Source organism: Borostomias antarcticus (genome assembly GCF_949987555.1).
Source record: "Borostomias antarcticus genome assembly, contig: scaffold_44, whole genome shotgun sequence".
NCBI classification, from domain to species: domain Eukaryota; kingdom Metazoa; phylum Chordata; class Actinopteri; order Stomiiformes; family Stomiidae; genus Borostomias; species Borostomias antarcticus.
This window is the reverse complement of record NW_028176821.1, coordinates 1-72,089: the sequence shown is the minus strand read 5'-3', so window position 1 is coordinate 72,089 and position 72,089 is coordinate 1. Positions and strand designations below refer to the sequence as shown.

Here is a 72,089-nt window from a genome sequence, read left to right as displayed (position 1 = left end):
TGGTGGTTCAGTGTGGAAAGGAACAGTTGGGTCAGACTTAGGGTCAGCTTATGCTGCTCACACACCTCAGGTTAGACTGAGTTTAGCAGAAATTGTAGGGCTCAGCACAAATCATCCACACCCGAAGCGCAGTAGTGAAGAGACATTAAAGGCTGGGGATACAGAGACCTGGATCCTGCGCTCTACAGTCACCCGGTGAGTCCTGCAGTCACACCCCACTACGCGGGCAAGGCCTGTCCGCTACATTTGGCGTCACGAACAGGATCAATTCCTGCACAGAAACCCTGTGAGTGTATTGCGCACAGAGAAAGTATTCAACATGGAGCAGCTACAAGCGCAGTTCGACGCCCTAAAAAGTAAGCTCACGGAACAGGAGGCTCGTATGGAAGAGCAGTCTGCATTCTTTGAGCAGGCACGGAGTGATCAGAGAGACACTCTTGCTCTGGCAAGGGGGGTCCTGGAGCAAGCCGCTGGTGCAAGGAGTGCACCCACGCTGTATGTACAGCGAGACCAGAAATACCCTGATTTTAGTGGGGGTCAAGAAAGAGGGGAACTGTGTGTCGAAGACTGGGTTGCCTCCATGAAGTCAGGTTTCAGAGTAGGCCGCGTGCCGGAGGAAGACCAGGTTGAACTTCTGAAGGAGCATCTAAAGGGGGAAGCGAGACTGACAGTGAGATTTGTCCTGGAGGGACATGCTGCAGATACACAGGCGGTCTTTAAGGTCCTGGAGGAGACTTATGGAGACAAGGCTCCGATCGGCACACGTCTCAAGGAATTCTACGAGCGTCATCAAGCCTCCGGGGAGAAAACCAGAGTGTTCGCCTATGATCTACAGGAGAAGCTCCGCCGCCTAAAGCAACGTGATCCTGACCGCGTCCCCAATGCAGATTCTTTACTGAAAGAGCAGTTTGTACTGGGATTGAGGGATGACTCTCTGCGCCGCGAGATGAAGCGGCGGGCGAAGGCTGAGCCAGGGCTGATGTTCATCCAGCTAATGCAGGCAGCGATCGACTGGTCGGAGGAGAAGGAATCCTCTCCCACCGCTGCTTCCAGGGGCCCTGGCCGTGGGGCTGTTCATGCTGCGGCTGCAGAAGACATGACCCCCGCGTCGGCCATACAAGCACTTCAAGAATCAGTGAGGCAGTTAGCAGCTCGACAAGAGGAGCTGTTCCAGGCATTACAGAGGACTGAACGTCGCGACAGCCCCAGCAGTGGTCAGCGCAGGCCGCCGCGACGAGACGACAGAGGGCAATTGATCTGCTACTCCTGCCAACAGCCCGGTCACATCAGCCGTAACTGTCCCAGTGTGAAGGACAAGCCACGTCAAACCAATACGATCAGGTCTGATGCTCAGGAACTGGAGCTGCTTGAGACAGATGTGCAGGCCAGCGTTAGGACCGCTGCTGTAGAGCGGGTCACGTCTACATTGTCCGTGTTGGATGAGTTTGGTCGGGAGTCAGGTGGCACCTTTGGCAGCTGTTTCACACTGGATGTTTTAATCGATGGGGTGAGCACATGTTGTTTGGTGGATACCGGTTCTGAGGTGACAACCATGTCTGAAGCCCACTTCCGGAAACAATATGAGGGAACGGAGCTATCCTCAGCGAGATGGGTTAAACTTACAGCCGCGAATGGGCTGAGTATCCCAGTTGTTGGGTGCCTCTATGCAGATGTGGAGTGTCTAGGGATGAAACTGCCAGGAAAATGTGTGTTTGTCTTGAAGGACAGCAACGGTGGCAGCGAAGAGAAGAGTACGGTGCCCGGGATCCTGGGGATGAATGTACTTGGTAACCTCCACAGTCTATTCTCTGGCTTCGACGGCATGCAGAAGATGGGCCAGTACAAACCGGCCGCCGCGACACAGAAGATTCGCCGCATTTTTGCTGAGATCGGCAGAGAAGAGCAGTACGGTGGTCCCACTGGCAAGATCGGCTATATCAAAGTAGCAGGGCGACGTCCAGTAGTCATTCCTCCACATAGTGAAGTGGTCATTGAAGGGCGCTGCAGGGTGCCCCCACGGGCAAGCAGCCAGGTCCTGGTCGAGGCGACACCGACTTCCAACCTGCCCTGTGGCCTGCTAGTCGCCAACGTCCTGACACACTCCACCAACGGGAAGGTGCCAGTCAGGCTGCTAAACTCAAGTGGAGTGCCCGTCACACTGCGCCCCAGGGCGAGGCTGGGTGAAATGAGTAAGCCGAGTAAAGTACTACTAAAAGAGATGGTGGCGTTTGAAGAAGCCACTGGTGAGCTGCGAGTCAGGATGCTGGAACGGGGGAAGGAGCCTGTGTCAAAGCTCATGGGACCGTTATCTATCCCGGTTCAGGCAAACCTCCAAGACCTCGATGCAGTGCAAGTGGGGCAGCTAAACAGACTTCTAGAAAAGCACCATGCTGTGTTCTCACAGGACGACAGTGATTTTGGGTACACCACCACAGTCACCCACCGTATCCCCACTGACAACACAAAACCCATCAAGCAAAGACATCGGCGGGTGCCCCCTCATGTGTTTCAAGAGTTTAAGCAGCATGTCCAGGATCTGGTCACGCAGGGGGTACTTAGAGAGAGCTGCAGCCCCTGGGCATCACCGGCTGTGATTGTGATCAAAAAGGATGGGTCAGTGCGTTTCTGCTGTGACTACCGCAGACTGAACAGCGTAACGCACCGTGATGCATACCCTCTCCCAAGAGTGGAAGAGTCTCTGGATGCTCTGGGCCAGGCCAAGCTTTTCTCATCTCTGGACTTGACCGCAGGATACTTCCAGGTGGCCGTGGAGAAGCAAGACCAGGAGAAGACTGCCGTCACAACACCGTTCGGACTATACGAGTGGGCCCGCATGCCCTTCGGGTTGTGCTATGCCCCCACAACGTTTCAGCGACTAATGGAGGTAGTGCTGGGGGACCTTGCATTTGACGTATTGCTGGTGTACCTAGATGACATTCTAGTCTTCTCTAGCAACTTCGACAGCCACTGTGAGAGGCTGGACATGGTGCTCACGCGCCTGGGGGAACATGGCCTAAAACTCAAGCCCCGGAAATGCTTCCTTTTCAAGACAGAGGTTAAGTTTCTCGGGCACATCGTGTCGGCCGCTGGAGTACAGGTGGATGTGGAGAAGGTGAAGGCGCTGGAGGACTGGCCTGTGCCCCGCACCGTGAAGGAGGTCAGACAGGTGGTGGGCTTCATGTCCTACTACCGGCGCTTCGTACCGCACTTTGCTCAATTGGCTTGCCCACTGCACGCCTTGATGGGAAAAGCTAAGAGGAAAGGGGCCACTGGGTCCCAGCCCATGCCGTTTGTGTGGAGTGAGGACTGCCATGCTGCATTCAACCAGTTAAGGAAGTGTCTGATGTCTCCGCCTGTGCTAGCGTACCCTGACTTCCGACGCCCCTTTGTCATGACAACAGATGCAAGCAACCTTGGACTAGGAGCAGTGCTGAGTCAACAGCAAGATGGGGTGGAGCGTGTGGTAGCCTTCGCCAGCAGGGGTTTGCGTGGGTCCGAACGTAATGACAAGAACTACAGTGCGTTCAAGCTTGAACTCCTGGCCCTTAAGTGGGCAGTTACTGAAAAGTTCAGAGACCTCTTGCTCTACTCAAAGTTCACTGTCATCACTGATCACAACCCCCTGCGCTATTTGGAAACTGCTAACCTTGGAGCGGTGGAACAGAGATGGGTTGCACAGCTTGCGGAGTATAACTTTGAGGTCCACTACAAACCTGGAAGGCTGAACCAGAATGCTGACGTGTTGTCACGCATCCCAGTGGGGCAGGAGCCGGAGACAGAGGATGTTGAGAAGGACTTCCTAGTAATAAAAGAGGATGAGGTCCGTGCCAGTCTCTGGCCCGCGCAGATGGTTGAGGAGGATAAGGGGCCTATCGTCACTGCAACGCAGGCCACTGTGCGAGGTAACCTCTGCGGCCATAGCTGGGATGAGTTTCAGCAACTCCAAATCAAGGACACTGACGTGGGCCCCGATATTAGAAGCGGTGAGACGGGGTACTATGTTGCAGCTCCGAGAAATGAGTTTGCTCCAGCGGAGGCTGTATGGGCAATGGAGACGGCTGCAGTTGCAGAAGGGTGTCCTGTTCCGGTACCTGCGTGACCCCCGTGATGGTGAAGAAGTGCGACAGTTGGTTGTACCAGCAGCGCTACAGCGGTATATCTATGAAACCCAACACGACCACAGTGGTCACTTCAGTGAAAGGAGTACCTTACAGCTGCTGCGCCGTGGTTACTACTGGCCAAGGATGTCAAAAGATGTGAAGAGCTGGACACAACAGTGTAAAAGGTGCGCTCTGGCCAGGGATGTGTTCCCTAAAACACAGGCTCTGATGACGTGCACTAATGTCACTGCACCGCTCGAGGTCCTCGCAATGGATTTCACCGTGTTGGAGCCATCAACAGGAGGCTATGAAAACGTGCTGGTACTGACTGACATGTTTACACGGTTTACGGTGGCAGTACCGACCAAAGACCAGACTGCGCGGACCACTGCGGCAGCTCTAATCAAACACTGGTTTGTATGTTATGGTTGCCCCGCAAGGCTTCACGCAGACCAAGGTCGAAACTTTGAATCCAGCGTGATTAAGGAGCTGTGCAAGATGTATGGAATCTCCAAGAGTCGCACCTCGCCTTATCATCCCCAAGGCAATGCACAATGCGAGAGGTTCAACCGTACCATGCATGAGATGTTGCGTGCCCTACCTGCAGAAAAGAAGAAGAACTGGAAGGAACACCTGCCAGAGCTTGTCATGGCATACAACTGCCATGTGCACTCCTCCACAGGGTATGCCCCCTTCTACCTCCTCTTCGGAAGGGACGGAAGGATGCCTAGAGATGTGCTGAGTGGCAGGGACTTGGAGGGCGGCGACGCTGAAAACTTAGATGACTGGGTGAAGGGACATCACGAGCGGCTGAGGGTCGCTGCTGAAATGGCGAAGGCTGCAGCACAGGATGCGTCACGTCGGCGCAAGAGGCTGTATGACCGGAAGTCCCGGGGGGCGCTCATCAGGCCAGGAGATCGGGTGTTGTTGCGGAATCACCGTCCCAGAGGTCGCAACAAGATTCAGGACAAATGGGAATCTACACCTTACCTGGTTGTCTCCCAAAACCATGCCGACATGCCCGTATTCACTGTGCAACCCGAAGCTGGTGGTCCCACGAGGGTGGTGCATCGAGATCAAATGAAGCCCTGCACCTTTCTCAGTCCAGGTCGCAGGGGTGGTACTCGTACTGCCCATGAAGTCCAAAGTCGCTCAGATCTGGATGACATAGTTTATGTCCCTATCACACACTCACCACATGATCGCACTGATATAGAGGTGGTGCCTGACCTTGGCACAGATGGGGGTCACGGCCAGCAGGATAGATGTAAGGTAGCGAGCGATGGGGAGTCTGCAACAGGGGTACAGTCAGGGGATGCTGACGAGTCGGACACAGGGAGTGAGGGGTCAGAGAGGCCAGTTAGGCCAGCACGCAGTACAAGGGGCCAGCTTCCGTATAGGTTTCATAATGACTATGTCTTGTGAGGGCAAAAGGGTATGTTATGCAAGCGTGAATGCCCATAGGTCTTAACTGGTTGTAGGGTACAATAAAATATGTGGGGCATGAAAAGTTCCTTGTTTCAGGTGATATGTAAAGGTTTGCACGAGGATATTGCAAACTTTAGAAAGGGGGAATGTAGAGATGTGGTTTATATGAATATACTTAGTGTTATGTGTTTTTCCTGTTGTTGATTGGACATGTGTTTTTATGTGCTCCGCCCACGTTAACATGAGTGACAGTCAGCCAACCAGTGAAGTGACTGCCAGAGAAACGCCTGTGTACGTGCAGGAGAGAGAAAAGATATAAGAAAGCGAGAGGACAACGGTGGTGTGGCGGGAAGAGAAAATGATGCTGGTCGTTCAGGACGGACTGCGACTGACGACGTTTCCGTGGATCTTGACAAAAAGATCTGCGAGTAGTGGACAGTGAATGAATAAAAGTGCTAAGTTAGGCTCCAGTGGCCTTCGAGAAGAGGACGTTTAAAACCGAGACCGTCGATGTGTAAAGTGAATTAGCTAGCGTGCGCACAGCACTAGGTTAGCCAGTTGCAGTGTTGTGAGCTAGCTTTTTGTGTTGTGACTAGTTTGCGTCGTGTCGGCACACTTTCTGGAGAGGGACGTCCTCAAGGATCCCTGCTACAGCTCTGCATCCCCTCACTACGGCTTGGCTCCGGCTGGGCAACCCCCGGATCAACATCGCAACCTGTCTTCTGGGACGCAGGTGAATTCTGTCCGTTAGCCCACTAGTGGGCACTTCTCCTCTGACTAGCCAGGCAGTGCACATTCTAGACGGAGACCGTTCTTGTGAACGCGGGACCATTCAGCAACGTTCGCATTGGAACTCAACTGTTCGGATCGTTTAGAATTCCAGTGACTTTTTCTGTATGCGTTTGTGTGCATCGCGGGACCATTCAGCAACGTTCGCATTGGAACTGAACTGTTCGGATTGTTTAGAGTTCCAGTGACTTTTTCTGTATGCGTGTGTGTGCATCGCGGGACTATTCAGCCGTGTTCGTACGGAAAGTGTGGGTTATTACTGAATTTCACTGAAGTGCTGTGTGTATGGGTATCTCTCTCATTGACTGTTGATGTCATTTTGAGTTCATGTCAGTGTTCTTTTGTATGGACCGGTCCTGATAGGGTTAAGAGGGTCATTTTCATAAACTTTAACATTAGTATTTTTTTGGTATTCTTGGTATTCTAATAAATAGTATTAATTTTATTACAAGCCAGTAGCGGGGGAATTCTTTCTTTCTTTTTTATATGAGAGTGGCCATTAGAGGCCCGGGTCACTAAGTAATTGGTCTATAAGGCTCACTGGGTGTGGGGGTGTACTCTTATTATAGCCTGGTGGTTCAGTGTGGAAAGGAACAGTTGGGTCAGACTTAGGGTCAGCTTATGCTGCTCACACACCTCAGGTTAGACTGAGTTTAGCAGAAATTGTAGGGCTCAGCACAAATCATCCACACCCGAAGCGCAGTAGTGAAGAGACATTAAAGGCTGGGGATACAGAGACCTGGATCCTGCGCTCTCCAGTCACCCGGTGAGTCCTGCAGTCACACCCCACTACGCGGGCAAGGCCTGTCCGCTACAGCTGCAATGCGTGTGTCTGAGACTTGGCAGCCCCGGGTTTCACTGATCTAGCGGTCAGTAAATTCGACCAAATTTCAAGAGGTGGACATCACTGGATTCATCTCGGTATACAGATAATTCAAGAGCAATTGACTCATGTTTACGAAGCACACCAACATAGTGCTCTGATCAGCTGCACTCTCCAGTGAAGTTCTCAAAACGCGACAGATGCCCGGATCCGTAGCCTAGATCTCATTGTATTACAGTAATTTAGCAGACGCGTTTATCCAAAGCAACTAACAATAATTGCATTTAACGTAGGAAAAGCCAATGTAGGCTACTAGCCTACTAGGCTACTTGCCGGAACTCACAAGTGCATCTCCTTTCTAAAACAAGTGACTAAGAGCATAATCTAGTGCTGAAGGCAAAGTGCAAGAATAGAAATCTAAAATACAATAGAGGGATCGTTGTAGTTCTCTCTGTAAAATAACTACAACGTAGACCTAAATTAAAGAAATAAAAAGTACCTTTGAGAAACCGCACATTATTGCGGCGGAATTTGATATTGTTAGTAGCCAAGTTTATGGCTTTGTCAATCCATTGATATCGATTTATAATTATTTCAAGTTTTTCTCCCTATGCAAAAGATGGGGCGGTTGTGTGAACCCAACCAGTAGAGAGCGTAGTTTTACGCTTTGGCTCCCTTGAACATAGATGGTGAAGTGGGCTATCTGGAGCGTACAGGGAACATAGTAGGCTAATGCTGATGATTTCTGTCACGGGCAGCATACACTGCATACCCTCAGTCCCCTAATAGGTCTTATTTCATTTCAACTTGGCTATTAACTTGATGGAGCATGTTACATTTGAGCAATATGATGATAATATGGCTAAAAGGTAGGCTACAATATGTCACAGTGCACTGGCTACTGCTATCATGTACAGTACTCCTACACATAGTAACTTCAGTTTTACAAGATGCCACAGTGCACTGGCTACTGCTATCAATACGATACAGTACAGTGCTCCTAAAATACCTATGTTATATACAGATGCCCTCAGCTGCAGGATCATCTCCTTTGATGATTTTACCTCTTTTGAATACCACGCTATGTTCTTAAAATGCCAGCCCCCAGTTCTGGCAGTAACCGTGTATAGGCCTCCTAAACAATGCCCTGCCTTCTCTACCGAATTTTCAGAACTCTTCCATTGTTACGGTTTCACCTCCACACACGCCCCCCTCCTCCGCCTCTCCACAACCCTCCACCTCTGTGCCTACCTCACAGGCCCCCTGCAGCTCGGCACGGGCACTGAGGGCGCTCCAACGACAGCTGAAATGAGTTGAGCTGATGGGCGAATGAGCTTATGGCCGGATCACTGCACACCTGCTGCCACCTTCTCATGAACCCCCTCTACCTACAAGAAGCCGGTTTCTCCAGCCATTCATCGCCAGATCTTCCCTAAGAAACGCCTGGCAAGTATCGTAGTTGTTAAACAAAGTATTTCTGCTTATATATATGTGTGTTTGTGTGCTCTCTGGACCACCGCACCCCAAGGCTTACTCGTCTCTCCGTGTTCCCTACAGAACGACCAGGTGTGCTGTGATCCGGCTTGCCTGCCCATCACTCTGCCCGCCACCCACTGCAGCTGCTCCAACCGGCCTCAACCTCCAGCCTGCCAGGCTCCCAACCTGAGCCATCCGGGCACTACCTTCCCTCCCAGCTCCAGCAATAAACGCCCTGCTGGGCAAAGAGCTTCCTGCCTCCTGTGTCGTGCATTTGAGCCCCGTAGCTAACTAGCCTTAACAGTCCATCATCCATACAAATTATGACACCCTTGATCTAGTGATTACTAAGGGCCTGACTATCACTGTCGCCTCTATTATTGACCTCGCTCTCTCTGACCATTTCTGTATCTTCTTCACTGCATTGGTTCCTAAAGTCAAAAGTAGTACTAGCGCTTTATCAAGAAACGTTATCTTACCTCCGCAGTATCCGATAGTTTTAGAGAAATAATGATCACAAACAATTTATCAACTCCAGAAGTGGGGCCGTCAGGCACTATTGAAGACTTAGCATCCGCCTTTAACACCAGAGTAGGGGCAGCCTTGGATTCTGTAGCACCTATTAAACTGAAAAAGATCACAGCCAATCATAAAGCTCCATGGCGAAATGAGGAAACAATTCAACTAAAGAGAACCTGCAGAAGATCTGAGCGTATATGGAGAAAGACCAAGCTACAGGTCCACCATGATATTCTCAAAGAACATCTCGCTGCCTTTGATAAAGCAATAAGAAATGCAAGGAAAGACCACTTCTCAAAATTCATATCTATCAACCGCAATAATTCAAGAGTGCTCTTCTCAACAATTGATAGCCTAATAAACCCTGCCGTAAAAACACCAGATAACCTGCTCTCTACCTCCAAATGTGAGGAATTTGCAGCTTACTTCAGAGATAAGATTATGAATATTAGGAGGAAAGTCACCCAGGAAAGGCCATGCATCCTGTTCACAGATCCTCTTCCTCCATGTAATGGACATATGAGCTTGTTTACACTGGTGGACACAGAAATGTTGAGAAAAGTAGTATCCAAACTCAAATCCTCCACAAGCCTGCTGAAGAAAAACAACTTACTACTAATATAGAGGGCACCTGTCAATGTGATTGATTTATGACCCCTAATTAGATATGCAAATGAGATTAAACGTATTTTATGACATGCACCTGGTCCGGGGTGTGTGTGCTGTTCTTCTGTGTGTCTGAGGTGTGTGCGTGTTTGGGTATTCTGTGTGTCTGAGGTGTGTGCGTGTTTGGGTATTCTGTGTGTCTGAGGTGTGTGCGTGTTTGGGTAATCTGTGTGACGGTGTGTGTGTGTGTTTGAGAGTTTGTGAGGATGGTGTTCTCTAATGAGCTTGATGTTCTTATTTAGATAACAGATTGTGTGTGCGTGGCTGTCGGTTTGTGAGGCGCGACTTGTGCCCCCCCTGTCTGTCCCCCACCCAGACAAGCCCTGTGTGTGTGTGTGTGCTGTTCTTCTGTGTGTCTGAGGTGTGTGCGTGTTTGGGTATTCTGTGTGTCTGAGGTGTGTGCGTGTTTGGGTATTCTGTGTGTGACGGTGTGTGTGTGTGTGTTTGAGAGTTTGTGAGGATGGTGTTCTCTAATGAGCTTGATGTTCTTATTTAGATAACAGATTGTGTGTGCGTGGCTGTCGGTTTGTGAGGCGCGACTTGTGCCCCCCCTGTCTGTCCCCCGGTGCTGACCCCCCCACCCAGACAAGCCCTGTGTGTGTGTGTGTGTGCTGCTCTTCTGTGTGTCTGAGGTGTGTGCGTGTTTGGGTATTCTGTGTGTCTGAGGTGTGTGCGTGTTTGGGTATTCTGTGTGTGACGGTGTGTGTGTGTGTTTGAGAGTTTGTGAGGATGGTGTTCTCTAATGAGCTTGATGTCCTTATTTAGATAACAGATTGTGTGTGCGTGGCTGTCGGTTTGTGAGGCGCGACTTGTGCCCCCCCTGTCTGTCCCCCGGTGCTGACCCACCCACCCAGACAAGCCCTGTGTGTGTGTGTGTGTGTGCTGCTCTTCTGTGTGTCTGAGGTGTGTGCGTGGATGGGGTGAGATGATTAGGGTTGGGGCTAAGGTCAGACTGCATTAGAATATTGGCCTGCACCGGCGGTGGTGGTAGTACGGTCACTAGAGATAGGATTTTTTCTCAGTGTTTATGGTTTTAAATACACAATTATAAAACGGTAAGGATGGAGGGGCTGGAGGCGTGGTGTCTGGTTTTAGTGTGTTTTTTTCACTGTGTGTGCGTGTGTGTGAGTGTGTTTCTACTGAGTGATTATGGGTCGTTAAACGGGGAGATTCTTAGCGCTGTGTTATATAAGGATAAGCTCATTACAGCCGAGGCTGTTCATAACCGTGAGACCATCACGGTACTAGCCACCGCTCTGCATTCTCTCTCTCACGACCTCAACCCAGACGATGGCGAGTTCTCCTCCGTGTCACACGCCGGACCACCACCCGCGTATCAGAATTCCTATAGTCGATCATAGCCCGACTTTATGCCGTGCGCCTAAAAAAGTGGTGCCGCGAGATTTGGCATTAACGAGACGGCCTGGTAGTTTGCTCCGTAATCTGTATGATTATGACATTGACAGAGAGTTCAGCTGGATGCTCAGCGATTTTAGACTGGCGGGGTATGTCTATGATAAAGAGGAATCAACTGTCAAGATTTCAACTACTAATGTAGCGGCAGAACTAGATAAAAACGGGGTGGTTTTTGACAGAGAGTCTTGGTGGTCGTTTAAAGGGGCCGTTTTATCAAATCTGCGTCAATTGGAAATACCTGAAAACGAGGTTTTATACAATAAGCTCGTTAAATGTGGTGAAAAACAATATTTTGTTTTTGCCGACAGGGATTCTAAAAAAACAGGCACTTATGTGTATGTATGCGGTGGAAATTATAGAAATACCATTATTGCAAACCCTAATGATTTATCGAATGTAATCGCAGACTCTGATGCTCTTTTCGTTTTTCCTTTAAGCGATGTGCACATAATGTACGATATTTTTGATAGAATAGATGACATTTTTCGTTGGAGGAATGTCTTGGAGGATTTTAATGGTATTAAACGTACTTTATTCATAAACAATCTTGAATACTTCAACCAGACATAGTGGTTGATTCTAAAAGACTTGATATGGCAGATATGACTTGATATGGGTTTCTTTTTTTTAATGTCTTCTATGAATTTTTAATTTTTAATTTTACGGTTGATAGATGAATGTGTGTGTGTGTGTGTGTGTCAATGAGAGACTTTCTTAAATCATTCATTCCCCTAGGCCTTTCAGCATTCCATCAAAGACTAAATGATGAAACGGTCAAGTAAAGCCCCTCCCACGTTGTCCTCCAACTCCTACGGTATAAAACCTCTCTTGACCCGTGACGGGGCAGTTGCCAGCACAAGCACACAGAACTATGACATGGCTAGTGTTAATGGGGGTAAAACGTCTGTTAAAGACAATGAGTCAGCTAAAGACTATGATTCAGATGACGGTTGGGTATCTAGTTGGGTTGATGCCTACGGGGGCTCACAATATGAAGCAGAAGCCGGATACGATGTTATTCCACCCATGAATTATGCTGATGACCAATTAACCAGCCATCCCTATTTAATATTGGGTAAACCTCTCACTACATTAGGAGTGCAAATTGTAAAGGTGTCGACATGTATGATACTTGAGGACGTAATTAGTGATAGGTTAAAGCTGACATGTTACGGCTGTAAAATACAGCATCCTAGCCAAATGCAGCATCCGTGTCTATTTGACCCCCCTGCTCATTTCCTTGAAACAAATGCAGTTGATATATTACTTGAAATAGTGGTTCCGGCGCTACCACAGATTTTGTCTGATGTGCTAGCAAAAAAGGGTCTTTATCCATCGCCACAGAAAATTATTGGATGTATTGAAACAGTGATATACGAACTGCAAGCTGAAAAACAAATCTGCACCAAGTTGAGAGAGATCCGGAACACGTTGATGGATAAAGATGTCAAAGACGCTGTAGAGAACACATTGATGCGGTGGCGCGGCATTATTTCTTCATAAAAAATATCATCGTCGTATCATCATCATCATCAATGAGAAGATGGGCAACCGATTCACATCAATCGTGGTGGAAGAGCCTCGTGTCATCGATGAGGTCGTTCTCAAGGGGCATTTGACCTCATTATTGTATTCTGTGATTGTAGATGAAATTGTTCAAATACATAATAATCATGTAGCGGGCGGTGATTCTACAACTAATCAAGATGCGAGCGTTAGGACATCCGGGCGTCAATGCAACTTAAAGAAACTCATGAAGCGTGGGAGGGAGATAGCCAGCGACTGGACGTGTCTGCTGGAGATGTGCTCCGATGCGCATGCCCCTTGTCACATGACCGTGTCATTGGTTTTAAATTGCATGTCTCAGCCTACATGGGGTTGTTTAAATATGGGTACTTTCATTGTTATTTGTACGTTTGTGACTGATTTTTGTATAATGAAAATGTTAAAAAATGAGACCGTTAATGTGTCTATTGTGGCTACTGTTTTAGCCGAATTTCTGATAAGAAAAAATGTTGATAAATGTATTCAATTTTTAAAACTGCTCGATAAGATGTAAAATATGACAAAATGTATTGAGCGTATGTGTGAAATGTATAACTATTCTTGATTATATTCTAAATAAAAATCATTGTATCAGTAACAACCTCTCATTATTTCAAAACAAATCATACCATGGAGTCACGTATGAAACGCTTATATTATGATCCCACTAGTGAGGGGTGTTTCGGGGGCCAACAACGCCTCAAACGAGCACTCGAAGGGAAAGTGGCAAACAATCCTGTGACTAATTGGCTCTCCGGTGAAGATACTTACACATTGCATAAAGCAAAGCGGATTAACTATCCACGTAGCAGAGTCATGGTCTTTGGTCTAAATCAGCAATTTCAAGCAGACTTGGTCGATATGTCAATGTATGCCGAATATAATGACGACTTTAAATATATGTTGACATGTATAGATGTATTTAGCAAATTTGCCTGGTGCGTATGTATTAAAACTAAAAACGCCAGTGATGTCACCAAGGCGTTTGAGGATGTAATGTCCAGCGGTAGAATACCTTGTAAACTACAGACCGACCATGGAACCGAATTCTACAATACTACGTTTAAAAAACTAATGGGGAAATATAAAATAAACCATTTTTCAACAAATAGTGAGGTAAAGGCCTCTGTAGTGGAGCGATTCAATCGGACTATTAAAGGCCGTATGTGGAGGTATTTGACTGCGGTTAATTCTAAACGATACATTGATGTCTTGGAGGATTTGGTCAGCTCCTATAATAATTCGTTACATACGGCTATTAAGATGAGGCCGTCAGAGGTTTGTCTTGCCAATGAGCGTGTGGTGTTTAACAATTTATACGGTATAGACGGTAATAAAAAACAATCTGTAAGATTCAGGCATGAGGTGGGTGATATTGTAAGGGTTTCAAGAAACCGTGGTATATTTGATAAGGGATATGAACAAACCTACACCCATGAATATTTCACTATAACTGAACGAATTCCACGGTCCCCTCCCATCTACCGGTTAAAGGATTATGATGGAGAGCTGATTGAAGGTAATTTTTATGAACAAGAGTTACAAAAGATTAAATTGAATAAAGGATATCGATTTAAGATTGATAAAATCATATCAAGAAAGAAAACTGGCAAGAAGCGTATGGTTCTAGTGAAATGGTTGGGATGGCCTGAAAAGTTCAACAGTTGGATTCCGGAGCATAAAGTGGTGGACGCATAAGAAACGCAGAGTCCCATATCCTACGTTCATTCATTCATGAATGAATATAGTGTCAAAAATGAGTGATTCAGGAGGATTTTACGTTACACTCCCCTCCAACTCTTCGGCATCTGTTTATCCGGATAATGAGATTGGAAAATACAGGACTAATTTACGCACGGTATTAGACTTACCGGGTAGGTGGGAAGTAGCTCTCATCGAAATTAATTACCCCCGTACATGGGAGACTATAGCTGAAAAAGACTGTGTATTTGATATTTGTTTTAATGACCCGGAGATCATTGTTACACAGAGGGTGCCTCACGGTTTCTACACAAGCATCGATGGCATAATCGCTGCTATCAACATCTTTTTAGAGGGGTTACGGGCTAGGTTATCTTATGATGCCGTCCGAAATAAAGTTTATATGCAGTGTGCTGATACTATGGCTCTAAAGTTCAATGTGAAATTATCATCCATTTTGGGATTGGAGTTAGTTGAGGGTCGTGGCTTGATAAAAGCTGTGGGGAGCAAGTCATTTATTTCAGATCTGAATACGGGGCAAGTGAGACATTATGCAAAATACCCCGCGGATCTTTATGGAGCGTTTTACACATTATTTATTTACTGTGATTTTATACGATATCAATTAGTGGGGGATCATTATGTGCCTCTGTTGAGATGTGTACATATATCGGGTGAGCATCAGGATTCAGTCACAGTGTGTTATGACAAGGCACACTACGTTTCGCTTGCAAGACATGTAATCACAGATATATGTATCGATATTAAAAACGATCAGGATCAAACAGTTTTATTTACCCATGGTAAAGTGGTAGTCAAGTTACACTTCCGCCCCGTTCCTCAGAAGTTGCATATCTAAGGTGTAAAGATGGCATACAATGACAGCCGTCGGTATGTCTCTTATTATAAAAGTCAGGCCGGTGGTGGGCATCTACCGGGTTACGCAGGATCATTTACGCAGTACGGACGAGGATTTGGGGGTCTTTTTAGGGGCTTGTATCGCATGGTAGCACCGTTTTTCAGATCGGGTATAGCGCTAGCCAAACCGCATTTAAAGACGGCCGCAAAAGGTTTAGTCAGTGATGTGGTGAGCCGCGTTATGTCTAACAATTTAGGCTCGAATCAGGATGGGTCAGGATTGATGGTAATGACACGCAGGGGTGTGAAGCGGCCACCCGGGGGTCGAGCTAAGACCGTCACCAAGAAAAGTAAACGCGGCGCGGCCAAGCGTTCATTATCAGCACGACCCGCTAGACGTAAACAGCGTAAAAATAGCACCGTCAAGAGGGGCTTTAAAGGCATATTCTAATTAAAGATGTCGCTACTACATCCATTATCCGACGAAGGTTTAAAAACGGAGCTGGATTTATTTTCACTCCCATTGACCCAGACGAGCGTGGAGAAATCACAATATGTTGAGATCCAGCCTGTCTCTGCCCTTTCCGGAACGGCATCTGTAGAATTCTTCATCCCTTCGAGTGGAGAAGAGTACATAGATTTGAATAACACATTACTATTTTTAAGGGTTAGAATCACTTTACCCGACGGCCAACCACTACCGGCCGGCGCAAATGTAGCCCTGGTTAACTATCCGATAGCCAGTATTTTTTCACAAGTTGATGTGACGTTAGGAGACCGTCTAGTGTCGCAAAGCTCGTCCACCTATCCGTATAGAAGTATTATCGAATGTCTATTGAATTATGATCAGCAAGTATTGGAAACAAATTTCACCGCGGGTTTATTTTACAAGGATCAAGCGGGTCATATGGACGAAGTTGACACACAGGGTAACAACCCCGGTCTCAACTCGAGGGCGGCATTTACACAACAAAGTCATGTAACTGAATTGATTGGCCCTATACACGCCGATATTTTCTTTCAAGAAAAGTTAATGTTAAATGGGGTTGATATAAAAATACGTCTTATGAGAACAAAGGATGAATTCTGTCTGATGAGGGACGGCAACATCCCCTACACGCTAAATATAACGTATGCATCGTTATTTGTGAAAAAGGTGACAGTCTCCCCGCCGGTACGGCTTGGTCATGCCGAAGCCTTGCTCAATGCGACCGCTCGATATGCATTGGACCGGGTGGTAGTGAAAACTATTTCGCTACCGGCCCAGTCACGCATATCTAATCAAGAAAACCTTTTTCTGGGTACCATGCCTAAATCATTAGTAGTGGGTTTCGTTGATAATGATGCATTTATGGGTGTTTATCATAAAAACCCTTTTAATTTTAAACATAATCATCTAGAATTCATAGCCGTTTATCTCGACGGCCAGCAATACCCTACCAAACCGCTACAGCCTAATTTCGAAGCCGGTTGTATTGCGCGTGATTATTATCAACTCATCACGGCTACAGGGCGACACTTAATGAATCGTAGCTTGCCCATAAGTAGGGAAGATTTTATGGCTGGCTATACATTGTATGCGTTCAATCTCGCGCCGGACGATGAGTGTGGAGGTCATCTGTCATTGGCCAAATCAGGTAGCTTACGCATGGAGGTCAGGTTTAGTCAACCACTCCCCAGGACCATTACATTAATCGTATATGCGGTGTTTGACTGTGTGTTGGAAGTATCTAATAGGCGACAGGTTCTTATGGACTGTTATTGAAAAAATAAAAATGAATACTATACAGTTGACAAATATTATGGATAAAATATCCACAAAAAACCATTTTCTCGGAGTGTTGGCTAGTGACCAGCTTCCTCGGAGGCGTGTCACTAATCTCCCAGCAACAGCCCTCGTAAACACACACCCATCACACCTCCCCGGGGAGCATTGGATTGCTCTGTATCTATCGTCTGACATGACTGGTAGTTTTTTCGACAGTTATGGGAACAGCCCCGACTATAGAATGTTTCCAGACAGTATTTATAGATTTCTCAAAATGACCTGTGACGATATTCAATATTCCAGTCAACAAATCCAGGGATATGATTCCACCTGTTGCGGTGAACACTGCATATTCTTTCTTTCTAATATGCTTAGAGGTAAAAGTTATATGAAATTCTTGGATTTGTACAGTGATAATACTGATAAAAATGATAGATTAGTATCATTGTTTGTGAGAAAACTATTGCCCTGCGTGTGTATATCTACAGGGTTAAAATGTCTACAGCATGTAGATTCAAGGGGTATATTTATAAAGAATCACCCTCTTTTATGATTTGATATAGAATGTTTATCACATTATGTTGACTTATGTCAGTATTATGTCAGTGTTATGTTGAGTTATGTCCATGTTATGTTGAGTTATGTCCATGTTATGATGACTTATATCAGTGTTATGATGACTTATGTCAGTGTTATGTCAATGTTGTGTATATATATTTCTTTGATTTCCTTTAGTTATCAGAATGTTATCAGAATGTTCTAATGTATGTGTATTGTGTGTGTGTGTGTGTGTGTGTTGTATGTGAAAATATAAACAATGATGTAATTATTTTCAAAAATGTTTTATTGATGATAAATATGTATTGATGCATCGTTATTATACAATAAAAAACATATTGAACAATAAATAGGTGTTTCATCTTGCTTTATTTTATGTATTTGAAATGTTACAACAAACTCTGAAATATATATACACAACATTGACATAACACTGACATAAGTCATCATAACACTGATATAAGTCATCATAACATGGACATAACTCAACATAACATGGACATAACTCAACATAACACTGACATAATACTGACATAAGTCAACATAATGTGATAAACATTCTATATCAAATCATAAAAGAGGGTGATTCTTTATAAATATACCCCTTGAATCTACATGCTGTAGACATTTTAACCCTGTAGATATACACACGCAGGGCAATAGTTTTCTCACAAACAATGATACTAATCTATCATTTTTATCAGTATTATCACTGTACAAATCCAAGAATTTCATATAACTTTTACCTCTAAGCATATTAGAAAGAAAGAATATGCAGTGTTCACCGCAACAGGTGGAATCATATCCCTGTATTTGTTGACTGGAATATTGAATATCGTCACAGGTCATTTTGAGAAATCTATAAATACTGTCTGGAAACATTCTATAGTCGGGGCTGTTCCCATAACTGTCGAAAAAACTACCAGTCATGTCAGACGATAGATACAGAGCAATCCAATGCTCCCCGGGGAGGTGTGATGGGTGTGTGTTTACGAGGGCTGTTGCTGGGAGATTAGTGACACGCCTCCGAGGAAGCTGGTCACTAGCCAACACTCCGAGAAAATGGTTTTTTGTGGATATTTTATCCATAATATTTGTCAACTGTATAGTATTCATTTTTATTTTTTCAATAACAGTCCATAAGAACCTGTCGCCTATTAGATACTTCCAACACACAGTCAAACACCGCATATACGATTAATGTAATGGTCCTGGGGAGTGGTTGACTAAACCTGACCTCCATGCGTAAGCTACCTGATTTGGCCAATGACAGATGACCTCCACACTCATCGTCCGGCGCGAGATTGAACGCATACAATGTATAGCCAGCCATAAAATCTTCCCTACTTATGGGCAAGCTACGATTCATTAAGTGTCGCCCTGTAGCCGTGATGAGTTGATAATAATCACGCGCAATACAACCGGCTTCGAAATTAGGCTGTAGCGGTTTGGTAGGGTATTGCTGGCCGTCGAGATAAACGGCTATGAATTCTAGATGATTATGTTTAAAATTAAAAGGGTTTTTATGATAAACACCCATAAATGCATCATTATCAACGAAACCCACTACTAATGATTTAGGCATGGTACCCAGAAAAAGGTTTTCTTGATTAGATATGCGTGACTGGGCCGGTAGCGAAATAGTTTTCACTACCACCCGGTCCAATGCATATCGAGCGGTCGCATTGAGCAAGGCTTCGGCATGACCAAGCCGTACCGGCGGGGAGACTGTCACCTTTTTCACAAATAACGATGCATACGTTATATTTAGCGTGTAGGGGATGTTGCCGTCCCTCATCAGACAGAATTCATCCTTTGTTCTCATAAGACGTATTTTTATATCAACCCCATTTAACATTAACTTTTCTTGAAAGAAAATATCGGCGTGTATAGGGCCAATCAATTCAGTTACATGACTTTGTTGTGTAAATGCCGCCCTCGAGTTGAGACCGGGGTTGTTACCCTGTGTGTCAACTTCGTCCATATGACCCGCTTGATCCTTGTAAAATAAACCCGCGGTGAAATTTGTTTCCAATACTTGCTGATCATAATTCAATAGACATTCGATAATACTTCTATACGGATAGGTGGACGAGCTTTGCGACACTAGGCGGTCTCCTAACGTCACATCAACTTGTGAAAAAATACTGGCTATCGGATAGTTAACCAGGGCTACATTTGCGCCGGCCGGTAGTGGTTGGCCGTCGGGTAAAGTGATTCTAACCCTTAAAAATAGTAATGTGTTATTCAAATCTATGTACTCTTCTCCACTCGAAGGGATGAAGAATTCTACAGATGCCGTTCCGGAAAGGGCAGAGACAGGCTGGATCTCAACATATTGTGATTTCTCCACGCTCGTCTGGGTCAATGGGAGTGAAAATAAATCCAGCTCCGTTTTTAAACCTTCTTCGGATAATGGATGTAGTAGCGACATCTTTAATTAGAATATGCCTTTAAAGCCCCTCTTGACGGTGCTATTTTTACGCTGTTTACGTCTAGCGGGTCGTGCTGATAATGAACGCTTGGCCGCGCCGCGTTTACTTTTCTTGGTGACGGTCTTAGCTCGACCCCCGGGTGGCCGCTTCACACCCCTGCGTGTCATTACCATCAATCCTGACCCATCCTGATTCGAGCCTAAATTGTTAGACATAACGCGGCTCACCACATCACTGACTAAACCTTTTGCGGCCGTCTTTAAATGCGGTTTGGCTAGCGCTATACCCGATCTGAAAAACGGTGCTACCATGCGATACAAGCCCCTAAAAAGACCCCCAAATCCTCGTCCGTACTGCGTAAATGATCCTGCGTAACCCGGTAGATGCCCACCACCGGCCTGACTTTTATAATAAGAGACATACCGACGGCTGTCATTGTATGCCATCTTTACACCTTAGATATGCAACTTCTGAGGAACGGGGCGGAAGTGTAACTTGACTACCACTTTACCATGGGTAAATAAAACTGTTTGATCCTGATCGTTTTTAATATCGATACATATATCTGTGATTACATGTCTTGCAAGCGAAACGTAGTGTGCCTTGTCATAACACACTGTGACTGAATCCTGATGCTCACCCGATATATGTACACATCTCAACAGAGGCACATAATGATCCCCCACTAATTGATATCGTATAAAATCACAGTAAATAAATAATGTGTAAAACGCTCCATAAAGATCCGCGGGGTATTTTGCATAATGTCTCACTTGCCCCGTATTCAGATCTGAAATAAATGACTTGCTCCCCACAGCTTTTATCAAGCCACGACCCTCAACTAACTCCAATCCCAAAATGGATGATAATTTCACATTGAACTTTAGAGCCATAGTATCAGCACACTGCATATAAACTTTATTTCGGACGGCATCATAAGATAACCTAGCCCGTAACCCCTCTAAAAAGATGTTGATAGCAGCGATTATGCCATCGATGCTTGTGTAGAAACCGTGAGGCACCCTCTGTGTAACAATGATCTCCGGGTCATTAAAACAAATATCAAATACACAGTCTTTTTCAGCTATAGTCTCCCATGTACGGGGGTAATTAATTTCGATGAGAGCTACTTCCCACCTACCCGGTAAGTCTAATACCGTGCGTAAATTAGTCCTGTATTTTCCAATCTCATTATCCGGATAAACAGATGCCGAAGAGTTGGAGGGGAGTGTAACGTAAAATCCTCCTGAATCACTCATTTTTGACACTATATTCATTCATGAATGAATGAACGTAGGATATGGGACTCTGCGTTTCTTATGCGTCCACCACTTTATGCTCCGGAATCCAACTGTTGAACTTTTCAGGCCATCCCAACCATTTCACTAGAACCATACGCTTCTTGCCAGTTTTCTTTCTTGATATGATTTTATCAATCTTAAATCGATATCCTTTATTCAATTTAATCTTTTGTAACTCTTGTTCATAAAAATTACCTTCAATCAGCTCTCCATCATAATCCTTTAACCGGTAGATGGGAGGGGACCGTGGAATTCGTTCAGTTATAGTGAAATATTCATGGGTGTAGGTTTGTTCATATCCCTTATCAAATATACCACGGTTTCTTGAAACCCTTACAATATCACCCACCTCATGCCTGAATCTTACAGATTGTTTTTTATTACCGTCTATACCGTATAAATTGTTAAACACCACACGCTCATTGGCAAGACAAACCTCTGACGGCCTCATCTTAATAGCCGTATGTAACGAATTATTATAGGAGCTGACCAAATCCTCCAAGACATCAATGTATCGTTTAGAATTAACCGCAGTCAAATACCTCCACATACGCCCTTTAATAGTCCGATTGAATCGCTCCACTACAGAGGCCTTTACCTCACTATTTGTTGAAAAATGGTTTATTTTATATTTCCCCATTAGTTTTTTAAACGTAGTATTGTAGAATTCGGTTCCATGGTCGGTCTGTAGTTTACAAGGTATTCTACCGCTGGACATTACATCCTCAAACGCCTTGGTGACATCACTGGCGTTTTTAGTTTTAATACATACGCACCAGGCAAATTTGCTAAATACATCTATACATGTCAACATATATTTAAAGTCGTCATTATATTCGGCATACATTGACATATCGACCAAGTCTGCTTGAAATTGCTGATTTAGACCAAAGACCATGACTCTGCTACGTGGATAGTTAATCCGCTTTGCTTTATGCAATGTGTAAGTATCTTCACCGGAGAGCCAATTAGTCACAGGATTGTTTGCCACTTTCCCTTCGAGTGCTCGTTTGAGGCGTTGTTGGCCCCCGAAACACCCCTCACTAGTGGGATCATAATATAAGCGTTTCATACGTGACTCCATGGTATGATTTGTTTTGAAATAATGAGAGGTTGTTACTGATACAATGATTTTTATTTAGAATATAATCAAGAATAGTTATACATTTCACACATACGCTCAATACATTTTGTCATATTTTACATCTTATCGAGCAGTTTTAAAAATTGAATACATTTATCAAAATTTTTTCTTATCAGAAATTCGGCTAAAACAGTAGCCACAATAGACACATTAACGGTCTCATTTTTTAACATTTTCATTATACAAAAATCAGTCACAAACGTACAAATAACAATGAAAGTACCCATATTTAAACAACCCCATGTAGGCTGAGACATGCAATTTAAAACCAATGACACGGTCATGTGACAAGGGGCATGCGCATCGGAGCACATCTCCAGCAGACACGTCCAGTCGCTGGCTATCTCCCTCCCACGCTTCATGAGTTTCTTTAAGTTGCATAGACGCCCGGATGTCCTAACGCTCGCATCTTGATTAGTTGTAGAATCACCGCCCGCTACATGATTATTATGTATTTGAACAATTTCATCTACAATCACAGAATACAATAATGAGGTCAAATGCCCCTTGAGAACGACCTCATCGATGACACGAGGCTCTTCCACCACGATTGATGTGAATCGGTTGCCCATCTTCTCATTGATGATGATGATGATACGACGATGATATTTTTTATGAAGAAATAATGCCGCGCCACCGCATCAATGTGTTCTCTACAGCGTCTTTGACATCTTTATCCATCAACGTGTTCCGGATCTCTCTCAACTTGGTGCAGATTTGTTTTTCAGCTTGCAGTTCGTATATCACTGTTTCAATACATCCAATAATTTTCTGTGGCGATGGATAAAGACCCTTTTTTGCTAGCACATCAGACAAAATCTGTGGTAGCGCCGGAACCACTATTTCAAGTAATATATCAACTGCATTTGTTTCAAGGAAATGAGCAGGGGGGTCAAATAGACACGGATGCTGCATTTGGCTAGGATGCTGTATTTTACAGCCGTAACATGTCAGCTTTAACCTATCACTAATTACGTCCTCAAGTATCATACATGTCGACACCTTTACAATTTGCACTCCTAATGTAGTGAGAGGTTTACCCAATATTAAATAGGGATGGCTGGTTAATTGGTCATCAGCATAATTCATGGGTGGAATAACATCGTATCCGGCTTCTGCTTCATATTGTGAGCCCCCGTAGGCATCAACCCAACTAGATACCCAACCGTCATCTGAATCATAGTCTTTAGCTGACTCATTGTCTTTAACAGACGTTTTACCCCCATTAACACTAGCCATGTCATAGTTCTGTGTGCTTGTGCTGGCAACTGCCCCGTCACGGGTCAAGAGAGGTTTTATACCGTAGGAGTTGGAGGACAACGTGGGAGGGGCTTTACTTGACCGTTTCATCATTTAGTCTTTGATGGAATGCTGAAAGGCCTAGGGGAATGAATGATTTAAGAAAGTCTCTCATTGACACACACACACACACACACATTCATCTATCAACCGTAAAATTAAAAATTAAAAATTCATAGAAGACATTAAAAAAAAGAAACCCATATCAAGTCATATCTGCCATATCAAGTCTTTTAGAATCAACCACTATGTCTGGTTGAAGTATTCAAGATTGTTTATGAATAAAGTACGTTTAATACCATTAAAATCCTCCAAGACATTCCTCCAACGAAAAATGTCATCTATTCTATCAAAAATATCGTACATTATGTGCACATCGCTTAAAGGAAAAACGAAAAGAGCATCAGAGTCTGCGATTACATTCGATAAATCATTAGGGTTTGCAATAATGGTATTTCTATAATTTCCACCGCATACATACACATAAGTGCCTGTTTTTTTAGAATCCCTGTCGGCAAAAACAAAATATTGTTTTTCACCACATTTAACGAGCTTATTGTATAAAACCTCGTTTTCAGGTATTTCCAATTGACGCAGATTTGATAAAACGGCCCCTTTAAACGACCACCAAGACTCTCTGTCAAAAACCACCCCGTTTTTATCTAGTTCTGCCGCTACATTAGTAGTTGAAATCTTGACAGTTGATTCCTCTTTATCATAGACATACCCCGCCAGTCTAAAATCGCTGAGCATCCAGCTGAACTCTCTGTCAATGTCATAATCATACAGATTACGGAGCAAACTACCAGGCCGTCTCGTTAATGCCAAATCTCGCGGCACCACTTTTTTAGGCGCACGGCATAAAGTCGGGCTATGATCGACTATAGGAATTCTGATACGCGGGTGGTGGTCCGGCGTGTGACACGGAGGAGAACTCGCCATCGTCTGGGTTGAGGTCGTGAGAGAGAGAATGCAGAGCGGTGGCTAGTACCGTGATGGTCTCACGGTTATGAACAGCCTCGGCTGTAATGAGCTTATCCTTATATAACACAGCGCTAAGAATCTCCCCGTTTAACGACCCATAATCACTCAGTAGAAACACACTCACACACACGCACACACAGTGAAAAAAACACACTAAAACCAGACACCACGCCTCCAGCCCCTCCATCCTTACCGTTTTATAATTGTGTATTTAAAACCATAAACACTGAGAAAAAATCCTATCTCTAGTGACCGTACTACCACCACCGCCGGTGCAGGCCAATATTCTAATGCAGTCTGACCTTAGCCCCAACCCTAATCATCTCACCCCATCCACGCACACACCTCAGACACACAGAAGAGCAGCACACACACACACACACAGGGCTTGTCTGGGTGGGTGGGTCAGCACCGGGGGACAGACAGGGGGGGCACAAGTCGCGCCTCACAAACCGACAGCCACGCACACACAATCTGTTATCTAAATAAGGACATCAAGCTCATTAGAGAACACCATCCTCACAAACTCTCAAACACACACACACACCGTCACACACAGAATACCCAAACACGCACACACCTCAGACACACAGAATACCCAAACACGCACACACCTCAGACACACAGAAGAGCAGCACACACACACACACACAGGGCTTGTCTGGGTGGGGGGGTCAGCACCGGGGGACAGACAGGGGGGGCACAAGTCGCGCCTCACAAACCGACAGCCACGCACACACAATCTGTTATCTAAATAAGAACATCAAGCTCATTAGAGAACACCATCCTCACAAACTCTCAAACACACACACACACACCGTCACACACAGAATACCCAAACACGCACACACCTCAGACACACAGAATACCCAAACACGCACACACCTCAGACACACAGAAGAACAGCACACACACACACACAGGGCTTGTCTGGGTGGGGGACAGACAGGGGGGGCACAAGTCGCGCCTCACAAACCGACAGCCACGCACACACAATCTGTTATCTAAATAAGAACATCAAGCTCATTAGAGAACACCATCCTCACAAACTCTCAAACACACACACACACCGTCACACAGATTACCCAAACACGCACACACCTCAGACACACAGAATACCCAAACACGCACACACCTCAGACACACAGAATACCCAAACACGCACACACCTCAGACACACAGAAGAACAGCACACACACCCCGGACCAGGTGCATGTCATAAAATACGTTTAATCTCATTTGCATATCTAATTAGGGGTCATAAATCAATCACATTGACAGGTGCCCTCTATATTAGTAGTCAACTTAGACACTTCAGTTCTTAGCAATTTTAGACCAATCTCCAACCTTCCCTTTTTGAGTAAAATTCTGGAAACTATTGTTTTCAAACAGATTAATGATTTTCAAACAGATTAATGATTTCCTAGCTACAAGTTCTACGCTTGACCTTTTTCAGTCCGGCTTTCGCGCCCATCATAGCACAGAGACGGCATTAGTCAAAGTTGTAAATGACCTCAGAATTAATGCTGACTCCAAAGAGCTCTCTGTTCTCATCCTCCTGGACCTTTTGCAGCCTTTGATACTATAGATTATGCAATCCTCATCAAAAGACTGGAGAAGTGGGTTGGCCTCTCCGGTCCAGTCCTTAATTGGCTTAGGACCTATCTAACCGGTCGTGATTTCTTTGTTGCCCTCGGTGATCATAGCTCCGGAAAGATCCCTATGACCTGTGGGGTGCCCCAAGAATCGATCCTAGGACCTCTACTCTTCAGCCTGTACATGGTGCCCCTTGGCAGTGTCATCAGGAGGCACAACATTAGCTACCATAGCTACGCAGATGATACCCAACTCTATATTTCTGTAACACCCAGTAACTACAGCTTGATTGACTGCCTTGTCAAGTGTATTACGGATATAAATGTATGGATGTCACATAATTTCCTCGAACTAAACCAGGACAAAACAGAAGTACTGATCATTGGAGAAAAAGCTGAAAGAGAGAAACTATCTGCACATTTAAAAACTGAAAATTTACACCAAATGTCAGGCTAAAAACCCAGGTGTCATACTTGACTCAGATCTTAATTTCGAAAACCACATCATGAATATTACAAAGACATCTTTTTACCACTTAAGGAACTGTCACGGCACCGCCGCGTCAGCCTCGTCCACCTCCTCAGCCCCCTGACCCCGGCCCGAGCCCCGGTTCTGACGCTGGTCCCCAGCCTGTCCCCCAGCCTGACCCTGTCTCTCCAGTGCCGGACTCCGTTTCCCCCAGCACCTCCCAGAGCCTGCAGCGGGAACTGCGAGCACGTCTGCGGTCACAAGCCAGACACGACCCCGATCCACACCTGCCGTGCGTCACCTTGATTGCCTCTCCTCCACACCTCAACGCACCTGGTTCTGATCAGCCAATCAACGCACCTGGTCCTGATCAGCCAATCGCCAGCAGGATAAGAAGCCGGTCCACACAGCCCTCTGTGCCAGATCGTTGACCAACCAACCTAGTGGGTACACGTCTCTAGCTCCCTGCCTCGTCTGTTTTTGAACCTTGCCTTACCCTGTTCTCCCTGTCTTCCCAGTATCCAGTTCCTGCCTGACCCACGCCTGTACGATTACCCTGCTCCTGCCTGACCCACACCTGTACGATTACCCCGCTCCTGCCTGACCCACACCTGTACGATTACCCCGCTCCTGCCTGACCCACCCCTGTACGACAACCCTGCTCCTGCCTGACCCACGCCTGTACGACAACCCCGCTCCTGCCTGACCATCGCCTGTACGACTACCACGCTCCTGCCTGACCCACGCCTGTACGACAACCCCGCTCCTGCCTGACCATCGCCTGTACGACTACCACGCTCCTGCCTGACCATCGCCTGTACGACTACCACGTCCCCGCCTGACCCACGCCTGTCTACGGACCACGTTACTGCCTGCCTCTCCCCGGATCTCAATAAACGTGCCTACTGGCTTTCACCCCAATCGTGTCTGCTCTTGGGTCCTCCATCAAAACCCTAACACTGGGTATGAAATGCGCTATACAAATACAGCTTTGATTGATTGATACCACTTCATATCACAGCGAGCATACTGTAGCTATACAGCTCTTTACAACACAGGACAGTAGGTCTATACCTAGCTGTACAGCACTTTACAACATACAACAGTAGTCATATACCTACTGTAGCTACTGTATACAAGTACTTTACAATACAGCACAATAGACCTATACCTAGCAGCACATTAGGCCTATATTTAGATATACAGGACTTTCCAACACAGCACGGTAGGCCTAGCTGGATAACACTTTACCAAACAGAAACCAAAAGAATCAAGTATTATTATTATTATTATTATATTTATCTGCCCCAGTCTGACTAAAGTCCTATAAAGCAACTGGTTATTCACCAGATCACTGATGAAGAGGAGGTTCACCCAGGATCTCATATTACCCAGAGCCATCACTGCTAGTCCTCTAATCAACAAGTATCAACACATCATTTATATGACAACTTGGTTAAACAAAGCTCAGAGAGCAATATGTACTCTATTCTGTCTTCAATTGGGGGTGTTTTTGTCAAAGAATGAATACAGAATAATTGTAGAAAATTCTTACTCTAAAGTTTATCCCCATTATGGACTTACTTGTTTTCTCTAAGTCAGTGTGTCAGATCCAGAAGTCACTAGCTACTCTGATGAGGTGGAATGGATCACTGACTGTTTAAGTGTCTGCGTCAGCAACGTCTACTATGACATCATAAAAGCAATGGGAGATGTAACGTGGCGAGGCGCCCTCTAGTGGTTTTGATAGGGGTGTGGAAGTGTTGGAGTCGGACTGATGAGTGCATTTTTGAAATAGGATATCTACATTAGGTAAACACGGGTGTAATTAATAAAAAGGCGAGGTTGCTGCGAGTGGTTGCTAAGCAAAGCGTTCACTAAGTGTAGTCACAAGCACCAACCCCCCTCTCCCCCCACCGGGACGGCTCCCTCTCTCCTCCCCGATAGGTAGATTTGGGTAGCGTTCTTTGAGCGCGAAGGACGACCGAGAGGCGAGATTAGCGTTCGTTCAAGTAATAATACAAAAAAGAGTCCCATAGCCATTGAATTGGTAGTAGGCTATTTTGAGGTTGGTCATTTCTCCGACTGAGAATTGTTAAGCGTGGCGAGTGAGCGTGAGAATAGGCTGCTATGCGTGTCTGAGACTTGGCAGCCCCGGGTTTCACTGATCTAGCGGTCAGTAAATTCGACCAAATTTCAAGAGGTGGACAAACCTGGATTCATCTCGGCATACAGATAATTCAAGAGCAATTGACTCATGTTTACGAAGCACACCAACATAGTGCTCTGATCAGCTGCACTCTCCAGTGAAGTTCTCAAAACGCGACAGATGCCCGGATCCGTAGCCTAGATCTCATTGTATTACAGTAATTTAGCAGACGCGTTTATCCAAAGCAACTAACAATAATTGCATTTAACGTAGGAAAAGCCAATGTAGGCTACTAGCCTACTAGGCTACTTGCCAGAACTCACAAGTGCATCTCCTTTCTGAAACAAGTGACTAAGAGCATAATCTAGTGCTGAAGGCAAAGTGCAAGAATAGCAATCTAAAATACAATAGAGGGATCGTTGTAGTTCTCTCTGTAAAATAACTACAACGTAGACCTAAATTAAAGAAATAAAAAGTACCTTTGAGAAACCGCACATTATTGCGGCGGAATTTGATATTGTTAGTAGCCTAGTTTATGGCTTTGTCAATCCATTGATATCGATTTATAATTATTTCAAGTTTTTCTCCCAATGCAAAAGATGGGGCGGTTGTGTGAACCCAACCAGTAGAGAGCGTAGTTTTACGCTTTGGCTCCCTTGAACATAGATGGTGAAGTGGGCTATCTGGAGCGTACAGGGAACATAGTAGGCTAATGCTGATGATTTCTGTCACGGGCAGCATACACTGCATACCCTCAGTCCCCTAATAGGTCTTATTTCATTTCAACTTGGCTATTAACTTGATAGAGCATGTTACATTTGAGCAATATGATGATAATATGGCTAAAAGGTAGGCTACAATATGTCACAGTGCACTGGCTACTGCCATCATGTACAGTACTCCTACACATAGTAACTTCAGTTTTACAAGATGCCACAGTGCACTGGCTACTGCTATCAATACGATACAGTACAGTGCTCCTTAAATACCTATGTTATATACAGATGCCCTCAGCTGCAGGTGTTAAGGGGTCAGGAGGTGAACCCAAGAGCAGACACGATGGCAGGATAAGGGGGAGAAGCCAAGATGGCACGTTTAATTGGTTCAAGGTACAGTCCAGGGTTGGGCAGAGAATAGTCAATAATCCAGGCAGGGTACGGTACACGGGCAGGGTAGTCAGGCAGGCTGGGTTTGTTACACAGGCAGGGTAGTCGGACAGGCTGGGTTTGGTAGACGGGCAGGGTAGTCAGGCAGGCTGGGTTCAGGCAATGGCGGGAGTCCTGGAAGGGTAAACCAAAAACAAGACAGGTAAATAAAAAGCTCAGGGGACAAAAACGGTGGTTACAGTAGCAAGGTCAAAAACAGGCAAGGTAAAGGGAGCTAGAGCCGTGAGGTTACCACATGGGAATTCAACGATCTGGCGCCGCATGCTGTGTGGAGTGGCTTCTTAACCTCCTGGGCTGATGGGCTGCAGGTGGTGGCTGGCCAGGATGGGGTGCAATCACCGGAATGACCGGCAGCTGCTCACGCCGACGAGCCCGCAGTTCCCTCTGCGCCCTCTGGGAGGTGCCAGGGGACTCGTTCTCGGAGATAGGGTTAGGGGCAGGCAGAGAGGCAGGGTTAGAGGCATGGGTTGTGACAGGAGGATCATCTCCTTTGATGATTTTACCTCTTTTGAATACCACGCTATGTTCTTAAAATGCTAGCCCCCAGTTCTGGCAGTAACCGTGTATAGGCCTCCTAAACAATGCCCTGCCTTCTCTACCGAATATTCAGAACTCCTGTCCATTGTTACGGTTTCACCTCCACACACGCCCCCCTCCTCCGCCTCTCCACAACCCTCCACCTCTGTGCCTACCTCACACGCCCCCTGCAGCTCGGCACGGGCACTGAGGGCGCTCCAACGACAGCTGAAATGAGTTGAGCTGATGGGCGAATGAGCTTATGGCCTGATCACTGCACACCTGCTGCCACCTTCTCATGAACCCCCTCTACCTACAAGATGCCGGTTTCTCCAGCCATTCATCGCCAGATCTTCCCTAAGAAACGCTTGGCAAGTATCGTAGTTGTTAAACAAAGTATTTCTGCTTATATATGTGTTTGTGTGCTCTCTGGACCACCGCACCTCAAGGCTTACTTGTCTCTCTCCGTGTTCCCTACAGAACGACCAGGTATGCTGTGATCCGGCTTGCCTGCCCATCACTCTGCCCGCCACCCACTGCAGCTGCTCCAACCGGCCTCAACCTCCAGCCTGCCAGGCTCCCAACCTGAGCCATCCGGGCACTACCTTCCCTCCCAGCTCCAGCAATAAACGCACTGCTGGGCAAAGAGCTTCCTGCCTCCTGTGTCGTGCATTTGAGCCCCGTAGCTAACTAGCCTTAACAGTCCATCATCCATACAAATTATGACACCCTTGATCTAGTGATTACTAAGGGCCTGACTATCACTGTCGGCTCTATTAGTGACCTCGCTCTCTCTGACCATTTCTGTATCTTCTTCACTGCATTGGTTCCTAAAGTCAAAAGTAGTACTAGCGCTTTATCAAGAAACATTATCTTACCTCCGCAGTATCTGATAGTTTTAGAGAAATAATGATCACAAACAATTTATCAACTCCAGAAGTGGGGCCGTCAGGCACTATTGAAGACTTAGCATCCGCCTTTAACACCAGAGTAGGGGCAGCCTTGGATTCTGTAGCACCTATTAAACTGAAAAAGATCACAGCCAATCATAAAGCTCCATGGCGAAATGAGGAAACAATTCAACTAAAGAGAACCTGCAGAAGATCTGAGCGTATATGGAGAAAGACCAAGCTACAGGTCCACCATGATATTCTCAAAGAACATCTCGCTGCCTTTGATAAAGCAATAAGAAATGCAAGGAAAGACCACTTCTCAAAATTCATATCTATCAACCGCAATAATTCAAGAGTGCTCTTCTCAACAATTGATAGCCTAATAAACCCTGCCGTAAAAACACCAGATAACCTGCTCTCTACCTCCAAATGTGAGGAATTTGCAGCTTACTTCAGAGAAGATTATGAATATTAGGAGGAAAGTCACCCAGGAAAGGCCATGCATCCTGTTCACAGATCCTCTTCCTCCATGTAATGGACATATGAGCTTGTTTACACTGGTGGACACAGAAATGTTGAGAAAAGTAGTATCCAAACTCAAATCCTCCACAAGCCTGCTGAAGAAAAACAACTTAGACACTTCAGTTCTTAGCAATTTTAGACCAATCTCCAACCTTCCCTTTTTGAGTAAAATTCTGGAAACTATTGTTTTCAAACAGATTAATGATTTTCAAACAGATTAATGATTTCCTAGCTACAAGTTCTACGCTTGACCTTTTCCAGTCCGGCTTTCGCGCCCATCATAGCACAGAGACGGCATTAGTCAAAGTTGTAAATGACCTCAGAATTAATGCTGACTCCAAAGAGCTCTCTGTTCTCATCCTCCTGGACCTTTTGCAGCCTTTGATACTATAGATTATGCAATCCTCATCAAAAGACTGGAGAAGTGGGTTGGCCTCTCCGGTCCAGTCCTTAATTGGCTTAGGACCTATCTAACCGGTCGTGATTTCTTTGTTGCCCTCGGTGATCATAGCTCCGGAAAGATCCCTATGACCTGTGGGGTGCCCCAAGAATCGATCCTAGGACCTCTACTCTTCAGCCTGTACATGGTGCCCCTTGGCAGTGTCATCAGGAGGCACAACATTAGCTACCATAGCTACGCAGATGATACCCAACTCTATATTTCTGTAACACCCAGTAACTACAGCTTGATTGACTGCCTTGTCAAGTGTATTACGGATATAAATGTATGGATGTCACATAATTTCCTCGAACTAAACCAGGACAAAACAGAAGTACTGATCATTGGAGAAAAAGCTGAAAGAGAGAAACTATCTGCACATTTAAAAACTCTGAAAATTTACACCAAATGCCAGGCTAAAAACCCAGGTGTCATACTTGACTCAGATCTTAATTTCGAAAACCACATCATGAATATTACAAAGACATCTTTTTACCACTTAAGGAACTGTCACGGCACCGCCGCGTCAGCCTCGTCCACCTCCTCAGCCCCCTGACCCCGGCCCGAGCCCCGGTTCTGACGCTGGTCCCCAGCCTGTCCCCCAGCCTGACCCTGTCTTTCCAGTGCCGGACTCCGTTTCCCCCAGCACCTCCCAGAGCCTGCAGCGGGAACTGCGGGCACGTCTGCGGTCACAAGCCAGACACGCCCCCGATCCACACCTGCCGTGCGTCACCTTGATTGCCTCTCCTCCACACCTCAACGCACCTGGTCCTGATCAACCAATCGCCAGCAGGATAAGAAGCCGGTCCACACAGCCCTCTGTGCCAGATCGTTGACCAACCCAGTGGGTAACACGACTCCAGCTAAATCCCTACTCCTTACTCGAGCCTGTCTCACCGTTCTTTGTTTTCATTCATCCTAGTTAACCTGCCTGACCCACGCCTGCCTGAGGACCACGAACCTGCCTGACCCACGCCTGTCTGACTACCACGCTCCTGCCTGACCCACGCCTGCCTGAGTACCACGCTCCTGCCTGACCCACGCCTGCCTGAGTACCACGCTCCTGCCTGACCCACGCCTGTCTGAGTACCACGCTCCTGCCCGACCCACGCCTGTCTGACTACCACGTCCCTGCCTGACCCCCGCTTGCCTCTCGGACCTGATCCTGCCTGGCCATACCAAATAAACACGCCTCCGGGCTTCACCTCCAAGCCATTTTTGAGTCTGCTTTTGGATCCTCCTCCGCTAGCCCTAACAGAACGATCTGGCCACAAATGGACCCAGCGGACTCCCTTCGCCAAGCCATCACCAGCCAGGGCCTCGTCGTTGGACAACATGCGAATGCTCTCCGTGAGACCCGAGCCGTCGTGGAACGGCTTGGTACGGGGATGCAGACACTCTCTGAGCAGACCGCCCAGACAGAGCGCAACCTGCAGTCCATCGCCCAGACCCTAGCAACCCTCAGTGAGCAGGTGGGCCGGTTAGTCGTTCTCCCGGCCCCGGAAGACAACCCCGTTGCTGGCCTTGCCCCTGCCGCTGAACGTGATGCCCCAGGGGTGTTACACCGGCGGGAGCCAAACCTCTCTAACCCCAAGCCCTATGACGGCGACGTAGTGCAGTGCTCCACATTTCTCATGCAGTGTGATTTTATTTTTACTCACCAGCCCAGCAGGTACTCCCAGGATTCTGAGAAGATCGCGTTTGTGTCCAGCCATCTCACTGGCCAGCCGCTTGGCTGGTTCGAGGCCACATGGAGGGCCAAGGCTTCCTGTCTGAATTCCTACAGCGCGTTCTGCTCCGAGTTCAGAAAGGTGTTTGACCATCCACTCCTGGGCCACGATTCCGCCTCTCGCCTTATGCGCATTCAGCAGGGAAGCCATAGTGTTGCCGAGTACTCTATCGAGTTCAGAATACTAGCAGCGGATAGTGGATGGAATGACGCGGCGCTACAGTCAGCCTTTCAAGCGGGTCTGTCTGAGTCTCTTAAGGACGAGTTGGCACTCAGAGATGAGCCGGCTTCTCTCGATCTCCTGATTTCCCTTGCTGTCAAGATAGACAACCGCCTCGAACTTTCCCGGGTCCTAACAATGAAACGGTCCGCTTTCAGCCGGCCTCGATATCCCCTGCCTCAGACGAACTCATGCAGCTAGGCGGAGCACGCCTAACCGAGGCGGAACGCGCCCGTAGGGTAAATGAGCGCCTCTGTTTTTACTGCGGCCAGCCCGGACACAGCCGCATGTCCTGCCCCGTTCGGCCAAAAGCCCACGCTCGCCAGTGAAAGTGGGATCACTGGTGAGCGGTGCTTCGTCTCCCACACCCCCTCCCAGGCAGTCTAGGACCGCCGGAGCCGGTTTCAATGTGATGTCCTCCGCCGATGCCCTGGGGCGCATGCACCTCGAGGCCACTATTATTGTTAATCGGCAGTCCTTCACTGTACCCGCTCTGGTTGATTCCGGGGCCGACGACTGCTTTATCGACTCTCAGTTGGTCCGTCAAGCTGGCATCACCACCATACCCCGTGACACCCCCATTGACGTCCATGACCTGAGTGGCGGGCTCTTAGCCAACGTTTCCCATGTCACCGAGCCTCTTGATGTGGTTCTGTCAGGTAACCACCATGAGTCCATGTCCCTCCTAGTCATCTCCTCGTCTCTAAGCCCCATTGTTCTGGGTCAGCCCTGGTTGAGACGTCACAACCCACACATTGACTGGATCACCAATAAGGTGAGTGGCTGGAGCCCCTACTGCCATAACACCTGTCTCACGTCGGCCCTGCCGCCTGCTGAGGGCGCCATCGCCCCATTTGGACCCCCAGACCTGTCCATAGTCCCTCCCGAGTACCATGACATTGGGGAGGTGTTCAGTAAGCAGCGGGCCCTTACTCTGCCACCCCACCGCCCTTATGATTGCTCCATTGAACTCCTCCCTGGAGCCCCCTTGCCATCTGGGCGTTTGTTCAACCTGTCCAGGCCTGAACGGGAAGCTATGGAGACCTACATCCGTGACTCCCTGGCATCAGGCATCATCAAGCCCTCGTCCTCTCCGGTAGGTGCTGGATTCTTTTTTGTGGCCAAGAAGGACGGCACCTTGCGACCCTGCATCGACTACCGGGCCCTAAATAGCATAACAGTGAGGAACAAGTACTCTCTGCCCCTCCTCGCCTCTGCCTTTGAACCCCTCCAGGGAGCTACCATATTCTCCAAACTCGATCTTAGAAACGCGTATCACCTGGTCCGTATCAGAGAGGGAGATGAATGGAAAACAGCGTTCAACACCCCGCTCGGACACTTCGAGTACCGTGTCATGCCATTTGGACTTACCAACGCCCCTGCAGTATTCCAGGCCCTGATAAATGACGTCCTCGGGGACTTCCTCCACCGCTGTGTTTTTGTCTATCTAGACGATATCCTAATTTTTTCTCGCTCCCATGAGGAACACATCGCACATGTCAGACAGGTTCTCCAGAGGCTTCTGGAGAATAAGCTGTTTGTGAAAGCTGAGAAGTGTGAATTCCACGTCACCTCTGTGCAGTTCCTGGGCTTCCTCATCGGCAGTGGCCAGGTGCAGGCTACCCCCGAGAAGATCAGGGCGGTGGTGAGCTGGCCTGTCCCCAAGAACCGTAAGGACCTCCAGAGGTTCCTAGGATTTGCCAATTTCTACAGGCGCTTCATCCGCAACTACAGCCGGGTGGCCGCTCCCATGACCGCGCTCACCTCCAAGAACGTCCCCTTCTCGTGGACCCCCGAGGCGGGGGCGGCCTTCGATGAGCTGAAGAGGCTCTTCACGTCTGCTCCGGTCCTCACCCAGCCTGATCCCTCTCTCCAGTTTATTGTGGAGGTCGACGCGTCGGACAGTGGAGTGGGGGCAGTGCTGTCCCAGCGATCACCCACTGATGGTAAAGTCCACCCCTGTGCGTTCTTCTCCCGCCGGCTGGAGCCCGCGGAGCGTAACTACGACGTGGGCAATAAGGAACTGCTTGCTGTCCAGCTAGCCCTTGAGGAGTGGAGGCACTGGTTGGAGGGAGCTGAGGTGCCTTTCATTGTGTGGACTGACCACAAGAATCTGACCTACATCGAGAATGCCAAGAGACTGAACCCGCGGCAAGCCAGGTGGGCTCTGTTTTTTGGTCGTTTCAATTTTACCATCACCTATCGTCCAGGATCCCGCAATGTCAAGCCTGACGCCCTGTCTCGCCAGTATGCTCCCCCCAACCAGGACACTGACGAACCAGACACCATCCTTCCTCCCTCATGTGTGGTGGCCGCTGTAACTTGGGAGATCGAAGGATTGGTGAAGGAGGCCCAGAGGACCCAGCCTGACCCAGGTAACGGCCCTGTTAACTGCCTGTTTGTCCCTGACCATGTCCGTCCCCAGGTCCTCCAGTGGGTTCATGCCTCCCAGTTTGCCTGCCATCCGGGGTCCAGCCGCACTCTAGCCCTTCTCAGGAGACGGTTCTGGTGGCCCTCCATGGCCCAGGACACCAGGGAGTACGTCCGGGCCTGCACGGTGTGTGCACAGAGCAAGGCCTCGCACCAACCCGCCTCCGGTCTGCTGCGCCTGGGTTATCTACCACCTCTATTCCCTGAGCAGGAGGAGGAGCTCGCCGTGCCCTCAGTCCAGGTCCATCTCCGCCGCTGCCACAAGGTGTGGAGGGATGCCCGAGCCGCGCTTGTTCGTTCCACCCGTCGGAGCCAGCACCAGGCAGACCGCCATCGGACCCCGGCCCCTGTCTACCAGCCCGGCCAGGCGGTCTGGCTCTCCTCCAAGGACATCCCCCTGCGGGCCTCGTCACGTAAGCTCACGCCCCGCTACATTGGTCCTTACAAGATAGACAGTGTGGTTAACCCTTCTGCTGTCAGACTGCAGCTGCCCCCGTCCATGAGGATACATCCCACATTCCATGTCTCCCGTGTTAAGCCTGCTCCTGTCAGCCCTCTGTGCCCGCCAGGCGACACCCCGCCACCTGTCCGGATCATCGACGACCAGCCGGCCTGGACTGTCCGACAGCTCCTGGGGGCCCGTCGGCGGGGTCGGGGGTTGCACTACCTTGTGGACTGGGAGGGCTATGGGCCCGAGGAGCGGTGCTGGGTGCCCCGTAGGTTCATCCTGGACCCCTCTCTTATCCGGGATTTCCACCGTGACCATCCTGGCCAGCCCGGTCGGTCGCCAGGTGGCGCCCGTAGAGGGGGGGGTCCTGTCACGGCACCGCCGCGTCAGCCTCGTCCACCTCCTCAGCCCCCTGACCCCGGCCCGAGCCCCGGTTCTGACGCTGGTCCCCAGCCTGTCCCCCAGCCTGACCCTGTCTCTCCAGTGCCGGACTCCGTTTCCCCCAGCACCTCCCAGAGCCTGCAGCGGGAACTGCGGGCACGTCTGCGGTCACAAGCCAGACACGCCCCCGATCCACACCTGCCGTGCGTCACCTTGATTGCCTCTCCTCCACACCTCAACGCACCTGGTCCTGATCAACCAATCGCCAGCAGGATAAGAAGCCGGTCCACACAGCCCTCTGTGCCAGATCGTTGACCAACCCAGTGGGTAACACGACTCCAGCTAAATCCCTACTCCTTACTCGAGCCTGTCTCACCGTTCTTTGTTTTCATTCATCCTAGTTAACCTGCCTGACCCACGCCTGCCTGAGGACCACGAACCTGCCTGACCCACGCCTGTCTGACTACCACGCTCCTGCCTGACCCACGCCTGCCTGAGTACCACGCTCCTGCCTGACCCACGCCTGCCTGAGTACCACGCTCCTGCCTGACCCACGCCTGTCTGAGTACCACGCTCCTGCCCGACCCACGCCTGTCTGACTACCACGTCCCTGCCTGACCCCCGCTTGCCTCTCCGACCTGATCCTGCCTGGCCATACCAAATAAACACGCCTCCGGGCTTCACCTCCAAGCCATTTTTGAGTCTGCTTTTGGGTCCTCCTCCGCTAGCCCTAACAGGAACATTGCCATGGTGCAACCCTTTCTCTCTCAGGCTGACACCGAAAGACTAATGCATACTTTCATCACAAGCAGGCTGGACTACTGCAATGCTCTACTATAAGGCCTACCAAAGAAAGCAATCTCTAAGCTACAAATGATACAGAATGCTGCAGGACGAGTCCTCACTAAGACTAGACGAAGGGCACACATCACACCAGCCTTAAAATCACTACACTGGTTACCTGTCAACTCTAGAATAGACTTTAAAATACTATTACTAGTCTATAAATCTCTCCACAGTCACGCACCAGAAAACATTTCAGACATGCTTGTCAGGTACATGCCCAACAGACCACTCAGATCCTCAGGTACTGAACTCGTAACTGTCCCAAAAGCCAGGACCAAGAAAGACGGAGAGGCAGCTTTTAGTTATTATGCCCCCAACCTCTGGAACACCCTGCCGGAGTGCCTAAGAAGGGTCGAAACAACGGAGGTCTTCAAGCAAGATCTCAAGACGTACCTTTTTGGCCTAACCTACAATCACTAGCCAGGACCTTGAGACACAGAAAGGCAGCCTCAAACCTACCTGTGAATCCTCTGTATACATTGGTGTATATCCTGCTATGCACTCTATGTATATCAAGTTGTGTACAGAAGCTGGTTGCCCTGAAACAGGCTTGTTATGTTCTTATATCTGTGTTGCTTCAAAGGCTCAGCATGCTACTAACCGTTTTCTGTCTCCCCTAGTGCCTCTCTCTCTCCCTCCTACCTTCTAACCAGGTCCAGTGGATGCCCCACTGTCACCCGCACACCACCCTGAGTCCGATAGATACCCCCGTGTCAGCTGTGGATGTCGTAGTATTTAGTTAACACACACACGTACACACCTCAGTCCACATCCGGCTTAGGCCTGGACCTGGGCCCAGTCCCCCTTCCCCTCACCTGGGTCCGTATCCTTTTCCTACCCCCTCTCTACCCCAACCCCTGCCTCTATCTGGGCCCAGGCACATTCACGCACACACAGACATACACCAGTGTTTGCCATGTCTCTCCTATTATGTTTTTAGCCTCTCTTACTCTGAAAATGTAATTTCATGTAATTTATTGCTTTATAAATGTTCTTAGCCGGTAGACAAACATACTCCAGGAGCTTGCTCGATTTCCTTGTTGAGAGGGGTCAGGGAAGAATTTGTACAGCTCACTTTTTGCTTCCCTCTGGAATATGTAGGGATGGGATGTACAGTATCCCCACCTCCCTTGTTCTCTGTAAAGCGCATTGTGTTGCCTCTGGGTATGAAATGTGCTATACAAATACAGCTTTGATTGATTGATTGATACCACTTCATATCACAGCGAGCATACTGTAGCTATACAGCTCTTTACAACACAGGACAGTAGGTCTATACCTAGCTGTACAGCACTTTACAACATACAACAGTAGTCATATACCTACTGTAGCTACTGTATACAAGTACTTTACAATACAGCACAATAGACCTATACCTAGCAGCACATTAGGCCTATATTTAGATATACAGGACTTTCCAACACAGCACGGTAGGCCTAGCTGGATAACACTTTACCAAACAGAAACCAAAAGAATCAAGTATTATTATTATTATTATTATATTTATCTGCCCCAGTCTGACTGAAGTCCTATAAAGAAGAAGAGGAGGTTCACCCAGGATCTCATATTACCCAGAGCCATCACTGCTAGTCCTCTAATCAACCAGTATCAACACATCATTTATATGACAACTTGGTTAAACAAAGCTCAGAGAGCAATATGTACTCTATTCTGTCTTCAATTGGGGGTGTTTTTGTCAAAGAATGAATACAGAATAATTGTAGAAAATTCTTACTCTAAAGTTTATCCCCATTATGGACTTACTTGTTTTCTCTAAGTCAGTGTGTCAGATCCAGAAGTCACTAGCTACTCTGATGAGGTGGAATGGATCACTGACTGTTTAAGTGTCTGCGTCAGCAACGTCTACTATGACATCATAAAAGCAATGGGAGATGTAACGTGGCGAGGCGCCCTCTAGTGGTCTTGATAGGGGTGTGGAAGTGTTGGAGTCGGACTGATGAGTGCATTTATGAAATAGGATATCTACATTAGGTAAACACGGGTGTAATTAATAAAAAGGCGAGGTTGCTGCGAGTGGTTGCTAAGCAAAGCGTTCACTAAGTGTAGTCACAAGCACCAACCCCCCTCTCCCCCCACCGGGACGGCTCCCTCTCTCCTCCCCGATAGGTAGATTTGGGGAGCGTTCTTTGAGCGCGAAGGACGACCGAGAGGCGAGATTAGCGTTCGTTCAAGTAATAATAAAAAAAAGAGTCCCATAGCCATTGAATTGGTAGTAGCCTAGGCTATTTTGAGGTTGGTCATTTCTCCGAGTGAGAATTGTGAAGCGTGGCGAGTGAGCGTGAGAATAGGCTGCAATGCGTGTCTGAGACTTGGCAGCCCCGGGTTTCACTGATCTAGCGGTCAGTAAATTCGACCAAATTTCAAGAGGTGGACAAACCTGGATTCATCTCGGCATACAGATAATTCAAGAGCAATTGACTCATGTTTACGAAGCACACCAACATAGTGCTCTGATCAGCTGCACTCTCCAGTGAAGTTCTCAAAACGCGACAGATGCCCGGATCCGTAGCCTAGATCTCATTGTGTTACAGTAATTTAGCAGACGCGTTTATCCAAAGCAACTAACAATAATTGCATTTAACGTAGGAAAAGCCAATGTAGGCTACTAGCCTACTAGGCTACTTGCCGGAACTCACAAGTGCATCTCCTTTCTAAAACAAGTGACTAAGAGCATAATCTAGTGCTGAAGGCAAAGTGCAAGAATAGCAATCTAAAATACAATAGAGGGATCGTTGTAGTTCTCTCTGTAAAATAACTACAACGTAGACCTAAATTAAAGAAATAAAAAGTACCTTTGAGAAACCGCACATTATTGCGGCGGAATTTGATAATGTTAGTAGCCTAGTTTATGGCTTTGTCAATCCATTGATATCGATTTATAATTATTTCAAGTTTTTCTCCCTATGCAAAAGATGGGGCGGTTGTGTGAACCCAACCAGTAGAGAGCGTAGTTTTACGCTTTGGCTCCCTTGAACATAGATGGTGAAGTGGGCTATCTGGAGCGTACAGGGAACATAGTAGGCTAATGCTGATGATTTCTGTCACGGGCAGCATACACTGCATACCCTCAGTCCCCTAATAGGTCTTATTTCATTTCAACTTGGCTATTAGGGTGGGAATGTGGATTTTGATCTCCCCCTGAGTGAGAAATCCTGGCCCAGACTCAGAGCAGAACCCATGCATTTAAGCTCCACCCCTTGGACCACTGCTAGGAGGAAACGAGGAAGGGAAACCTCCAGGGGCCCCTCCCAACACTCCGACGACGACACCCTCCAACTGAGGAATAGCTTTACTTTACTGGCCGAGCCTGAATCCAAGAGGTCCAAGGATACTAGCATCAGCTCCTCGTCCTGGCTCCCTGCAACTGAGGATCATTTCACACCCAGCCCTCCTCAATACCATACCCATACTCCGCAGCCCACCCACACCTCTCCAGTTAGTGAGCGGCATTATAGCCAGGCTAATAAGCCTGCTCCCCGGCCTAAGCATAGCCCAGTCCACCGAGGGGACCCCCGGCCCCCACCCTCTACCACTTGGCCTTCAGGTGTGAGGCAGCAAAGGAAGTCCCCTAAACCCAGTGGGCCCGCCACTGATCCCGCCCCCCCATCTGTGCTCGTCATCGGATCATCCATGGTGCGCAATGTAGTGGTCCCGAAAGCCCGGACGTGCTGCTTCCCAGGAGCTAAGGTCTCGGACATCAGGACTGTTCTGCCATCTCTCCTCGCAGATTATCCCCTGGCCTCATCCATTATCATCCATGTCGGAACAAATGACATCAAGCTCCAGCAGTCTGAGCGGCTGAAGAAGGATTTCAAGGACCTGATCTCCACTGCTCAGGCACCAGGAAAGACCTGCATCATCTCTGGCCCTTTCTCCTCCCCCCGGTATGGTGATGCCAAATATAGTAGGATCCGTCAGCTCCACATCTGGCTGAAAGGCTACTGCTGCCAATTGAAGCTTCCCTTCATAGATAATTTTACCACGTTTTGGAACCACTCGGACCTCTTCGCCAGGGACGGCCTCCATCCTAGTAGGTCAGGTGCCCGTCTGCTCAGTATGAATATGGACCTGACGCTGAGATCCTCCAGCGTCTGATGTGGGGTTAGCCTGACCCGTCTCAACCAGCCTACTGCCAAACATAAACCTCCTGTACCCGCGGGTCGGGCTACACCAGCTCCATCTCACCAGCGCCCCACCATAGACCTTGATTCCCTGCCCCTCACTGAGACCTGGCATAGCGACGTTTATACTTCTATAAAAAAATTCTGCCCACCTAAATATGCCATTGAGCGAATTATCTCCCACCGCACCCCTATTACCATAATGAAACAGTCAGGTGGATCTAATATAAAAAACCTGATATCCGTTCCAGTGAATATACCATCCAGGCCTACTAGACAGGCGAGCCAGCCCTTTTCTCCGGAAGCTATTTCAATGGCGATCCTGAATGTCAGGTCCCTACCAAGCAAAACCTTTCTCATTAATGATCTTATATGTGAACGTAAATTAGACTGTATGTTCCTAACTGAAACCTGGCTAAATATAAATGGACCAGCAGCCCTCATTGAAGCCTCTCCTCCTAACTATAGCTTTTTTCAATCTATCAGAAGTGGGAAAAAAGGTGGAGGTACAGCCACCATAGCTACAGATGCCCTCAGCTGCAGGACCATCTCCTTTGATGATTTCGCCTCTTTTGAATACCATGCTATTGTCCTAAAATGCCAGCCCCCAGTTCTGGCAGTAACCGTGTATAGGCCTCCCAAACAATGCTCTGCCTTCTCTACAGAATTTTCAGAACTCCTGTCCATCATCCATACAAATTATGATAAGATTATCATCACTGGAGATTTCAACATACACGTAGACACTGAGGCGGACTCGAAAGCTAGGGACTTTATCAACCTCCTAAACTCCATGGATTTTACCCAACATATCTCTGAGCCAACCCACAACCGCGGCCACACCCTTGATCTAGTTATTACTAAGGGCCTGACTATCACTGTTTCCTCTATTAGTGACCTCGCTCTCTCCGACCATTTCTGTATCTTCTTCACTGCATTGGTTCCTAAAGTCAAAAGTAGTACTGAGCGCTTTATCAAAAAACGTTATCTTACCTCCGCAGTATCCGATAGTTTTAGAGAAATAATGACCACAAACAATTTATCAACTCCAGAAGTGGGGCCGTCAGGCACTATTGAAGACTTAGCATCCGCCTTTAACACCAGAGTAGGGGCAGCCTTGGATTCTGTAGCACCTATTAAACTGAAAAAGATCACAGCCAATCATAAAGCTCCATGGCGAAATGAGGAAACAATTCAACTAAAGAGAACCTGCAGAAGATCTGAGCGTATATGGAGAAAGACCAAGCTACAGGTCCACCATGATATTCTCAAAGAACATCTCGCTGCCTTTGATAAAGCAATAAGAAATGCAAGGAAAGACCACTTCTCAAAATTCATATCTATCAACCGCAATAATTCAAGAGTGCTCTTCTCAACAATTGATAGCCTAATAAACCCTGCCGTAAAAACACCAGATAACCTGCTCTCTACCTCCAAATGTGAGGAATTTGCAGCTTACTTCAGAGATAAGATTATGAATATTAGGAGGAAAGTCACCCAGGAAAGGCCATGCATCCTGTTCACAGATCCTCTTCCTCCATGTAATGGACATATGAGCTTGTTTACACTGGTGGACACAGAAATGTTGAGAAAAGTAGTATCCAAACTCAAATCCTCCACAAGCCTGCTGAAGAAAAACAACTTAGACACTTCAGTTCTTAGCAATTTTAGACCAATCTCCAACCTTCCCTTTTTGAGTAAAATTCTGGAAACTATTGTTTTCAAACAGATTAATGATTTTCAAACAGATTAATGATTTCCTAGCTACAAGTTCTACGCTTGACCTTTTCCAGTCCGGCTTTCGCGCCCATCATAGCACAGAGACGGCATTAGTCAAAGTTGTAAATGACCTCAGAATTAATGCTGACTCCAAAGAGCTCTCTGTTCTCATCCTCCTGGACCTTTTGCAGCCTTTGATACTATAGATTATGCAATCCTCATCAAAAGACTGGAGAAGTGGGTTGGCCTCTCCGGTCCAGTCCTTAATTGGCTTAGGACCTATCTAACCGGTCGTGATTTCTTTGTTGCCCTCGGTGATCATAGCTCCGGAAAGATCCCTATGACCTGTGGGGTGCCCCAAGAATCGATCCTAGGACCTCTACTCTTCAGCCTGTACATGGTGCCCCTTGGCAGTGTCATCAGGAGGCACAACATTAGCTACCATAGCTACGCAGATGATACCCAACTCTATATTTCTGTAACACCCAGTAACTACAGCTTGATTGACTGCCTTGTCAAGTGTATTACGGATATAAATGTATGGATGTCACATAATTTCCTCGAACTAAACCAGGACAAAACAGAAGTACTGATCATTGGAGAAAAAGCTGAAAGAGAGAAACTATCTGCACATTTAAAAACTCTGAAAATTTACACCAAATGCCAGGCTAAAAACCCAGGTGTCATACTTGACTCAGATCTTAATTTCGAAAACCACATCATGAATATTACAAAGACATCTTTTTACCACTTAAGGAACTGTCACGGCACCGCCGCGTCAGCCTCGTCCACCTCCTCAGCCCCCTGACCCCGGCCCGAGCCCCGGTTCTGACGCTGGTCCCCAGCCTGTCCCCCAGCCTGACCCTGTCTCTCCAGTGCCGGACTCCGTTTCCCCCAGCACCTCCCAGAGCCTGCAGCGGGAACTGCGGGCACGTCTGCGGTCACAAGCCAGACACGCCCCCGATCCACACCTGCCGTGCGTCACCTTGATTGCCTCTCCTCCACACCTCAACGCACCTGGTCCTGATCAACCAATCGCCAGCAGGATAAGAAGCCGGTCCACACAGCCCTCTGTGCCAGATCGTTGACCAACCCAGTGGGTAACACGACTCCAGCTAAATCCCTACTCCTTACTCGAGCCTGTCTCACCGTTCTTTGTTTTCATTCATCCTAGTTAACCTGCCTGACCCACGCCTGCCTGAGGACCACGAACCTGCCTGACCCACGCCTGTCTGACTACCACGCTCCTGCCTGACCCACGCCTGCCTGAGTACCACGCTCCTGCCTGACCCACGCCTGCCTGAGTACCACGCTCCTGCCTGACCCACGCCTGTCTGAGTACCACGCTCCTGCCCGACCCACGCCTGTCTGACTACCACGTCCCTGCCTGACCCCCGCTTGCCTCTCGGACCTGATCCTGCCTGGCCATACCAAATAAACACGCCTCCGGGCTTCACCTCCAAGCCATTTTTGAGTCTGCTTTTGGGTCCTCCTCCGCTAGCCCTAACAGAACGATCTGGCCACAAATGGACCCAGCGGACTCCCTTCGCCAAGCCATCACCAGCCAGGGCCTCGTCGTTGGACAACATGCGAATGCTCTCCGTGAGACCCGAGCCGTCGTGGAACGGCTTGGTACGGGGATGCAGACACTCTCTGAGCAGACCGCCCAGACAGAGCGCAACCTGCAGTCCATCGCCCAGACCCTAGCAACCCTCAGTGAGCAGGTGGGCCGGTTAGTCGTTCTCCCGGCCCCGGAAGACAACCCCGTTGCTGGCCTTGCCCCTGCCGCTGAACGTGATGCCCCAGGGGTGTTACACCGGCGGGAGCCAAACCTCTCTAACCCCAAGCCCTATGACGGCGACGTAGTGCAGTGCTCCACATTTCTCATGCAGTGTGATTTTATTTTTACTCACCAGCCCAGCAGGTACTCCCAGGATTCTGAGAAGATCGCGTTTGTGTCCAGCCATCTCACTGGCCAGCCGCTTGGCTGGTTCGAGGCCACATGGAGGGCCAAGGCTTCCTGTCTGAATTCCTACAGCGCGTTCTGCTCCGAGTTCAGAAAGGTGTTTGACCATCCACTCCTGGGCCACGATTCCGCCTCTCGCCTTATGCGCATTCAGCAGGGAAGCCATAGTGTTGCCGAGTACTCTATCGAGTTCAGAATACTAGCAGCGGATAGTGGATGGAATGACGCGGCGCTACAGTCAGCCTTTCAAGCGGGTCTGTCTGAGTCTCTTAAGGACGAGTTGGCACTCAGAGATGAGCCGGCTTCTCTCGATCTCCTGATTTCCCTTGCTGTCAAGATAGACAACCGCCTTTGAGAGCGCAGGAAAGAGAGGAATCTCCGCGCTCCTACTCCCGCAGTTCGGGTCGCTAGTCAGCGCTTTCCCAGTCTACCGCCTCGAACTTTCCCGGGTCCTAACAATGAAACGGTCCGCTTTCAGCCGGCCTCGATATCCCCTGCCTCAGACGAACTCATGCAGCTAGGCGGAGCACGCCTAACCGAGGCGGAACGCGCCCGTAGGGTAAATGAGCGCCTCTGTTTTTACTGCGGCCAGCCCGGACACAGCCGCATGTCCTGCCCCGTTCGGCCAAAAGCCCACGCTCGCCAGTGAAAGTGGGATCACTGGTGAGCGGTGCTTCGTCTCCCACACCCCCTCCCAGGCAGTCTAGGACCGCCGGAGCCGGTTTCAATGTGATGTCCTCCGCCGATGCCCTGGGGCGCATGCACCTCGAGGCCACTATTATTGTTAATCGGCAGTCCTTCACTGTACCCGCTCTGGTTGATTCCGGGGCCGACGACTGCTTTATCGACTCTCAGTTGGTCCGTCAAGCTGGCATCACCACCATACCCCGTGACACCCCCATTGACGTCCATGACCTGAGTGGCGGGCTCTTAGCCAACGTTTCCCATGTCACCGAGCCTCTTGATGTGGTTCTGTCAGGTAACCACCATGAGTCCATGTCCCTCCTAGTCATCTCCTCGTCTCTAAGCCCCATTGTTCTGGGTCAGCCCTGGTTGAGACGTCACAACCCACACATTGACTGGATCACCAATAAGGTGAGTGGCTGGAGCCCCTACTGCCATAACACCTGTCTCACGTCGGCCCTGCCGCCTGCTGAGGGCGCCATCGCCCCATTTGGACCCCCAGACCTGTCCATAGTCCCTCCCGAGTACCATGACATTGGGGAGGTGTTCAGTAAGCAGCGGGCCCTTACTCTGCCACCCCACCGCCCTTATGATTGCTCCATTGAACTCCTCCCTGGAGCCCCCTTGCCATCTGGGCGTTTGTTCAACCTGTCCAGGCCTGAACGGGAAGCTATGGAGACCTACATCCGTGACTCCCTGGCATCAGGCATCATCAAGCCCTCGTCCTCTCCGGTAGGTGCTGGATTCTTTTTTGTGGCCAAGAAGGACGGCACCTTGCGACCCTGCATCGACTACCGGGCCCTAAATAGCATAACAGTGAGGAACAAGTACTCTCTGCCCCTCCTCGCCTCTGCCTTTGAACCCCTCCAGGGAGCTACCATATTCTCCAAACTCGATCTTAGAAACGCGTATCACCTGGTCCGTATCAGAGAGGGAGATGAATGGAAAACAGCGTTCAACACCCCGCTCGGACACTTCGAGTACCGTGTCATGCCATTTGGACTTACCAACGCCCCTGCAGTATTCCAGGCCCTGATAAATGACGTCCTCGGGGACTTCCTCCACCGCTGTGTTTTTGTCTATCTAGACGATATCCTAATTTTTTCTCGCTCCCATGAGGAACACATCGCACATGTCAGACAGGTTCTCCAGAGGCTTCTGGAGAATAAGCTGTTTGTGAAAGCTGAGAAGTGTGAATTCCACGTCACCTCTGTGCAGTTCCTGGGCTTCCTCATCGGCAGTGGCCAGGTGCAGGCTACCCCCGAGAAGATCAGGGCGGTGGTGAGCTGGCCTGTCCCCAAGAACCGTAAGGACCTCCAGAGGTTCCTAGGATTTGCCAATTTCTACAGGCGCTTCATCCGCAACTACAGCCGGGTGGCCGCTCCCATGACCGCGCTCACCTCCAAGAACGTCCCCTTCTCGTGGACCCCCGAGGCGGGGGCGGCCTTCGATGAGCTGAAGAGGCTCTTCACGTCTGCTCCGGTCCTCACCCAGCCTGATCCCTCTCTCCAGTTTATTGTGGAGGTCGACGCGTCGGACAGTGGAGTGGGGGCAGTGCTGTCCCAGCGATCACCCACTGATGGTAAAGTCCACCCCTGTGCGTTCTTCTCCCGCCGGCTGGAGCCCGCGGAGCGTAACTACGACGTGGGCAATAAGGAACTGCTTGCTGTCCAGCTAGCCCTTGAGGAGTGGAGGCACTGGTTGGAGGGAGCTGAGGTGCCTTTCATTGTGTGGACTGACCACAAGAATCTGACCTACATCGAGAATGCCAAGAGACTGAACCCGCGGCAAGCCAGGTGGGCTCTGTTTTTTGGTCGTTTCAATTTTACCATCACCTATCGTCCAGGATCCCGCAATGTCAAGCCTGACGCCCTGTCTCGCCAGTATGCTCCCCCCAACCAGGACACTGACGAACCAGACACCATCCTTCCTCCCTCATGTGTGGTGGCCGCTGTAACTTGGGAGATCGAAGGATTGGTGAAGGAGGCCCAGAGGACCCAGCCTGACCCAGGTAACGGCCCTGTTAACTGCCTGTTTGTCCCTGACCATGTCCGTCCCCAGGTCCTCCAGTGGGTTCATGCCTCCCAGTTTGCCTGCCATCCGGGGTCCAGCCGCACTCTAGCCCTTCTCAGGAGACGGTTCTGGTGGCCCTCCATGGCCCAGGACACCAGGGAGTACGTCCGGGCCTGCACGGTGTGTGCACAGAGCAAGGCCTCGCACCAACCCGCCTCCGGTCTGCTGCGCCTGGGTTATCTACCACCTCTATTCCCTGAGCAGGAGGAGGAGCTCGCCGTGCCCTCAGTCCAGGTCCATCTCCGCCGCTGCCACAAGGTGTGGAGGGATGCCCGAGCCGCGCTTGTTCGTTCCACCCGTCGGAGCCAGCACCAGGCAGACCGCCATCGGACCCCGGCCCCTGTCTACCAGCCCGGCCAGGCGGTCTGGCTCTCCTCCAAGGACATCCCCCTGCGGGCCTCGTCACGTAAGCTCACGCCCCGCTACATTGGTCCTTACAAGATAGACAGTGTGGTTAACCCTTCTGCTGTCAGACTGCAGCTGCCCCCGTCCATGAGGATACATCCCACATTCCATGTCTCCCGTGTTAAGCCTGCTCCTGTCAGCCCTCTGTGCCCGCCAGGCGACACCCCGCCACCTGTCCGGATCATCGACGACCAGCCGGCCTGGACTGTCCGACAGCTCCTGGGGGCCCGTCGGCGGGGTCGGGGGTTGCACTACCTTGTGGACTGGGAGGGCTATGGGCCCGAGGAGCGGTGCTGGGTGCCCCGTAGGTTCATCCTGGACCCCTCTCTTATCCGGGATTTCCACCGTGACCATCCTGGCCAGCCCGGTCGGTCGCCAGGTGGCGCCCGTAGAGGGGGGGGTCCTGTCACGGCACCGCCGCGTCAGCCTCGTCCACCTCCTCAGCCCCCTGACCCCGGCCCGAGCCCCGGTTCTGACGCTGGTCCCCAGCCTGTCCCCCAGCCTGACCCTGTCTCTCCAGTGCCGGACTCCGTTTCCCCCAGCACCTCCCAGAGCCTGCAGCGGGAACTGCGGGCACGTCTGCGGTCACAAGCCAGACACGCCCCCGATCCACACCTGCCGTGCGTCACCTTGATTGCCTCTCCTCCACACCTCAACGCACCTGGTCCTGATCAACCAATCGCCAGCAGGATAAGAAGCCGGTCCACACAGCCCTCTGTGCCAGATCGTTGACCAACCCAGTGGGTAACACGACTCCAGCTAAATCCCTACTCCTTACTCGAGCCTGTCTCACCGTTCTTTGTTTTCATTCATCCTAGTTAACCTGCCTGACCCACGCCTGCCTGAGGACCACGAACCTGCCTGACCCACGCCTGTCTGACTACCACGCTCCTGCCTGACCCACGCCTGCCTGAGTACCACGCTCCTGCCTGACCCACGCCTGCCTGAGTACCACGCTCCTGCCTGACCCACGCCTGTCTGAGTACCACGCTCCTGCCCGACCCACGCCTGTCTGACTACCACGTCCCTGCCTGACCCCCGCTTGCCTCTCCGACCTGATCCTGCCTGGCCATACCAAATAAACACGCCTCCGGGCTTCACCTCCAAGCCATTTTTGAGTCTGCTTTTGGGTCCTCCTCCGCTAGCCCTAACAGGAACATTGCCATGGTGCAACCCTTTCTCTCTCAGGCTGACACCGAAAGACTAATGCATACTTTCATCACAAGCAGGCTGGACTACTGCAATGCTCTACTATAAGGCCTACCAAAGAAAGCAATCTCTAAGCTACAAATGATACAGAATGCTGCAGGACGAGTCCTCACTAAGACTAGACGAAGGGCACACATCACACCAGCCTTAAAATCACTACACTGGTTACCTGTCAACTCTAGAATAGACTTTAAAATACTATTACTAGTCTATAAATCTCTCCACAGTCACGCACCAGAAAACATTTCAGACATGCTTGTCAGGTACATGCCCAACAGACCACTCAGATCCTCAGGTACTGAACTCGTAACTGTCCCAAAAGCCAGGACCAAGAAAGACGGAGAGGCAGCTTTTAGTTATTATGCCCCCAACCTCTGGAACACCCTGCCGGAGTGCCTAAGAAGGGTCGAAACAACGGAGGTCTTCAAGCAAGATCTCAAGACGTACCTTTTTGGCCTAACCTACAATCACTAGCCAGGACCTTGAGACACAGAAAGGCAGCCTCAAACCTACCTGTGAATCCTCTGTATACATTGGTGTATATCCTGCTATGCACTCTATGTATATCAAGTTGTGTACAGAAGCTGGTTGCCCTGAAACAGGCTTGTTCTGTTCTGATATCTGTGTTGCTTCAAAGGCTCAGCATGCTACTAACCGTTTTCTGTCTCCCCTAGTGCCTCTCTCTCTCCCTCCTACCTTCTAACCAGGTCCAGTGGATGCCCCACTGTCACCCGCACACCACCCTGAGTCCGATAGATACCCCCGTGTCAGCTGTGGATGTCGTAGTATTTAGTTAACACACACACGTACACACCTCAGTCCACATCCGGCTTAGGCCTGGACCTGGGCCCAGTCCCCCTTCCCCTCACCTGGGTCCGTATCCTTTTCCTACCCCCTCTCTACCCCAACCCCTGCCTCTATCTGGGCCCAGGCACATTCACGCACACACAGACATACACCAGTGTTTGCCATGTCTCTCCTATTATGTTTTTAGCCTCTCTTACTCTGAAAATGTAATTTCATGTAATTTATTGCTTTATAAATGTTCTTAGCCGGTAGACAAACATACTCCAGGAGCTTGCTCGATTTCCTTGTTGAGAGGGGTCAGGGAAGAATTTGTACAGCTCACTTTTTGCTTCCCTCTGGAATATGTAGGGATGGGATGTACAGTATCCCCACCTCCCTTGTTCTCTGTAAAGCGCATTGTGTTGCCTCTGGGTATGAAATGTGCTATACAAATACAGCTTTGATTGATTGATTGATTGATACCACTTCATATCACAGCGAGCATACTGTAGCTATACAGCTCTTTACAACACAGGACAGTAGGTCTATACCTAGCTGTACAGCACTTTACAACATACAACAGTAGTCATATACCTACTGTAGCTACTGTATACAAGTACTTTACAATACAGCACAATAGACCTATACCTAGCAGCACATTAGGCCTATATTTAGATATACAGGACTTTCCAACACAGCACGGTAGGCCTAGCTGGATAACACTTTACCAAACAGAAACCAAAAGAATCAAGTATTATTATTATTATTATTATATTTATCTGCCCCAGTCTGACTGAAGTCCTATAAAGAAGAAGAGGAGGTTCACCCAGGATCTCATATTACCCAGAGCCATCACTGCTAGTCCTCTAATCAACCAGTATCAACACATCATTTATATGACAACTTGGTTAAACAAAGCTCAGAGAGCAATATGTACTCTATTCTGTCTTCAATTGGGGGTGTTTTTGTCAAAGAATGAATACAGAATAATTGTAGAAAATTCTTACTCTAAAGTTTATCCCCATTATGGACTTACTTGTTTTCTCTAAGTCAGTGTGTCAGATCCAGAAGTCACTAGCTACTCTGATGAGGTGGAATGGATCACTGACTGTTTAAGTGTCTGCGTCAGCAACGTCTACTATGACATCATAAAAGCAATGGGAGATGTAACGTGGCGAGGCGCCCTCTAGTGGTCTTGATAGGGGTGTGGAAGTGTTGGAGTCGGACTGATGAGTGCATTTATGAAATAGGATATCTACATTAGGTAAACACGGGTGTAATTAATAAAAAGGCGAGGTTGCTGCGAGTGGTTGCTAAGCAAAGCGTTCACTAAGTGTAGTCACAAGCACCAACCCCCCTCTCCCCCCACCGGGACGGCTCCCTCTCTCCCCTACTAACACAGTACGTAAAACTGACGGGACACATTGGTGTAATTGTGGTAACTTTGCGACGTCACCACCAGCGGACCTAGCTGACACCTAGCTGACACTTGCCTTTTCAGTCGCAAAATAACCAAAATAGCCGTCCTCAAGTACACTGTAAGGGAACGTAGCCGCCACTGCTGCTTAAATCCGTAACTACGATGTAATTAAATAACGTGACAATGTGGTTAGATCACAGTCCCAATCTGACTTTATTGGAAATGTGTCACAGTGGGTCAGAACATTTGTAAATTACTTAGGTTTTAAAATACATTTTGAAGTCATACAGTTACAGAATTGTAATAATGAGGAGAAATCCTGCATGTCTGTTTTGTGTGTAATTTCTCATTTACAGTAAATATTAACACTAAAGATTTGCAGTCTAGGCCTAATAAAAATAATGATAAAAAATATGCCTATGAATAAACTCCTAATTTTGCAACCTAAATGTGAGCAATGAACGCTGAGCAGTGAACGTAGAATGCAAAGCATTGGGCTACTTTAGGTGACACAATTTAATAACTAGACAAACAAGTTACACACTCTGTGCCAGTAGGTGGCGGTATGCACATCCGCCACTAAACCCAGCGAAGAAGACAAACTTGGAAACTTCCGCTCCGTTTGATACAGAAATTATTGAGAAAGACCAGACTGTGCAGTCTTTGTGTCGACAACACAGATCATGTAAGTATCTCAATTTCAATGTATACATACATACTATGTATTTTGGTATCGTCCCAGTAAAACACCAACGTTATGTGCAAGCTACCCTATTGTAATGATTATCTATATGCAGATGCTCTTTCCAATGTTGGCTAACTAGCTAGCCAGCTAACGTGATTAGCCTTTTTCTGTACATGGCTAGCTAAGTAGCCTACGTAAAATTACTCTCGCAATTATTGTTAAAACGTTCGCTTTTGTGTAATTGTAGCTTAAATTATAATGTTGGCTTGGCAACGTGAGAATATTTCAGTTGTGTACACTATAACTTTTATGAAGTGTTGTTGTGGGCCATTGTTTCCTAATAACAGGCTCGCGCGAGCTCCTGCACGTTCGTACTGTTTCATCGCTTGGAATAAAATGGAATAATTAGCTTACTCATTGATTTCACATTAACCCACGACACCGTTAGTATGTGTTTGTTTTTAGGCATTCATTTTTCCGATTTTAACGTAAACAGAACACTAGAAGCCCCAACAACGGAGCTAGGCTAGCTAGCAGGATTTGTTATAGCAGCCATCTTGGCTTTTGGCACGTGGTCCTGTGGAGTGTGCATGTCAGCCAACGAGAGGGTCACCCACCCACTTTCTCTCTCTCTCTCCCTCTCTCCCCTCCCATGCTCTCAGTTGCCAACCTCCCAGTTCTTGTTTGAACTGAGCAAGAAGCAGGTGAGCGGGGCAGGAAGAGGCGCTAAGACGGGGACAGGCGTGGCCAGGGGCAGTCCTGGGACAGCACCACAGGCTCTGTGAGTCTTGTTCAGTTGAATGCCCTCATGAGTATTAACAGAAGAGCACCATATACATATGCACACATACACTCTAACATGTCGCTCTCTCCTCAGCTCAGCCCAATGGTCTCTGATGGTTCTGTCTGGCCAGCCCTTAGGTGGAGAAACACCTTGTAATATCCTGGCTGGTTTGACTTGTAATGTATTTACCTGTCCACTAGATGGAGACACTAGGGTTCATCTGTACACTATATATAGGTGCTTCCTGTTTCATAGGGGGCTCTCTGAGCAGCCATGTTGGTGGTGCCACAGTCAATTGTTTGGTGTGCTCTACTCCTGTGGAAGTAAACAGTCAACTCGCCTTATTGGTCTCTGCGTGTTCCTTGGATAACTCGGCTATTACATTGGCGACGGGGATCAACTGGAGGTGGAGGAGGAAAGGAGCCAGTATGGGCACAGTAGGAACTGTGGGCCCATTTGACAGCCAGTCCCAAACTTGGGAGGAGTACTGTGAGGTTTTGGATTTTTTTTTCGTGGCTAATGATATCACTGATGCTGGTAAGACAAAGGCTATTTTGCTCAGTTGTTGTGGCCCAGCTACATACAGTTTGTTGAGGAGTTTGGTGAGCCCTGCTACACCTGGGGAAAAGACCTACCCTCAATTAGTCGAGACATTGCGGGCCCATTTCAACCCCAAACCTAGTGAGATCGTGCAAAGGTTCAAGTTCAATACAAGAACTCGACGTCCGGAGGAATCGATTGCTGAATATGTGGCTGAACTTAGGAAGCTTGCACGTGACTGTAATTATGGAGAGTCTCTGTTACAGATGTTGAGGGACCGTTTGGTGTGTGGGGTGAATGATGACAGTATTCAGAGGAGGCTTCTGTCACATGGGGATCTAACCTTTGAGAAGGCCTGGGAAATTTCACAGTCTATGGAAACGGCTAATAAAGATGTTAAGGATATACAGGCCCTGTGGAGAGATGAGGCTGGAGCGGCGGGGCGGTGCAAACCTGGGGAGGCGGTTTTCCAGGTGTCTGAGCGGAGATCCACGGTCTCGCCATCTCCGGACCAGCTGTGCTTCAGGTGCAGGGGGCACCATAACCCGGCTGACTGCAGGTTCGCTACAGAGACATGTCATGGTTGTGGTAAGAGAGGCCATATCATGCGGGCGTGTCGGTCCAAGGGAAAACCCGCCCAGAGTCAGTCAGGTCCACGGGGGTCCCACGTGCCGAAGACAGCTAGGGGGAAGTCCCGCAGGGCTCATTTGTTACAGGAGGGGGAGAGTAGTGACTCTGAGTCAGAGCAGGATATGTATGCAATGCACACTCTATGCCTGGTAGGACAGCGTAATCACAAAGTGCCCCCTATTCAACAATCTGTGATGATCAACAGCATCAAGGTCCATTTTGAAGTTGACACAGGCTGTAGTGTTACGGTTCTTAGTCAAAAGCAGTATGTTACGCTGAGGGACCTAGCCGTTATGCCCAATTTGGAGAGATGCCCGATTAAGCTGAAGACATACACCGGGGAGAAGCTTAGGGTTAAAGGCATGGCCCGAGTCACTGTGACCCACAAGACTGTCTCTAAAGTGTTGCCTGTGATCGTAGTGGCTGGCTCAGGCCCAAATCTACTAGGACGGAGTTGGCTCCAGGAATTGGCCATGGAGGTGCACACCGTCCACCGGGTGGAGACTATGAACTACGGCAGGCTGGAGCAGGTCCTTATGAAGCATGAAGCGGTGTTCAAAGATGAGCTGGGGACTCTGAAGGGCGTCAAAGCAGCTATACATGTGGATCCTGAAGCCAAACCGAAGTTCTTCAAACCCAGGTCGGTCCCATATGCGGTTAAACCTTTAGTGGAGGCTGAGCTGGATAGGCTCCTGGAAGCTAAGATCATTGAGCCAGTGACTCATTCAGAATGGGCTGCCCCCATAGTACCCATACTCAAGCCCTGTGGGGGGGTCCGCATCTGTGGGGACTACAAGGTAACTGTCAATCAGGCTTCCAGTGTAGAGCAATATCCCATTCCAAGAGTAGAGGATCTGTTTGCTCAGCTATCTGGAGGAGACAAGTTCTCTAAGCTTGACATGAGCCATGCTTATTTACAAGTGGTTTTGGAGGAGGTCTCAAAGCCATATGTTACTATAAACACACAACGAGGGTTGTATACCTATAACCGACTGCCTTTTGGTGTTTCATCCAGTCCTGCTATTTTCCAGAGGATTATGGAGGGGATCCTCCGAGGGATCCCTCACTGTTGTGTGTTTTTGGATGATATTCTTTTGAGTGGTCCAACAGAGGCGGAGCATCTGAAAACCCTGGAGGAGGTCCTGCAGCGTCTGGAGGACCATGGCCTACGCCTTAAGCGGCAGAAGTGCACCTTCCTGAAGGATGAAGTGATGTATCTGGGGCACATGATTGACAGGAATGGGCTCCGTCCAGTTTCTGAGAAGGTGGCTGCTGTTAAGGATGCACCCACACCTAAGACTGTGTCAGAGCTAAAAGGCTATCTAGGACTGCTGAATTATTATCATCGATTCCTACCTAACCTATCTTCCCTTCTGGATCCTCTCCATTCACTACTCAGGAAAGATGTTCGCTGGGATTGGGGGGCCGCACAGCAAGGGGCTTTTGATCACTCTAAATCTCTTCTACAGTCATCACAGGTCCTGGTGCACTATGACACGAGGAAGGAGGCGATACTGGCTTGTGATGCCTCTCCCTATGGAGTGGGGGCAGTGTTGTCCCATCGGATGCCTGATGGGTCGGAGAGACCTGTTGGGTTTGTATCCCGCACATTAACTGCTGCAGAGAGGAACTATTCACAGCTGGATAAGGAGGGTCTGGCAGTGATGTTTGGAGTGAAGAAGTTTCACAACTATGTGTATGGCCGTAGATTTACCATAGTTACAGACCATAAGCCTCTCCTCAGCCTGTTTAGTGAAGCTAAAATGGTCCCTCAGATGGTTTCACCCCGAGTTCAGAGGTGGGCTGTGACCTTGGGGGCCTATGACTATGTGATGGTTTACAAAACAGGAAAGGATCATGGAAATGCTGACGCTTTGAGCCGCCTGCCGCTGCCAAGAAAGGAGGATGATGGAGTGATGGACCCGGAAGATGAGGGCAGAGTGATGATGCTCGATCACCTGGAGGCACCTCTAGTTACGGACAGACAAGTGGAGAGGTGGACCAGCCGAGACCCTGTTTTGGCCCGGGTGCGTGAGTATGTTGAGAGGGGCTGGCCTAAAGGGGTTATTAATCCCTGTTTTGCTCCCTATTACCAGAGACAGAACGAGCTCAGCATCCAAGGGGGGTGTGTCCTCTGGGGGGCCCGGGTGGTCATCCCTCTGAAGGGACGTCCAGCGGTGTTGCAACAACTGCACCAGTCTCACCCAGGAATCACCCGGATGAAGGGCCTGGCGCGAAGCTACGTCTGGTGGCCACAGCTGGATGCTGAGGTTGAGGGGGTGGTGAACGGCTGTGACACCTGTCAAGTGAACCGGAAGATGCCGATGCAGGCCCCCTTGCACCCCTGGGAGTGGCCAGACAAGCCATGGAGGAGGCTACATGTGGACTATGCAGGTCCATTCATGGGACGCATGTTTCTGGTCATTATGGATGCTCACTCCAAGTGGATGGAGGCCTACCCTCTCCACTCATCAACTACAGCGGCCACCATTGAATGCCTGAGGAACAGCTTCGGCCGGTTTGGATTACCAGAGATGCTGGTCTCTGACAACGGGACTTGCTTTACTAGTAGAGACTTTCAGGAATTCATGGTGCGGAATGGTATCCAGCATGTCACCACCGCCCCCTGGCATCCAGCTTCCAACGGCCTGGCTGAGAGGGGGGTGCAGACACTGAAGGCCCTCTTGAAGAAGAGTGCAGGGGGGTCGGTTGAGACAAAGCTGTCACGTGCCTTGTTCAGTTACAGGATTACGCCTCAGTCCACCACCGGCAAATCTCCTGCAGAGCTGCTGCTTGGCAGGAAACTGCGGTCAACTCTGGATCTTCTGCACCCAGATCTTCAGTCGCGGGTGCAACACAAACAGCTGAAGCAGAAGGAACAGCACGATCAGCACGCCAGAGCAAGGAGTCTCCAGGAGGGGGCTCCAGTCTACACCAAGAACTTCAGTTCTGGGCCCACCTGGATACCCGGCACTGTAGAGTGCGTGACTGGTCCGGTGTCATGCACAGTGCTGCTGGGTAGTGGTCAGCGGGTCAGACGACATGTGGACCACGTACGGCATCGTCCAGTTTCCCCATCACCTACCAACGGGGAAGGGGGCTCATGCCTAGACACTCCCAGGGAGCTTCCCCGGGCTCGGTGTCTGTCTGCCGTCCCTGAAATGGACATAACAGAGCCCCTCCCAGTTCCCTCTGTAGTGGGGTACGGCCTACCTGAGCTGGGGGTCAACAGAGATGTGTCCCAGCCTTCCCTGCCGACCTCCCCTGTGACTTTGTCCACTCCACCAGCACTGAGGAGGTCTACCAGGGAGACCCGACCGCCAGATTACTTTAGACCGTAGGATATGTTGGACTTTGTTCTCAGGGTTCTGTTCAATGCTGTTTTCAGACTGTCTTTATCAGGGGGGGAAGGGTGTAATATCCTGGCTGGTTTGACTTGTAATGTATTTACCTGTCCACTAGATGGAGACACTAGGGTTCATCTGTACACTATATATAGGTGCTTCCTGTTTCATAGGGGGCTCTCTGAGCAGCCATGTTGGTGGTGCCACAGTCAATTGTTTGGTGTGCTCTACTCCTGTGGAAGTAAACAGTCAACTCGCCTTATTGGTCTCTGCGTGTTCCTTGGATAACTCGGCTATTACACACCTGATCATCAATATAGGCAGGCACACGTAAGTACAAATGCACATACGTTTCCAAAGACGGGATAAACAAATGGGAATATTGATATTGAGTTAGCGGTAGACATGTGAGATTCATAAGACGCATCACTGACGCCAGGATGTGTTCCCCACCTTTATGCCTTTAAATCAGGGTTGGAGTATTCCAGGTGTGTGGCCATGGCCATGAACACCAGTAGAGGAGGGAACCAAGTGTCTCATTCTCTCTCCACAGTTGTGTGGTTGTAACCCCCCACTAGCTACATATTCATTCAATCTTTATTTAACCTCGTGAATCAATTGAGAGTAAGCTCTCATTTACAATGACGTATAATCACTCTATATTTGAACTTGTACTACAGGTGAGATAATCCTTTTTAATGGTCTCTCTCATTGCTGTGCAAGACTTGGGTGTTCTCCTGCTCTGAGTGCCCATTCTCCTATACCTCCCAGATCTACCTCCACAAGCACATCAAGAGGAGCCATGACAACCTCTGTCTCTGCTGAGGAACACACAGAGCATTATGAAGTAGCCAGTGCCTTGGCGAAGGTGTTTGAGCAGCAGTCATCAATGGATTAACTCCCAAGACACAAGGAAGAGACAGCGCAACACACGCTATGACTCCAGTGACGAAGGTAATATAATAAAGTGCATTCAACAGTCCCAAAAGAGTACTACTTGAGTTGACTAATCTGAGCTAATTTACCTCTACTATATGTTCCAGTGCCCAGGCAGCCGGTCGGCAGAACTCACACCAGACCAGCTATGCCAGGTGCCAGAGCCGGAAGGCCTGCTCTGCCAGTTATCAATGCAGGTATCCATGCATGTTTGTGTTGGTGAAATGTCTATGCATATTTGCACACTTACAGTTAACTCAGGACTGTCTGAAGACTCATGTACTCAGTTCACTAATTCGCTCATCTCACATCTCACTACTCGGCAGTAGATGTTCATCGCCCGGGTCCTTTGAGCCAAGGCGCTGTGAGCCCAGGCCCTTCAGCCCTTCAGACGTCCAGGCACGAGCAGCATGCATCAGCGATTAGCACCCCGGCCAGGTCAGGGTCTGACATGTCTCATGTCGAGTTGATTCTTCCCCTTATGCCAGAATCACTACGCCGCCAGCACCATAGTTTCCTGCTCATCCCTTTATCCTCTGGTTTTCAGGTAGTTCTCTGATGCCATCGCCTGTGAGACCAACAGCTCCAGCAGTGTTGCCATCAAGCTCTGCAGATGCTGGTATGCTGAATTTTGTGAACTACTTCATGCTGCATGTAGGGATATACTTTGAGCTGAATATCCATTATGGGACCGTACAATTACTTATAGCCACATCTATGTTTAATATCCAGACTTCCAGAGGATGATGTGTCAGCAGTTCTCCAGCGTCATGCAGAGTCTGAGGGAGATGGCACAGACAATGATGAGGCTGGAGCAGAGACTGGAGCAGAGACTGCCCGGCGAGTCTGCAGACAGCTATCGGGGAGCAGTACTGGATGACCTGCACCCTGCTAAAACGGAGGAGGAGCTGCTGGTCTTGGAGGAGCAGCTGAAGGACAAGGATCATCAAAGGAAGATGGTGAGTAACTTCAAGGCAGAACTTTGTTCCTTATTTTTGCAGAGAAGTGTTAAGGAAATGTAAAAGTAAATGATTGTCTTTATGTTTTGCAGACACGATATCTGAGTTCCATTGGCGGCAAAGATCTGCCAGATGTGGTCCGGCGGGTGCTGTCAGCCATTGCCATACACAGAGTGTGGTGTGTCTACAGCGTCCATGGGAAGAGGGGGAAGAAGCCTCTGAAGAATATGACCCTCTACAATGTTATTTTACGTAAGGGATTGTTCATATTTTCGCAAAATAATACATTGTCTTTGCTTCATGCCATGTGCATTGAAACCATTCCCTTTTTGGTTAAAAGGTGCAGTTATGGCCTGTAAGCCAAGCACCACTGTGACGGAGGTGTCTGCCCAGCTGCAGGAGATGCTGAAACATGCCCCTGCTCGATGCAAAAAGGTATGTGATGTCAGGCAGTCTCGTATCCAGTGACATGGCACGCTTCCAATGAACGTATGCGACTTGCTTTTACAGCCATTTCATTATGTCCTTAGGCATCTGCTCCAGCCCAGCTGACCTCCCCAGCCCAGCCCCTGACCGCAGCTCCAGCCCTGACCACAGTGGAGTATTCAGATGAGGATGACCTCTTCTGCCCAGACCCTCGATTCAGATGTGGGTGACCCCCAGCCCGTCTCCCTAAACCTGCCTTTCCAGCCTGCCAGGATGGATGCCTTTTTTGTAAATAGTTTTTGTAAATTTTAACCTTTTTTTTGTGGGATACAACGGTCTGTTCCCGGTCTGGTTTCATTTTTGTTTTTAGAACTTTTGCAATTGTCAGATAATGGGTTGCTAGCCAGAGCTTGTACATGCTTTTTTTTGCTTTTCTGGCTATGCGTAATGTGACAGACCGTAAACCTCATCCTTGTAAATATGTATACTTTTAATTTGTAATGTACTTTGTGTAATAAAATGTTCTAAACTGTTCAGTCTTATATTGGTTTGTATCATAATGCTTGCTGCTATATCCCCATATAGCATTAATTCGTTTTTGTACTGGTAAATGCTAAATATAGCCAGTGGTACTGCAAATGCTAAATATAGCCAGTGGTCAGGGTTTAGTAAGTAAGTGACCATATTTGCACCGTGCGAAAAAGACGTGCAGACCAAGTCATATAAATACCTGTAAATCTAGTGTCAGCCAAGTGAGTTTATTACGGAAGTTCCTGCCCACGTTTTTTGCACGCGGCCGCACCGTATTTGCACCGTGCGAAAAAGACGTGCAGACCAAGTCATATAAATACCTGTTAATCTAGTGTCAGCCAGGTGAGTTTATAACGATGGTTACGTATTGTAACCCTAGTTCTATGAGTGGAGCGGAGCCCCACAGGGCTAGCTCCTATTGGCTAGCGAAACCCAGCTAGCTACATTGACTGAAGAAAAAAACATACACGCACCTGTGTCCAACCAGGTCCGGTGCACCACTGTATAAGCGGGCTACGCCCGCACATCTGCTCCTAACCGAAATTTTCAGCGAGCAGACTGCGGGGCAGCAAGTCTGTTCCCTGTGGGGCTCCGCTCCACTCATAGAACTAGGGTTACAATACGTAACCATCGTTCTATTTCGTGGAGCTCCGCCCCACAGGGCTAGCTCCTATTGGCATAAGCGGAGCTACACGACCGCACCATACACTCTTGCTGGCCCCAGTAAGGGAAACCAGTCAGGACACAAGCCAGGGCTCCAAGGCGAGACCATACTAACAGTTGATCCGACCCAAGCACTGGCCCCACCCCGCCACACTCAGTCTATCACAGCCGAGGGCAAGGAGAGGTACGTGGGGCGAGAGCTGGACCAAAGCGGTTACTCCGTAACAAGCCCGTCCCAGCCTCACACATAAACAGGAACGGAACGTCACTAGACGGGCCCGCTCCTACCTTAGCTGAACCGGTGAGACCTGAGTGAGTCACGTCTGCTTTCCTAGCAGGAAAAGACCCCGCGGCTCAAACCGGTTCTCCAGTAGCGGCGAGACCTGCCATGGTCAATTCTGACTCTTTCACAGAAGACCCGGCGACTCGAGCCGAACACCTACATGAAAAAATCCTGTCTAACGCTGGCTCGCACCGGCGGCTGTGTTTAGCACAGACGACGCCACAGAGACAGAGGACATGGATAAAAGGTAATAACGGACAAAAGGAGACGGGGACGACCAAGTCGCCGCCGCACAGATGTCCTCCACTGACACACCATTGAACAGGGCAACTGACGTGGCCACACCCCTTGTGGAGTGTGCCCGAACAGCACCAGGCAGAGGACGACCCGCAGTCACGTAAGACTGGGCGATGCCCTCACAGATCCAATGGGAGAGACGCTGTTTCGACAACGGAGAACCCACCTTCCCTGGGCCGTGGCAAACCAACAACTGGGGGGTGGAGCGGACCGCAGCCGTGCGCTGGACGTAACACATCAACGCACGCACAGGACACAACAAATGCAGGCGGGCCTCTTCCTCGCTCGCATGAGGTGGAGGATAGAAGGCTCCCAGCTCCAAATCCCGTGCCCTATAGGCGCCCCGGACCACCTTCGGAACGAAAGATGGATCCGTGCGCAACACAGCTTTGCTCCCATCACCCGTGATGAGAAAAACTGTCAACGCCCTCAGATCACTGACCCGCTTGCCCGACGTCAGAGCAAGGAGCAGCGCGGTCTTAATCGACAGCCACTTGAGAGATATCCGCTCCATTGGTTCGAACGGCGCTTTACATAGCGCATCCAGAACCAAGAGCAAATCCCAAGGCGGCGCCGCAGCCTTACGCACAGGGCGAAGACGGCGCGCGCCGGCCAGGAAGCGTTTAACCAGGGGATGCCCGAAAACCGTAGTTTTGGCGAACCCCTCATGGCATGCGGAAATAGCACACGCATACACCTTGATAGTGGATGCTGCCAAACCGCCACCATGACCCATCAGGTGCTGAAGGAATTCCAAAATCGCCTCGACCGAGCATGACTCGGGAGCGAAGTCCCTTTCCTCACACCAACGCGCAAAAGCAGCCCATTTGCCAGAGTAAACCAAGGCAGTGGAAGCCGCGCGCGCGCTCTGAATTGTACAGATCACGGCCGGAGAGAGTCCCCTATCAGACAATCTCCGCCGTTCAAGAGCCAGGCCACCAGCGGCCGTCCCAAGACTGGAGGTGCGCAAATTGAGCCCTCCGCCTGGGACAGAGCGTTCGGCCAATGAGGGATGTGCCACGGTTCTACAGTAGTCATGGCCATCACTTCTGCATACCATCTCGCCCAGTGGCGGTCCGGCGCTATCAGTATCACTGATGCACCCTCTGACCGCACCCTGGCCAACAATGGTAAAATCAGCCCCATCGGCGGGAAAGCATACAGCAGCGCCCCCGGCCAGGGGGCATGCGCGAACGCATCCACGCCCAGCGGAGGCTGGTCCTGCTGTCTCAGAGAGAACCAGAGGGGACACTTCGCGTTCTCTCTCGAAGCAAAGAGATCCACCCCTGCTCTGCCGAACCGGGTCCAGAGCTGAGCCACTACCTGAGGATGTAGGCTCCACTCGTCCGGGTGAGGCCCGCCCCGAGACATCAGGTCCGCCCCGACGTTCAGACGGCCGGCAATGTGCCGCGCTGTCAGTGACCGGAGATTGACATGAGCCCATCGCCACAGCGTTACCGCCAGACGGTGAAGCGCTGGCGAGCGGACTCCCCCTTGTCGGTTGATGTAAGCTACTGTGGTCTGGTTGTCTGACCGCACCAGCACATCGCGCCCCTGTACCAGGTGTACAAAGTGGCGCAATGTCAGTAGCACCGTCTCCAACTCCAGGAGGTTGATGTGGCGCCGTTCTCCGACGGCCCACAAACCACCTACGGCCTGGGACAGACATGTACCACCCCAGCCGCTTAGAGACGCGTCTGTGAAGACAGCGACGTGAGCCGACACCCTGCCTATTGGAACACCGTGCGCTATTACGCGCCGGTCCCTCCAATAGTCGAGGTCTGCTGACAACGACCCCGGCATCCGCACAAGGCGCCGTCTGTGCCTCACAGGGTCCAGACGAAGCCGCGCGAACCATCTCTGCACGCACCTCATGTGAAGAAGGCCCAGTGACACTACCACATGGGCGGCTGCCATGAGACCCAGAAGGCGCATGATCGACAGAACCGCGATCTTTCGAGAAGGACGGCAAACACTGAGACTCTTCTCCAGTGTTTCCCTCCTTGAATCGGATAGCCGTGCTCTCATGGCGCTCGTGTCCAGATTGATACCTAGGTAAACAATCTGACGGGCCGGCCACAGAGCACTCTTCTCCCAGTTGATTGCAAACCCCAGGTCGGTGAGATGCCGCACCACCGTGGCGGTATGCATCAGAGCCAACAAAGGCGACGGAGCCAGTACCAGCAGGTCGTCCAGGTACGCCAGGATCCTGATGCCCTGCCGGCGCAGTGGCCTCAACGCCGCCTCCACACAATTGGAGAAGGTTCTGGGGGCGAGCGCATATCCAAACGGGAGTCTGGTATATTCGTACGCCACACCCAGGTAGGCGAAACGCAAAAACTTCCGATGCCGATGAGCTATCGGTATGTGGAAGTAAGCGTCCTTGAGGTCTATGCTGGTGCAAAAATCGCCGGGAAGGAATGCCTCCAGCATTTGTCGCACCGTAAGCATATGGAACTTCAGATTCGCCACCGTTTTGTTGAAAAGGCGGAGGTCCAAAATTGGCCTCACGCCCCCCGTCTTCTTTGGCACGAGGAAGTAGCGGGAATAAAATCCCTCGTCCCTCTGGCCTGACGGGACCACAGTTACCGCTCCCTTCGCCATCAGTTCTGCAATCTCTGCTGACAGAGCGGCAGCCTGAGCGGGACGCGGTATCACTGTCTCCACTACGCCCATGAAGGGCGGTGGGGGGCAACAAAACTGAATGAGATACCCTTCCCGTAGAACACGCTGCAACCAGCTGTCCAGGAGACATCTCTCCTGCCAGACTGTGAAGCGGTTGGAAAGAGGTTGTGCCGGAGATCGCGGGAACAGATCGAGGAACCTGCCATAGTTCAATTTGGCCCTGACCGCCACCGGACAGCTGAGAAACTCTGCTGTCCTGGCCCAAGGCGGGCCACCCTCGAAAGGGAGATGAAAAATCCCCATTGGGAGTTCCATGTCCCTGAACAGCGCGAGAATGAATGGCATTCCTGTCAAGAAGCACTTCATTCACAAAAAGAGGAAGTGAGCCGACACCGTCCGCATTGCTAACAAGCCGCCGTCGCTCATCCCATTGAGAGAAAACGGCGGAGTGTTGCAATGCGGGAAGCCCCGCCTTCTCATTTGCATGATCTGGCAAGATGCCGTCTTTCGCAGACCGACTAGACGGGACATGAGAGGCGGGCAGTGTTAAATAGCCAGCCGAGGCAGTAAACACGGAAGTATTCTCACTGACCGGTGAGCGTGAAAACTCTCTACCTGTCGAACACACAGGGAGAGGCTCGAACGCTCGGCCCGAATGAACGAACGCCGTCTGGGGGTCTAGCGCATCTTTTTCGCCGCTAAACCCCGCCAGCGGTCGGTCCCGAGAAAACTCCGAACAGGGCAGTACAGCCATAGCACTTGGCCTGGGCGCACACATCCCCTCTGTTAAAAACCCAACCGGTCTGTTTAGAACAGGGGCGGCGAGACCTGCCGTGGTCAAATCTGACTTTCTCACAGAGGACCCGGCGGCTCTAGCCGAATATATTACATTCGCTGAACCGGCGAGAGCTGCGCGCGTCACGTCTGCTCTCTTTGCAGGAAAAAACTCCGCGGCTCGAGTCGGTTTTTCAGCTGCGGCGAGACCTGCCATGGTCAATTCCGACTTTTTCACGGAAGACCCGGTGGCTCTAGCCGAATACATCACATCAGCTGAGCCGGCGAGCCCCGCGTGAGTCACGTCTGCTTTAGCAGGAAAAGACTCCGCGGCTCGAGCCGGTCTCCCAGCTGCGGCGAGACCTGCCGTGGTCAATTCTGACTCTTTCACAGAAGACCCAGCGGCTCTAGCCGAGAACATTACAGTAGTTGAAAAGGGAGGAGATGCGGACTGCACATTACAACCAGCTTGATAACGTTGCATCGTGTTTGTTTTATTGAACAGGGAAACTTGCTCACCGCCGCTCTTAACAGAGCGTGGTGTGGGCAAAACACAGTCACGCATCTTCACGCACCGTCAATAGGTGCGCCTCTTCCTACCCCAAGCCGGAGGCGGAGCGGTGGGCGCGCTTGAAGACGCCGGACCGGTCCCGGCACCCTGGGCGGGGTAGGCAGGGGGAGGTCGCGGGGGAGGAGCCGCGTGCGCAGTCCAGGAGCCCGGGCGAGCCGGTCCATGGGCCGTAGCGGGGCGGGACCCCGTGGCAGGTTGTTTAGTCTTGTGTGTCCGCCGGCGCTTGCTCCCAGTCGCGGCAGCATCAGCCGGAGCACGCGGACGTGCCGGCACACTGCGCTCCCCCGGAGCCGCGAGGTGGCGAGCGAGGAGGAGCCGGTCCTGCTCCTGGCTGCGACACTGCTCCAGGATTTTAGACACAGCTGCCCCAAACAACCCCTCCCTACTGACCGGTGAGTTGAGGAGGACACTCTTGCTTTCCTCGCGCAGACGGGTCAGGGAGAGCCATAGGTGGCGCTGCTGCACCACCGACGTGGCCATCACTCCACCCAGACAGGAGGCGGAGATTCTCACAAGCTGAGCCACAGCTCCGGCGGCTTCGGCCATCTCCGCTCTCCTGTCTTCATCCATAGAGGGGGGGGTTTGCTCCGTAGCTAGCTGGCCGATGTAAATGGCCAGCATAGCAATGGAGGAGGAGGCAGCCACGGCCTGCGCGGCCAGAGAAAAACCTTTGTCGGCCAAGGACAGGGTTGTCTTGTCTTTGACGTCCGGCATGAGAGGCTTCCTGGCCGAGCCCCAGGCGGAGGAACCAGGCACCAGGACCGCTGCAATGTCGGGTTCCAGAGGAGGAGAGCCGATAGCTGCTACGTCAGTCCAGCCGGTTACCCTCGTAGCTCTGCTGAACTGGCGAAGCGGACCTCTGATGGCCAACGGCCGCTCCCATTCAGCCTCGACGAACGCCTCCAGGTCAGGCATAGCCGGCAGGAGACGAGGAGCAGGCTGAGAGGGACGCCCGTAGCAGACGGAGCTCCACAGTGGGAGCCCCGTAGTCGCAGCAGCCTCCGGGACGGAGATACCGAGGTGATGCGCGGCTCTCTCCAGCAGCCGGGGCAGGTCGCGATCGAAGGAACCCCGCCCCGGGAAGGAGGCGCCACTAGCCGTAGTGGCTTCCGACGCAGAGAGAACCTCGTCTTCCCCGGAGAGCTCATCCTCATCATCCGTAGGCGCGAGGGAGGTAATCGGGGCCGCCGGTTGTTGCGGGGGCGCGCCGATGTCCTCGCCGACCAGCTGGACCAGACCTTCAGTCTCCAGCGGCGGCGGAGCGAAGAAATGCGCCCGGAGCATCCTCTCCATGGGGTCCAGGAGGGCGCAGATCTCGCAGGCGGGGGACGGAGCCAGACCCGCTCTGGCGTGCTGCGGCCCCAGACAGCGGAAGCAGAGGTGGTGTCCCACGTCGCTGTAGCGGGAGCCGCAGACACAGAAACGATCCGGCGGATCCATCGGCACCGGCAGGGGGTCATCTAGGGACGCCGTCAGGTCCGCTTGGGTCCGCTGAGTAGACATCTTCTGATCTTCTCCAGTAGCAATGCGAGCTGAAAATTTCGAAGGAGCAGATGTGCGGGCGTAGCCCGCTTATACAGTGGTGCACCGGACCTGGTTGGACACAGGTGCGTGTATGTTTTTTTCTTCAGTCAATGTAGCTAGCTGGGTTTCGCTAGCCAATAGGAGCTAGCCCTGTGGGGCGGAGCTCCACGAAATAGAACGGAGGTTCCTGCCCACGTGATCACGTGCGTTCTTTGCACGCGGCCGCAACTTCGGAATGACGTGTCGTTCTTACGTAGCGGCTACTAAACGGCAGATCTCGCGTTTCCGTAAATGGCCGCGTAATTTCCGCACGCGGCGCACACGAATCGTCACCTATAGCGGCCGTATGTCGAACGTTTGCGCAACCTGCGTGTGTTAGTAGGGTCCTCCCCGATAGGTAGATTTGGGGAGCGTTCTTTGAGCGCGAAGGACGACCGAGAGGCGAGATTAGCGTTCGTTCAAGTAATAATAAAAAAAAGAGTCCCATAGCCATTGAATTGGTAGTAGCCTAGGCTATTTTGAGGTTGGTCATTTCTCCGAGTGAGAATTGTGAAGCGTGGCGAGTGAGCGTGAGAATAGGCTGCAATGCGTGTCTGAGACTTGGCAGCCCCGGGTTTCACTGATCTAGCGGTCAGTAAATTCGACCAAATTTCAAGAGGTGGACAAACCTGGATTCATCTCGGCATACAGATAATTCAAGAGCAATTGACTCATGTTTACGAAGCACACCAACATAGTGCTCTGATCAGCTGCACTCTCCAGTGAAGTTCTCAAAACGCGACAGATGCCCGGATCCGTAGCCTAGATCTCATTGTGTTACAGTAATTTAGCAGACGCGTTTATCCAAAGCAACTAACAATAATTGCATTTAACGTAGGAAAAGCCAATGTAGGCTACTAGCCTACTAGGCTACTTGCCGGAACTCACAAGTGCATCTCCTTTCTAAAACAAGTGACTAAGAGCATAATCTAGTGCTGAAGGCAAAGTGCAAGAATAGCAATCTAAAATACAATAGAGGGATCGTTGTAGTTCTCTCTGTAAAATAACTACAACGTAGACCTAAATTAAAGAAATAAAAAGTACCTTTGAGAAACCGCACATTATTGCGGCGGAATTTGATAATGTTAGTAGCCTAGTTTATGGCTTTGTCAATCCATTGATATCGATTTATAATTATTTCAAGTTTTTCTCCCTATGCAAAAGATGGGGCGGTTGTGTGAACCCAACCAGTAGAGAGCGTAGTTTTACGCTTTGGCTCCCTTGAACATAGATGGTGAAGTGGGCTATCTGGAGCGTACAGGGAACATAGTAGGCTAATGCTGATGATTTCTGTCACGGGCAGCATACACTGCATACCCTCAGTCCCCTAATAGGTCTTATTTCATTTCAACTTGGCTATTAACTTGATGGAGCATGTTACATTTGAGCAATATGATGATAATATGGCTAAAAGGTAGGCTACAATATGTCACAGTGCACTGGCTACTGCTATCATGTACAGTACTCCTACACATAGTAACTTCAGTTTTACAAGATGCCACAGTGCACTGGCTACTGCTATCAATACGATACAGTACAGTGCTCCTAAAATACCTATGTTATATACAGATGCCCTCAGCTGCAGGATCATCTCCTTTGATGATTTTACCTCTTTTGAATACCACGCTATGTTCTTAAAATGCCAGCCCCCAGTTCTGGCAGTAACAGTGTATAGGCCTCCTAAACAATGCCCTGCCTTCTCTACCGAATATTCAGAACTCCTGTCCATTGTTACGGTTTCACCTCCACACACGCCCCCCTCCTCCGCCTCTCCACAACCCTCCACCTCTGTGCCTACCTCACACGCCCCCTGCAGCTCGGCACGGGCACTGAGGGCGCTCCAACGACAGCTGAAATGAGTTGAGCTGATGGGCGAATGAGCTTATGGCCGGATCACTGCACACCTGCTGCCACCTTCTCATGAACCCCCTCTACCTACAAGAAGCCGGTTTCTCCAGCCATTCATCGCCAGATCTTCCCTAAGAAACGCCTGGCAAGTATCGTAGTTGTTAAACAAAGTATTTCTGCTTATATATATGTGTGTTTGTGTGCTCTCTGGACCACCGCACCTCAAGGCTTACTCGTCTCTCCGTGTTCCCTACAGAACGACCAGGTGTGCTGTGATCCGGCTTGCCTGCCCATCACTCTGCCCGCCACCCACTGCAGCTGCTCAACCGGCCTCAACCTCCAGCCTGCCAGGCTCCCAACCTGAGCCATCCGGGCACTACCTTCCCTCCCAGCTCCAGCAATAAACGCCCTGCTGGGCAAAGAGCTTCCTGCCTCCTGTGTCGTGCACTTGAGCCCCGTAGCTAACTAGCCTTAACAGTCCATCATCCATACAAATTATGACACCCTTGATTTAGTGATTACTAAGGGCCTGACTATCACTGTCTCCTCTATTAGTGACCTCGCTCTCTCTGACCATTTCTGTATCTTCTTCACTGCATTGGTTCCTAAAGTCAAAAGTAGTACTAGCGCTTTATCAAGAAACGTTATCTTACCTCCGCAGTATCCGATAGTATTAGAGAAATAATGATCACAAACAATTTATCAACTCCAGAAGTGGGGCCGTCAGGCACTATTGAAGACTTAGCATCCGCCTTTAACACCAGAGTAGGGGCAGCCTTGGATTCTGTAGCACCTATTAAACTGAAAAAGATCACAGCCAATCATAAAGCTCCATGGCGAAATGAGGAAACAATTCAACTAAAGAGAACCTGCAGAAGATCTGAGCGTATATGGAGAAAGACCAAGCTACAGGTCCACCATGATATTCTCAAAGAACATCTCGCTGCCTTTGATAAAGCAATAAGAAATGCAAGGAAAGACCACTTCTCAAAATTCATATCTATCAACCGCAATAATTCAAGAGTGCTCTTCTCAACAATTGATAGCCTAATAAACCCTGCCGTAAAAACACCAGATAACCTGCTCTCTACCTCCAAATGTGAGGAATTTGCAGCTTACTTCAGAGATAAGATTATGAATATTAGGAGGAAAGTCACCCAGGAAAGGCCATGCATCCTGTTCACAGATCCTCTTCCTCCATGTAATGGACATATGAGCTTGTTTACACTGGTGGACACAGAAATGTTGAGAAAAGTAGTATCCAAACTCAAATCCTCCACAAGCCTGCTGGATCCCATCCACACTGATTTTTTCAAAACAATTTTTGACTCTGTATCCTATGACATTTTAGCCATTGTTAATGACTCCCTATCTACAGGTGTCTTCCCACCAATACTTAAAACTGCTTTGGTGAGACCCGTGCTGAAGAAAAACAACTTAGACACTTCAGTTCTTAGCAATTTTAGACCAATCTCCAACCTTCCCTTTTTGAGTAAAATTCTGGAAACTATTGTTTTCAAACAGATTAATGATTTTCAAACAGATTAATGATTTCCTAGCTACAAGTTCTACCCTTCACCTTTTCCAGTCCGGCTTTCGCGCCCATCATAGCA

General features: G+C 49.4%; 1 protein-coding gene and 1 long non-coding RNA gene across 2 annotated transcripts; both read left to right on the top strand.

Annotated features, from left to right (window-relative positions):
- Positions 1 to 60,258: 60,258 nt before the first annotated feature.
- Positions 60,259 to 60,763, top strand: LOC311328126. The gene is made up of 3 exons (XR_014631168.1): positions 60,259 to 60,374; positions 60,484 to 60,555; positions 60,669 to 60,763. It is a non-coding gene; the product is annotated as an uncharacterized lncRNA (long non-coding RNA).
- A 49-nt stretch (positions 60,764 to 60,812) lies between these two features.
- On the top strand, positions 60,813 to 61,716 carry LOC311328125 (uncharacterized protein). Its single transcript, XM_084462151.1, has 4 exons — positions 60,813 to 60,895; positions 60,988 to 61,147; positions 61,236 to 61,330; positions 61,426 to 61,716. The coding sequence occupies exons 1-4, from the start codon at positions 60,893 to 60,895 to the stop codon at positions 61,549 to 61,551; spliced, it is 384 nt and encodes a 127-aa protein (XP_084318277.1). The 5' UTR covers positions 60,813 to 60,892; the 3' UTR covers positions 61,552 to 61,716.
- The last annotated feature ends 10,373 nt before the right edge of the window (positions 61,717 to 72,089 follow it).

What these genes read in the sequence shown, in the direction of transcription:
- LOC311328125 (XM_084462151.1), top strand. An exon ending in CCTCTACAATGTTATTTTAC is followed by an intron (nt 61,148 to 61,235) that starts GTAAGGGATTGT and finishes TTTGGTTAAAAG; the next exon opens with GTGCAGTTATGGCCTGTAAG. An exon ending in CCCCTGCTCGATGCAAAAAG is followed by an intron (nt 61,331 to 61,425) that starts GTATGTGATGTC and finishes TTATGTCCTTAG; the next exon opens with GCATCTGCTCCAGCCCAGCT.